We start from the raw sequence: 72,089 nt of genomic DNA, 5'->3' as shown, positions 1-72,089 counted from the left end.
AGTCACCTACTATGTGTTATGATCCGGCAACCCCGAAGTGACAATAATCGGGACCACTCCCGGTGATGACCATAGTTTGAGGAGTTCATGTATTCACTATGTGCTAATGCTTTGTTCCGGTTCTCTATTAAAAGGAGGCCTTAATATCCCTTAGTTTCCAATAGGACCCCGCTGCCACGGGAGGGTAGGACAAAAGATGCCATGCAAGTTCTTTTCCATAAGCACGTATGACTATATACGGAATACATGCTTACATTACATTGATGAATTGGAGCTAGTTCTGTGTCACCCTATGTTATGACTGTTACATGATGAACCGCATCCGGCATAATTATCCATCACTGATCCGGTGCCTACGAGTTTTCCATATACTGGTTTACGCTTATTTACTTTCCCGTTGTTACTGTTACAATCACTACAAAATACCAAAAACAATACTTTTGCTGTCTTTACTTTTGTTGCCGCTACCGCCACTATCATATTACTTTGCTACTAAACACTTTGCTGCAGATACTAAGTTTCCAGGTGTGGTTGAATTGACAACTCAGCTGTTAATACTTGAGAATATTCTTTGGCTCCCCTTGTGTCGAATCAATAAATTTGGGTTGAATACTCTACCCTCGAAAGCTGTTGCGATCCCCTATACTTGTGGGTTATCAAGACTAATTTATGGCGCCGTTGCCGGGGAGCATAGCTCTATTCTTTGAGTCACTTGAGATTTATATCTGCTGGACACTATGAAGAACTTGAGAGATCCAAAAACCAAGATCTATCCCTCAACTACGAGGGGAGGTAAGGAACTGCCATCTAGCTCTGCACTTGATTCACCTTCTGTTATGAGTAAGTTTGCGACAACTACACCTGCTTCTGCTATTCGTTCTGATATGTCGCATGTTATTGATGATGCCACTTCTGCTATGCATGATACTTATGATGAAACTGCTTCTATGCCTGATACTACTGTGCCCCTTAGTGAATTTCTTGATGAACAAATTGCTAGTGCTAGAGAAAAAGAAATTATTGAATCTGAATACGATTATGATAGTGATGATGAAAATATGCATGTTATTCCTGAGGGTTATCTTTTTGATATGGAATCTTCTGCCGCTATTTTTGCTTGCAAAGATAGATATGAGCTTAAGAGGTTATTAATTAAATGGAACAGAGAATCACTTAGAGAAAAAATGAGACCTGACCCTGCTTTTGCTACTTCACCTATTTGTGTTCCTGATAAGGATTATGAATTCTCTGTTGATCCTGATATAATTACTTTGGTTGAATGTGATCCATTTTATGGCTATGAATCTGAAACTGTTGTGGCACATCTTACTAAATTAAATGATATAGCTGCCCTGTTCACTAATGATGAGAGACCGCGTTACTTTTATTTCCGTTCTCATTAAAGGGTGATGTTAAGACATGGTTTAATTCTCTTGATCCTGGTTGTGTGCGTAGTCCCCAGGATATGATTTATTACTTCTCTGGTAAATATTTCCCTGCTCATAAGAAACAAGCTTCTTTGAGGGAAATACACAACTTCATGCAAATTAAAGAAGAGAGACTCCCACAAGCTTGGGGGAGGCTTCTCAAGCTACTTAATGCTTTGCCTGATCATCCTCTTAAGAAACCTGAAATACTTGATATCTTTTATAATGGACTAACCGATGCTTCCAGAGATTACCTGGATAGTTGTGCTGGTTCTCTTTTCAGATAAAGAACACCGGATGAAGCTGAAATTCTATTGAATAATATGTTGACAAATGAAAATAATTGGGCACCTCCTGAGCCAGCTCCTGCTCCAATTACTAAGCCTATTCCTAAACCAACTCCGAAGAAGAGAGGTATTCTATTTCTCAATCCCGAAGACATGCAAGAGGCAAAGAAATCTATGAAAGAAAAAGGTATTAAAGCTGAAGACGTTAAGAATTTACCTCCTATTGAAGAAATACATGGTCTTAATATACCGCCTGTTGAAGAAACATATGATCTCAATTATTTATTTACTGAAGAACCTCCTGATCCCGATATCCCGACAGAGGTAGTAAAGGTAAATTCTCTCTATAGATATGATAAAGCTGAAGTCCCTCCTACTAAAATTGCTAGTCAGTGCTTGGATGAGTTTGATAACTTTATGTTTAAGCAAGACGACTTCAATGCTTATTTTGGTAGACAATTAAAAGAAAATGCTTATATGATTAGACGCTTGGGTGATTATATGGCTAATATTAAAGGTGAACTTAAACTTGTTAGCAAACATGCTTCTATGGTTACCACTCAAGTAGAACAAGTACTTAAGGCTCAAAAAGAAGTGCTTAATGAAATGAATAGTAAGAAAAATGATTATGCTGTTAGAGTGGCTACTAGAACTAGTAGAGTGACTCAGGAACCTTTGTATCCTGAAGGCCACCCTAAGAGAATCGAGCAAGATTCTCAAAGAAATAATATTGATGTTCCTAGTTCTTCTAAAAAGAAGAAGAAGAAAAATGATAGAACTGTGCAAACTTCTAGTGAACCTATTGCTGAACCACCTGATAATCCAAATGATATATCTACGTCTGATGCTGAAACACAATCTGGTAATGAACATGAACCTAATAAAAATATTAATGATGATGTTCATGATGATGCTCAACCTAGTAATGATAATGATGTAGAAATTGAACCTGTTGTTGATCTTGATAACCCACAATCAAAGAATCAACGTTATGATAAAAGAGACTTTGTTGCTAGGAAACATGGTAAAGAAAGGGAACCTTAGGTTCAGAAACCCATGCCTTTTCCTCCGAAACCATCCAAGAAAAAGGATGATGAGGATTTTGAGTGCTTTGCTGAAATGATTAGGCCTATCTTTTTGCGTATGAGATTAACTGATGCGCTCAAAACAAATCCTTATGCTAAATATATGAAGGATATCATTTCTAATAAAAGAAAGATGCCGGAAGCTGAAATTTCCACCATGCTTGCTAATTTTACTTTTAAGGGTGGAATACCAAAGAAACTTGGAGATCCCGGAGTACCTACTATACCTTGCTCCATTAAAAGAAATTATATTAAAACTGCTTTATGTGATCTTGGAGCCGGTGTTAGTGTTATGCCTTTCTCTTTATATCGTAGACTTGACTTGAATAAGTTGACACCTACTGAAATATCTTTGCAAGTGGCTGATAAATCAACTGCTATACCTGTCAGTATTTGTGAGGATGTTCCTGTTGTGGTTGCAAACGTTACTATTTTAACGGACTTTGTTATTCTTGATATTCCCGAGGTTGATAGTATGTCTATTATTCTGGGAAGACCTTTTCTTAATACTGCAAGGGCTGTTATTGATTGCAACAAAGGCAATGTCACTTTTCATGTTAATGGTAATGAGCATACGGTACACTTTCCGAGGAAACAACCTCAAGTTCATAGTATCAATTATATTGGAAAAATTCCATCGATTATATTAGGAGGTTTTGAATTTCCTCTTCCTACTGTCAAGAAGAAATATGACTTTCTTATTATTGGGGATGTGCATATCCCCGTTGAGGTAACTTAGTGTTATTCGAAATTTCTCCGGTTTCATGATTATCGGAATGAGTTTGTTAACAAGACTTGATCAACCTTGTTAGTGGATTATTTTTGATGAGCATGAGATGGATGAAACTAGAAGCACAAACTTCTGTACCCCACTTTTACTTTCTGTTATTTATATTAAGTAAAGTAAAAATAGTATTTTCTGTCTGTTTCCTGACTTATCCGTGCAATATAAAAATATCCCGAAAATAAGTCCTCAGAATGCCATGCCAATTTAATATGATTTTTTCGGGAATATTTGAGGATTTACTATGCAAAAATTACCGCGGGAGGAGCTGCCACCTGGCCACGAGGGTGGTGGTGTTGGGGAACATAGTTATTTCAAAAAATTTCCTACGCACACGCAAGATCATGGTGATGCATAGCAACGAGAGGGGAGAGTGTTGTCTACGTACCCTCATAGACCGGAAGCGGAAGCGTTAGCACAACGCGGTTGATGTAGTCGTACGTCTTCACGGCCCGACCGATCAAGCACCAAAACTACGACACCTCCGAGTTCTAGCACACGTTCAGCTCGATGACGATCCCCGGACTCCGATCCAGCAAAGTGTCGGGGAAGAGTTCCGTCAGCACGACGGCGTGGTGACGATCTTGATGTTCTACCGTCGCAGGGCTTCGCCTAAGCACCGCTACAATATTATCGAGGATTATGGTGGAGGGGGCACCGCACACGGCTAAGAGAACGATCACGAAGATCAACTTGTGTGTCTAGAGGTGCCCCCCTGCCCCCGTATATAAAGGAGCAAGGGGGGAGGCCAGCCGGCCCTTGCAAGGCGCGCCAGGAGGAGGATTCCTCCTCCTAGTAGGAGTAGGACTCCCCTCTTTCCTACTCCTACTAGGAGGGGGAAAGGAAGGGGGAGAGGGAGAAGGAAAGGGGGGCGCCGCCCCCCTCTCCTAGTCCTATTCGGACCAGAGGGGGAGGGGGCACGTGGCCCATCCTGGTAGCCCCTCTCTCTTTCCACTAAGGCCCATAAGGCCCATTACTTCTCCCGGGGGGGGGGGGTCCAGTAACCCTCCGGCACTCCGGCTTTCTCTGAAATCACCCGAAACACTTCCGGTGTCCGAATATAGCCGTCCAATATATCAATCTTTATTTCTCGACCATTTCGAGACTCCTCGTCATGTCTGTGATCACATCCGGGACTCTGAACAACCTTCGGTACATCAAAATATATAAACTCATAATGAAACTGTCATCGTAACGTTAAGCGTGCGGACCCTACGGGTTCGAGAACTTTGTAGACAGGATCGAGACACGTCTCTGGTCAATAGCCAATACCGGAACCTGGATGCTCATATTGGCTCCTACATATTCTACGAAGATCTTTATCGGTCAGACCGCATAACAACATACGTTGTTCCCTTTGTCATCGGTATGTTACTTGCCCGAGATTTGATCGTCGGTATCTCAATACCTAGTTCAATATCTTTGCCGGCAAGTCTCTTTACTCGTTCCGTAATACATCATCTCGCAACTAACTTATTAGTTGCAATGCTTGCAAGGCTTTATGTGATGTGCATTACCGAGAGGGCCCAGAGATACCTCTCCGACAATCGGAGTGACAAATCCTAATCTCGAAATACGCCAACCCAACAAGTACCTTCAGAGACACGTGTAGAGCACCTTTATAATCACCCAGTTACGTTGTGACATTTGGTAGCACACAAAGTGTTCCTCCGGTAAACGGGAGTTGCATAATCTCATAGTCATAGGAACATGTATAAGTCATGAAGAAAGCAATAGCAACAAACTAAACAATCAAGTGCTATGCTAACGGAATGAGTCAAGTCAATCACATCATTCTCCTAATGATGTGATCCCGTTAATCAAATGACAACTCATGTCTATGGTTAGGAAACATAACCATCTTTGATCAACGAGCTAGTCAAGTAGAGGCATACTAGTGATACTATGTTTGTCTATGTATTCACACATGTATTATGTTTTTGGTTAATACAATTCTAGCATGAATAATAAACATTTATCATGATATAAGGAAATAAATAATAACTTTATTATTTCCTCTAGGGCATATTTCCTTCAGTCTCCCACTTGCACTAGAGTCAATAATCTAGTTCACATCGCCATGTGATTTAATACCAATAGTTCACATCACCATGTGATTAACACCCATAGTTCACATCAACATGTGACCAACACCCAAAGGGTTTACTAGAGTCAATAATCTAGTTCACATCGCTATGTGATTAACACCCAAAGAGTACTAAGGTGTGATCATGTTTTGCTTGTGAGAGAAGTTTAGTCAACGGGTCTACCACATTCAGATCCGTAAGTATTTTGCAATTTTCTATGTCAACAATGCTCTGCATGGAGCTACTCTAGCTAATTGCTCCCACTTTAAATATGTATCCAGATTGAGATTTAGAGTCATCTGGATCAGTGTCAAAACTTGCATCGACATAACCCTTTACGACAAACCTTTTGTCACCTCCATAATCGAGAAACATATCCTTATTCCACTAAGGATAATTTTGACCAATGTCCAGTGATCTACTCCTAGATCACTATTGTACTCCTTTGCCAAACTCAGGGCAGGGTATACAATAGGTCTGGTACACAGCATGGCATACTTTATAGAACCTATAGCTGAGGCATAGGGAATGACTTTCATTCTCTCTCTATCTTCTGCCTTGGTCGGGCTTTGAGTCTTACTCAATTTCACACCTTGTAACACAGGCAAGAACTCTTTCTTTGACTGTTCCATTTTGAACTACTTCAAAAACTTGTTAAGGTATGTACTCATTGAAAACTTATCAAGCGTCTTGATCTATCTCTATAGATCTTGATGCTCAATATGTAAGCAGCTTCACCGAGGTCTTTCTTTGAAAAACTCCTTTCAAACACTCCTTTATGCTTTGCAGAATAATTCTACATTATCTCTGATCAACAATATGTCATTCACATATACTTATCAGAAATGCTGTAGTGCTCCCACTCACTTTCTTGTAAATACAGGCTTCACCGCAAGTCTGTATAAAACTATATGCTTTGATCAACTTATCAAAGCGTATATTCCAACTCCGAGATGCTTGTACCAGTCCATAGATGGATCGCTGGAGTTTGCATATTTTGTTAGTACCTTTAGGATCGACAAAACCTTCTGGTTGCATCATATACAACTCTTCTTTAATAAATCCATTAAGGAATGCAGTTTTGTTTATCCATTTGCCAGATTTCATAAAATGCGGCAATTGCTAACATGATTCGGATAGACTTAAGCATAGATACGAGTGAGAAACTCTCACCGTAGTCAACACCTTGAACTTGTCGAAAACCTTTTGCGACAATTCTAGCTTTGTAGATAGTAACACTACTATCAGCGTCTGTCTTCCTCTTGAAGATCCATTTAATCTCAATTGCTTGCCGATCAACGGACAAGTCAATCAAAGTCCATACTTTGTTCTCATACATGGATCTCATCTCAGATTTCATGGCCTCAAGCCATTTCGCGGAATTTGGGCTCATCATCGCTTCCTCATAGTTCGTAGGCTCGTCTTGGTCAAGTAACATGACCTCCAGAACAGGATTACCGTACCACTCGGGTTTACCTATGAGGTTCGGTAGTAACTTGATCTGAAGTTACGTGATCATCATCATTAGCTTCCTCACTAATCGGTGTAGTAGTCACAGGAACAGATTTCTGTGATGAACTACTTTCCAATAAGGGAGCAGGTACAGTTACCTCATCAAGTTCTACTTTCCTCCCACTCACTTCTTTCGAGCGAAACTCCTTCTCTAGAAAGGATCCATTCTCAGCAACGAATATCTTGCCTTCGGATCTGTGATAGAAGGTGTACCCAACAGTTTCTTTTGGGTATCCTATGAAGATGCACTTCTCCGATTTGGGTTTGAGCTTATCAGGTTGAAACTTTTTCACATAAGCATTGCAACCTCAAACTTTAAGAAACGACAGCTTAGGTTTCTTGCCAAACCATAGTTCATACGGTGTCGTCTCAACGGATTTAGATGGTGCCCTATTTAATGTGAATGTAGCTGTCTCTAATGCATAACTCCAAAACGATAGTGGTAAATTGGTAAGAGACATCATAGATCGCACCATATCTGATAAAGTATGGTTACGACGTTCAGACACACCATTATGCTGTTGTGTTCCAGGTGGCGTGAGTAGTGAAACTATTTCACATTGTTTTTAACTGAAGACCAAACTCGTAACTCAAATATTTTACTTCTGCGATCATATCGTAGAAACTTTTATTTTTTTTACGATGATTCTCCACTTCACTCTGAAATTCTTTGAACTTTTCAAATGTTTCAGACTTGTGTTTCATCAAGTAGATATACTCATATCTTCTCAAATCATCTGTGAAGATCAGAAAATAATGATACCTGCCACGAGCCTCAATATTCATCGGACCACATACATTAGTATGTATGATTTCCAACAAATCTGTTGCTCGCTCCATTGTTCCGGAGAACGGAGTCTTAGTCATCTTGCCCATGAGGCATGGTTCGCAAGCATCAACTGATTCATAATCAAGTGATTCCAAAAGCCCATCAGCATGGATTTTCTTCATGCGCTTTACACCAATATGACCTAAACGGCAGTGCCACAAATAAATTGCACCATCATTATTAACTTTGCATCTTTTGGTTTCAATGTTATGAATATGTGTATCACTACGATCGAGATCCAACGAACCATTTTCATTGGGTGTGTAACCATATAAGGTTTTATTCATGTAAACAGAACAACAATTTATTCTCTTACTTAAATGAATCACCGTATTGCAATAAACATGATCAAATCATATTCATGCTCAACGCAAACACCAAATAAGACTTATTTAGGTTCAACACTAATCCCAAAAGTATAGGGAGTGTGCGATGATGATCATATCAATCTTGGAACCACTTCCAACACACATCGTCACTTCACCCTTAACTAGTCTATGTTCATTCTGCAACTCCCGTTTTGAGTTACTACTCTTAGCAACTGAACCGGTATCAAATACCGAGGGGTTGCTATGAACACTAGTAAAATACACATCAATAATCTGTATACCAAATATACCTTTGTTCACTTTGCCATCCTTCTTATCCGCCAAATACTTGGGGCAGTTCCGCTTCCAGTGACCAGTCCCTTTGCAGTAGAAGCACTTAGTCTCAGGCTTAGGAGCAGACTTGGGCTTCTTCACTTGAGCAGCAACTTGCTTGCCGTTCTTCTTGAAGTTCCCCTTCTTCCCTTTGCCCTTTTCTTGAAACTAGTGGTCTTGTCTACCATCAACACTTGATATTTTTCTTTGATTTCTACCTTCGTCGATTTCAGCATTACGAAGAGCTTGGGAATCATTTCCATTATCCCTTGCATATCATAGTTCATCATGAAGTTCTACTAACTTGGTGATGGTGACTAGAGAATTCTTTCAATCACTATTTTATCTGGAAGATTAACTCCCACTTGATTCAAGCGATTGTAGTACCCAGACAATCTGAGCACATGCTCACTGCTTGAGCTATTCTCCTCCATCTTTTAGCTATAGAACCTATTGGAGACTTCATATCTCTCAACTTGGGTATTTGCTTGAAATATTAACTTCAACTCCTGGAACATCTCATATGGTCCATGACATTCAAAACGTCTTTGAAGTACCGATTCTAAGCTGTTAAGCATGGTGCACTGAACTATCAAGTAGTCATCATATTGAGCTAGCCAAACGTTCATAACGTCTGCATCTACTCCTGCAATAGGTCTGTCACCTAGCGGTGCATCAAAGACATAATTCTTCTGTGCAGCAATGAGGATAATCCTTAGATCACGGATCCATTCCGCATCATTGCTACTAACATTTTTTCAACATAATTTTTCTCTAGGAACATATCAAAAAAATAAAACAAGGGAGCTAAACGCGAGCTATTGATCTACAACATAGATATGCTAATACTACCAGGACTAAGTTCATGATAAATTAAAGTTCAATTAATCATATTACTTAAGAACTCCCACTTAGACAGACATCCCTCTAATCTTCTAAGTGATCACGTGATCCAAATCAACTAAACCATGTCCGATCATCACGTGAGATGGAGTAGTTTCAATGGTGAACATCACTATGTTGATCATATCTACTCTATGATTCACGCTCGACCTTTCGGTCTCCGTGTTCCGAGTCCATATCTGTTATATGCTAGGCTCGTCAAGTTTAACCTGAGTATTCCGCGTGTGCAACTGTTTTGCACCCATTGTATTTGAACATAGAGCCTATCACACCCGATCATCACGTGGTGTCTCAGCACGAAGAACTTTCACAACAGTGCATACTCAGGGAGAACACTTATACTTTGATAATTTAGTGAGGGATCATCTTATAATGCTACCGTCAATCAAAGCAAGATAAGATGCATAAAAGATAAACATCACATGCAATCAATATAAGTGATATGATATGGCCATCATCATCTTGTACTTGTGATCTCCATCTCCGAAGTACCGTCATGATCACCATCGTCATCGGCGTGACACCTTGATCTTCATCGTAGCATCGTTGTCGTCTCGCCAATCTTATGCTTCCACGACTATCGCTACCGCTTAGTGATAAAGTAAAGCATTACAGCGCAATTGCATTGCATACAATAAAGCGACAACCATATGGCTCCTGCCAGTTGCCGATAACTCGGTTACAAAACTTGATCATCTCATACAATAAAATTTAGCATCATGTCTTGACCATATCACATCACAACATGCCCTGCAAAAACAAGTTAGACGTCCTCTACTTTGTTGTTGCAAGTTTTACGTGGCTGCTACGGGCTTAGCAAGAACCGTTCTTACCTACGCATCAAAACCACAACGATCGTTTGTCAAGTTAGTGCTGTTTTAACCTTCTCAAGGACCGGGCGTAGCCACACTTGGTTCAACTAAAGTTGGAGAAACCGACACCCGCCAGCCACCAGTGTGCAAGGCACGTCGGTAGAACCAGTCTCGCGTAAGCGTACGCGTAATGTCGGTCCGGGCCGCTTCATCCAACAATACCGCCAAACCAAAGTATGACATGCTGTTAAGCAGTATGACTTATATCGCCCACAACTCACTTGTGTTCTACTCGTGCACAACATCAACTTACAAAACCTGGCTCTGATACCACTGTTGGGGAACGTAGTAATTTCAAAAAAAATCCTACGCACACGCAAGATCATGGTGATGCATAGAAACGAGAGGGGAGAGTGTTGTCTATGTACCCTCGTAGACCGGAAGCGGAAGCGTTGATGTAGTCGTACGTTTCACAGCCCGACCGATCAAGCACTGAAACTACGACACCTCCGAGTTCTAGCACACGTTCAGCTCGATGACGATCCCCGGACTCCGATCCAGCAAAGTGTCGGGGAAGAGTTCCGTCAGCACGACGGCGTGGTGAAGATCTTGATGTTCTGCCGTCGCAGGGCTTCGCATAAGCACCGCTACAATATTATCGAGGATTATGGTGGAGGGGGGCACCGCACACGGCTAAGAGAACGATCACGAAGATCAACTTGTGTGTCTAGAGGTGCCCCCTGCCCCCGTATATAAAGGAGCAAGGGGGGAGGCCAGCCGGCCCTTGCAAGGCGCACCAGGAGGAGGAGTCCTCCTCCTAGTAGGAGTAGGACTCCCCTCTTTCCTACTCCTACTAGGAGGGGTAAAGGAAGGGGGAGAGGGAGAAGGAAAGGGGGGCGCCGCCCTCCTCTCCTAGTCCAATTCGGACCAGAGGGGGAGGGGGCGTGCGGCCCATCTTGGGAGCCCCTCTCTCTTTCCACTAAGGCCCATAAGGCCCATTACTTCTCCCAGGGCGGGGGGGTTCCGGTAACCCTTCGGCACTCCGGTTTTCTCCGAAATCACCCGAAACACTTCCGGTGTCAGAATATAGCCGTCCAATATATCGATCTTTATGTCTCGACCATTTCGAGACTCCTCGTCATGTCCGTGATCACATACGGGACTCCGAACAACCTTTGGTACATCAAAATATATAAACTCATAATGAAACTGTCATCGTAACATTAAGCGTGCGGACCCTACGGGTTCGAGAACTATGTAGGCATGACCGAGACACGTCTCCGGTCAATAGCCAATAGCAACTTGGTGTTGGCGGACGTAGCAGAAATTCAAAATTTTCCTACGTATCACCAAGATCTATCTATGGAGAAACCAGCAACAAGGGGAAGGAGAGTGCATCTACATACCCTTGTAGGTCGCTAAGCGGAAGCGTTCAAGAGAACGGGGTTGAAGGAGTCGTACTCGTCGTGATCCAAATCACCGGAGATCCTAGTGCCGAACGGACGGCACCTCCTCATTCAACACACGTACAGCCCGGTGACGTCTCCCATGCCTTGATCCAGCAAGGAGGGAGGGAGAGGTTGAGGAAGACTCCATCCAGCAGCAGCACGACGACGTGGTGGTGGTGGAGGAGCGTGGCAATCCTGCAGGGCTTCGCCAAGCACCACGGGAGAGGAGAAGGACTTGGGAGAGGGGGAGGGCAGCGACAGAACATTGGTATGGCTGCCCTCCCACCCCCCACATATATATAGGGGCAAGGGAGAGGGGGGCGTAGCCTTGGCCCTTCCTCCAAGGAAGGTTGCGGCCAGGGAGGAGTCCATCCTCCCCAAGGCACCTAGGAGGTGCCTTCCCCCTTTAGGACTCTTCCTTTCCTTATCTCTTGGCGCATGGGCCTCTTGGGGCTGGTGCCCTTGGCCCATATAGGCCAACGCGCACACCCCTACAGCCCATGTGGCCCCCCGGGGTAGGTGGGCCCCCTTGGTGGACCCCCGGAACCCCTTCGGTGGTCCCGGTACAATACCGATAAAACCCGAAACTTTTCCGGTGACCAAAACCGGACTTCCTATATATAAATCTTTACCTCCGGACCATTTCGGAACTCCTCGTGATGTCCGGGATCTCATCCGGGACTCCGAAAAACATTCGGTAACCACATACAAACTTCCTTTATAACCCTAGCGTCATCGAACCTTAAGTGTGTAGACCCTACGGGTTCGGGAACCATGCAGACATGACCGAGACGTTCTCCGGTCAATAACCAACAGCAGGATCTAGATACCCATGTTGGCTCCCACATGCTCCACGATGATCTCATCGGATGAACCACGATGTCAAGGACTTTAATCAATCCCGTATACAATTCCCTTTGTCTAGCGGTACGATACTTGCCCGAGAATCGATCGTCGGTATCCCGATACCTTGTTCAATCTCGTTACCGGCAAGTCTCTTTACTCGTTCCGTAACACATCATCCCGTGATCAACTCCTTGATCACATTGTGCACATTATGATGATGTCCTACCGAGTGGGCCCAGAGATACCTCTCCGTTTACACGGAGTGACAAATCCCAGTCTCGATTCATGCCAACCCAACAGACACTTTCGGAGATACCTGTAGTGTACCTTTATAGCCACCCAGTTACGTTGTGATATTTGGCACACCCAAAGCACTCCTACGGTATCCGAGAGTTGCACAATCTCATGGTCTAAGGATATGATACTTGACATTAGAAAAGCTTTAGCAAACGAACTACACGATCTTGTGCTAGGCTTAGGATTGGGTCTTGTCCATCACATCATTCTCCTAATGATGTGATCCCGTTATCAACGACATCCAATGTCCATGGTCAGGAAACCATAACCATCTATTGATCAACGAGCTAGTCAACTAGAGGCTTACTAGGGACATGGTGTTGTCTATGTATCCACACATGTATCTGAGTTTCCTATCAATACAATTCTAGCATGGATAATAAACGATTATCATGAACAAGGAAATATAATAATAATAACCAATTTATTATTGCCTCTAGGGCATATTTCTAACACCTGGATGCTCATATTGGCTCCTACATATTCTACGAAGATCTTTATCGGTCAGACCGCATAAGAACATACGTTGTTCCCTTTGTCATCGGTATGTTACTTGCCCGAGATTTGATCGTCGGTATCTCAATACCTAGTTCAATCTCGTTGCCGGCAAGTCTCTTTACTCGTTCCGTAATACATCATCTCGCAACTAACTTATTAGTTGCAATTCTTGCAAGGCTTTATGTGATGTGCATTACTGAGAGGGCCCAAAGATACCTCTCCGACAATCAGAGTGACAAATCCTAATCTCAAAATACGCCAACCCAACAAGTACCTTCGGAGACACCTGTAGAGCACCTTTATAATCACCCAGTTACGTTGTGACGTTTGGTAGCACACAAAGTGTTCCTCCGGTAAACGGGAGTTGCATAATCTCATAGTCATAGGAACATGTATAAGTCATGAAGAAAGCAATAGGAACAAACTAAACGATCAAGTGCTATGCTAACGGAATGGGTCAAGTCAATCACATTGCCATATACACAGCTGATTTGAGCAGCCGTACTGTCGCTGTCAACGCCTTGCGTCCGGCTGTCCGCCAAGGTGTCTACCAACCATCCCGATACATGTCCGTGCCCCGCAGCATGAGCTCCTCGAACTTGAGCGACTGGCCTAGCCTTGCCATGTAGCGCGTGGGCTTTGTAGCGGAGATGTTGTCGTTCTCGTTGCGGTTGAAGGCGCAGAAGACCTCGAGCAACAACGTCTATTGGACGAGGTATGGAGCTTGGGACATGAACACCGGCACGATGGCGTGTGGACAGCTCGTCGTCGTCGAACTCGACCGTCGCCCAGCGGCCGCAAGCTTAGGGAGCGGAGCGTCGAGCTCGAGACCTGCTGTCACCTATGAGGTCATCGACTCGGACCAGAAGAGACCCTGTTGTGTTCGGCGCGGCACCATCCCTAGCCTGTGACGGCGATCGCGACACCCCTGGCCTGCAGCACGACACGGTAACGCACGCCTGTCCCTGCCCTGCGTCCTGCTAAGCGTTGTGCCCAGTGGTGCCACCCTGCACTGCGTGGTGCCCTCGATAGACACCACCCTTCCAAATTGAAATCAATTACATATTCAGGTCAGTTCTAGATCTTTGCAAGTTTTATATTAGATAGGCCGTGCTTGCTAATCCCGCTGTTATACTATGGCCCTGTTTGGTTCGGCTGCGGATTTCTAAAAGCAGCTGTGAAAAATCTGCTGTGGAAAATCTGATGCGAAAAAGATGTAGGTCATTTGGCAAACCAGCTGATACAGCTTTTTCAGATTTTGGCCCGCAGTGGAATCAGATTTTGGGAAGCACGTCCTGGGCAGCTTCCGCTTTTGGTTCAGATTTTGGCAGCGGATTTCTGAAATCGGATTCTGCTGGGTTCGCCCTTTGGTTCAGATTCTGCTGCGCGGCAGTGGAATCCGTCAATAAAAGCTGAACCAAACAGGGCGTATGTGTGCTCACTGATGCATGTGTCTTCAAATTAAAATACGCAATAGCTTGATCGGAGGAAGCGGTCTTGCAGTGTGAATACCGGTAAATAAAGTGAAACAGAAGTAGCACACATATGCGTCTTGTTTTTTATTTTGCTTGCTGAGCTGCATCATTAGCTTGAACGCATAGCCATCTTGCATATTTTTTGCGTCCATGATATCGCTCCTTAATTAAATAGATCAAGTTTATGAAAGATGACAGAATCATTTGTGTAGTTGCTGACTGTGTGTATCGCAAATATATGATGATTTCCTCTCAAAAGCATCTATCCGTCTTATTTTCTTAACTCTTAAGGAACAACCAAGCCGAATATCCACTATCGTGTCCGGGCTCAGATGAGCCCGGTGAACACTAGCATGATTAAAAATAGAAAAAAAAATCTGATTTATTAGTTTTTTGCAAGCAAGATGTGCATGTGTGTGATGTTCGTGCAAAATTTGATGAACTTTGCACATTCTAGGAGCGCGGCAAAAAAAATGGCGTGAACAGTCATGTTTCCAAATGTTTCTCAAAGAGCTAAATTTTGTTTTTCTTGCCATGAGCTCCTCAAATGTCCAAAGTTTATGAAATTTTACACGAAGATCACGCATTTGAGCATCTTATAGCACAAAAAGAATTGGATTTTTTCTATTTTTTGCAGTTTTACTGTTCATGCCCGGGCATATCTAAGTGTCAATGAAGAAGAACCAGGAGGCAGCGCTGGTCTTTATTTTAAGTTGCCTGATTCATCCTATATTGTAGTATTTAAGATTGGTAGATTAAATGTTCTTAGAAAAAAACTGAAACTTTTATTACTGACATTTGCCAGACTACGAGAGATACTAAACATTTAATATACTAAAGCCATTGTGCGGATTTAATACCTAGCCAAACAATCGTAAAACTATGTATCTTAAAACATTACGTTCTAATTGTATTCATGTATACATTAATGGAGACTTGTCAACCATGGAAGTATAAGTCGGTGCAAAAAGGGGCATGAGGATGTGCTATAGTGTAATGGTCTTGTGATTGATCATGTTTACTGTGATTAGCTGGAAAACATGACCACCATCGACGAAGGGGAGAAGTGGCAAGATGGATGTGTCGCTAGGTATACATGCCAGCATTTGTTCACCCATTGCAACACATGAGCAAATTTGCTTGTTAATAAAGATGGCCGTATGCATCGATTGATGTAGAGGCTGGGGTTCCTGTCCACATTATGTACACAGGTGTTATCTACTTAACCTAGCAATTAACATGACACCAATGGAGTATAAGCAAGCACGATAAGTACTAGACCAAATGCAGCCTGAATCCTATGATTATCTTTTTCAGGGCGATTAGGAGACAAGGTTTTGAATTTCGATGGCAAGAAAATTTCGCTGACCCTCGAAACGTATGAAATTTCTGAAATTTCGTAAATTTCGAAATTTGTTTCGCACAAATCAACAAAATTTTTATTTGAATTTGGGAAAATTTAAATTCAAACAATTGAATATATAGCTGCTTTAGCACACGTATAACACTCAAACTCTTATACCGCAGTGGTGCGGTTCACAGACCTAGGTTCGACTCTCAGTGCCTCTATCTTTGACAGTTTTTCACAAACAAGGCATAAATTTAAGAGCTGTTTTACGGTGATTGGGTTAGTACTCGGAGTACTTAGCAGTACTTACATGTCTGATCACGTCTGATTTTTATTAGCCGTCAGATCTTGCGGGGAATTTTAATTGATTAAATTTAATATGTTAATTGCGATAAGGGCATAATGGTCCAGGGGGAGATATCTTTTCTTGAACCGATCACCTGAGGACCAGATCCATGTCTACTCGATCCAGTTCAGAATCCTCCTCCGATCTATTCGTCGCCGCTCACCGCTCCTGACCTTCTCCGTCCTCGACCTGCCCGGCGAGAGGAATAAATTCATCGTCCTCGTCCTCCACCCAACCAACCCCTGCCCCCACGCCGTCACCAAAGAAGAAGAAGGCCGGATCTGCGCCGGCTGAATCGGCGGCGACCGCGGCGGGCGATCCCATCTCTTCGCGCGTACCATCCTTAAGGTATGAATTCGGCTTGGCGTTCTGCTCGTTCTCTTGGCCGTTGCGCCCCTCCACCGTGCATGCAGTACAACCTCAACCCCACAAGATCTGGGTACGGACTAGAACAACGAATGGAAAGCTTCATCGTGGCATAGTTTCTCTTGAGCTAATCGCATCATGTTTGTTTAAGTAAGATGTTGAGGGCATTGCTTACTTCCTTTGGTACCGTAGAAAAAAAGTGACTTACTTGACGTTTGAGATGAGATATACTAAAGGAAGATGAGATACTGGTTCCATAGTTCACTTAATTTAGTTTATTAAAGTCATCATCACTTTAGGTTTGCATAGTGCATGAAATATAGTTTAAAGGAAGATGAGATACTACTTGTTGGACGTTGATGATTGGTTTCCCTCACATGTCAAACGAGCAAAGTCTTTTCCATGCACTTGTCTTTGCCTATGAGCTATTTTACACCTGCAACATTGATAAACAGAAAGATGTTGATGATTGGTTTCCCTCACATTTCATATGCAGGAAGACATGGCGTATGCAAGTGATGAGAGTATGTTCGAGTATCTAAATGTTGTTAGCAAGATTTTTGATAGTGAGGCTGAAGGCTATGAATTCTACAACAAATATGCTCTTGAAAAAGGTTTTAGTGTGAGGAAAAGCTACGTTGAGTGGGATGGATCCAACAAATACATAATTTTAAGGAAAATTGTGTGTAGTCGTCAAGGGTTTCGCGAAGAGAAGCACATGAAAAGAAAGATGGAAGATAGAAAGAGGAGGCCACGAAGTTTAACTCGTGTTGGGTGTAATGCTAAATTGGTCATTACGAGATAGGAGGAAACCGGTCGGTGGTTTGTCAAGGATTTCATCGATGAGCACAGCCATCCTCTAGCCCCACGGGATCTTTCTTGTCTGCTGCGTTCGCACAGACGAATTAGCGATGAGCAGAAAGCGGACATTGCGGACATGGAAAAATGTGGGATCCGCAAATACCGTATTATGGATATTTTGTGCTTTCAATACGGTGGATTTGATAAGGTTGGATGCATAAAGAGGGACGTTTATAATTTCTGCCATGCTAATAAGCAGGAGACAATCAGTGCCGGTGATGCTAATACGGTGATCATGCACATGATGGCGAGGCGAGAGCGAGATGTGGATTTTTTCTTCAAGTACTTGGTAGACGAGCATGGCCATCTGAAGGGACTGTTCTGGGCTGATAGTCAGTCGCGACTTGACTACGAGGCTTTCGGAGACGTCATTGTTTTCGATAGCACATACAGAACCAACAAATACAATCTGCCATTCGTGCCGTTTGTCGGGTTGAATCACCACCGCAGCACTGTTATTTTTGGTTGTGGTATAATTTCTCATGAAACAAGCCAGGCATACGAGTGGATGTTGCGGACCTTTTCTGATTGCATGGCACAGAAGCATCCGATATCTGTGATCACAGATGGGGACCTTGCAATGCAGAGAGCAATAAGCGTGGTCTGGCCAGACTCAAACCATAGACTATGTATATGGCACATTCAGCAGAACATTGTACGCCATCTGCATGATGACGACGTAAAGGAGGAATTCAGATCTTTCATTTATGATACTCCTTCCATTGAAGAGCATGAGATAAAATGGATACAATTCTTACAACGGAATAAAGTAACCAGTGAGGAGTCTTGGCTGCATTAGATGTATCAGATGAGAAAGTTGTGGTGTGCTCCATATCTTGAGGGGCGTTGTTTCCTAGGATTGAGCAGCAATCAGAGGAGTGAGAGCTTGAACTCTGTGCTACATATGCATCTTGAGGGTAAGATGTCGTTGTTTGAAATGCTAGAGCACTATGAGCGTTGCCTTGCGTCGCGACGGATTAACGAAGCTCTCCATGACGTCGAAGCCTTGCAGTCCGTTCCATTTACAGAGGAAAATGCTTCGCCGCTTGAGAAACACACCGCAACAGTTTTCACACCTAGTGTCTTTAAGATGGTCTTATGGAGCATAGATGCTGTCAGCAAATGTCAGATCAGAGAGATACTAGATGGATCAGAAGATTCCACTTATGTTGTGTCCAAGCAGGAAAGAATGGATAAAAAGTTTGGAGTGCGCATTGAAGAGCAAGGAGGTCTTTTGCACAGGGTGAGTTGTTCTTGCTGTAAGCTGGAATGCGCAAGCACACCATGTTCCCACATTTTTTACATATTGGGGATTTTAAAACAAACAATTCTGCCCGGTTGTTGCGTTCCCACTAGGTGGACTATGAATGCAAAATGTGCATACGCACCTACCAGAAAAAACCAGATCTATGACTATTCGGTAAGCCTGCAGAGGTACCGCGAGTTGCGGAATTATAGTCACGCCGCAAGTTTCAAGGCATGCCACTCTGATGAGGACTATCACCATCTAAAGATGCTTTTGCAAGCACAACATCATGGGAAGCAATCAAGTTTTGAACAAGCTGACAGCAAGGAGTCAACTAATGCTCAGCATAACAGCATTAGGTTTGGCCCGTTGATGCCGCACTCACTACAAGAATTCTGTTAATACATGACAGTTTCAGTCCGTCACAGACCTATGCAAAACTATCATGCAAAGGTATGTGTGACGGATTTAAAATCCGTCATGTATATCACGTCATAATTTGACCACCGTACACTCCATGACGGATCATTGAAAACCGTCACCGACCATGACGGATCTTGACCGTCATGACTATAGTGCTCATAACGGCGTTAACTCCCATGCCACATCATCATCTGACATGGATCTGACATGGCAGCCTGTGTAGTAATCAGCCCATCTAAGTTTTGGCCCGCTAAAGGCCAGCCCTGTCCAAAAGTGGCGGCCCATATAGTAATCAACCCAATTATAATTTAAGCCCATTAATTTCAAGGCCCACTAATTTCAGTTCAAGAGATTCACACATCTCTCATTTTCCATGGAATATTTACACCAACAAGAATTTGACAGAAAGTATATGCTCATGTCATTAGAAAAAGAAAATTACAACAACATATCCAAAAATACACCTATACAGGAGCGGAGAAAAAGACCCAAAAAACATTAATTTTACAAGCATGCGCCGAAGAACACTATCCTACTCTACAACCAGCACCACGCCCAGAAAGCGATGGCCACTCTTATCAGGCAGCCACACACCAACTAGGGGTCATCCAAGCAGCAAATCCACCTGTCCATGCCATAGTTGTCAAAACGCATGTCTTTCTTGTTGAAAATGCTCCCATAACCAATATCTGCCACATGATGAAAAATATGTCGTGTTATAAAATATTACAGCCAGTAGGTTAAACTACAAGTAGCTTACTACACATTATCAAGTTCTATATTTTTTTCACTCACAAGATGCAAAGTAGTGCAACAAATTAACCAAGGTGTGAAAAGAAACAACTGGTGGCAACAAAAAGAAATGATGAGCATACATAGACCAATAGAGTTGGAAGTAAACTCCGTTTTGCTTATTTTAAACAATCACCACAATAAACTTGATAATGCAGCCCAACTGAATAATGCGCATTAATGAAAATACCTAGCCATTGTTTCTCATCTCAAAAGGTAAAAAAGAATGAAACAATTCCATGATGATTATGTCTTGATCGAATATGTGTCCTATCTAATATGATACTCCACAAGAAAAAGATCTGGCATATGTGGCTTATGATTAGTCTGATGAAAAGACATTTGTAAGATAGTCCTATAGATAAAAATACTCCGACTACATATACAACAGATATTGTGTAGAAGACATAAAGGATTGGATCAAGTAGAAGTCAGTTTTTGTATGTATTATTACACATATAAAAATAGTCCGACTATAGATACAACAAACATTATGTAGTATCACACTTCAATATATTACGGGCATTACCTGCCCTTACATATTTAGCTAAAAAGGCCTAAAAAGTTAGTATAACACATTCTGATTGTATAGCATTCAATATTCATACTTCATTCCCAAACCATCAAATGCTTGGTACACACTTTAATTAACATCAATACAAACAGTTTTGATCATTATAAATTTATAGTTCACCATATCTAAGATTAACTTTGGCATGCTATTCCTGTAGCATTAAAAGGATGTTTTTGGGCATCAAGAGAGAAGGTTAATTCCAATTTTGCAACTCTCAACACTTGAACTGATCAGAAAAGTCACATCAACATAACCACAGACACGGCTAACTACAATTTATAAATCCATGCAAGTTAAACATGTCAAAACTAAGTTGAAAATCCACATATATTATTTTCCTTTTAATATGTGTATATCTAAGAAATCAGACATACTAACACATGGATGCTGCGCTACATATATACGATTACTTAGAATGATACATAATCCAGATAAACGGCTTGCATATTCTGACAATGTGTGTGGTTTCTTGATATTTATGCATTTTGTATGACATCCAAATTTATAGTTATTTCCAATTAATAATTAGACAGTGTTTCAGTTAAATAATTAGGTTTTTTTCTCAAGTACTACATACACGCATCTGCAAAACAAGTCGATTCTGGCAAGATACAGAGTCACAGCTGAATTTATATCTAACATGTTGAAGTTACCAAATTAACTCCGAAAAGATCTGTACCAAAGCAACATGAAGACCGGTACATCTTAGAATTTTTTTAGCTATATCATACTATGGATTAGCATTAGCTTGCCTTGATTGAATTATGTGTAACAGTGCAAGAGAACCAGATCCACATAAGCATCAGCAACTAACCAACCTCACATGTTCATCTAAGCAATTGAATTCACCACTAAACTGAACAAAAACATGATTCGTATTTAGATTGCAGGCATAATCCAGATTTGGGCGTAAAGGGGGGAGATAGGAGAAGCTCACCACACTAGGAGAGCAGAACGCAGCCGTCAGTGAGCTCGTCCATGTGCTCACTGTATTTCATTATTGTTTCGCCCTTTGCTGTACATATTTTGTAGTGACAACACCGGAATTGGTATGCTTGCCTGAGCTTATAATTCAGGACTACTGAAAATCATGATTACCAATGCTCAACACATGTGTGTATACATGCAAATCTTATATGCATCTAGCAGGGCAACGCCCAACACCCAGCAAAAAGACGCAACAGACCCACGAACAACTAAACAAACAGATTGTTAACCTGGAAAAAAAGCGGCGCAGCGAAGCAGGCAGCCCGCTTCTGGTAACAGATTAAATTGCATATTTGACAGCAGAAGCAGCAATTTGTCCCCAAAATTAAAAATAAGATGACCACTACAGACTAACCACATCTAGCATAAGCAATCTGTCCCATCAAATTGTTTACTCCAGGAAATATAGGCACGGCAACACAACCTTACCTGGCGCCATGGCCATTGTACAGGGGCAGGGCGTCCTTCTGCTGTACTAGCACTCCTCCTTGAAGGTCGAGAATGAGGAGCAGCACCGGCGTTCGCCGCAACCGTCATCGAGCAGGACAAGGATGAAGTGTCTGCCCTCCTCCCGGACCGGCGGCTGCAGGTGCGCTACGTCCGTGGATCCTGCGGGAGGAGATCCTCCGCGCCTCCCTGCTCGAGGTGGGACATCAGAAGGCGACGGCGCACGTGGGGGCGCTAAAGACGGTGGAGAACGGCCGCCAGAGGCCGTCGGAGATGCGCCAATAACGAAGGCGATGCCAGAGGCTGAAACCCTAGCACGGGTGTGGGATTTGGGCGAGCGGTAGAGGCCGGGAAGGGAAAATCTTGCTGGAGGGAGGACGGAGCCGAGCGAGCCGAGCTCGGCGGTGTGCGCCGTGCCGGCGATAGCTGCCGGAATCGCCGGAATCAGGAGTGGGCAGTTGTGGCGGCTGAGGGAACGGAGGAGAGAATCGGGATTAGGGTTAGATGGGGATGGATCATGGGTTAAATAGGCTAGCTCCAAAATTTTGCCATAGGCCGCGTCAGCGACTTAAAATTTCCCATGTCCATGCGCGCGCTCGAAATTTCTGGCGCGTCCTCCTTTTATTTTTAACTTCTATTATACAACACATTCAACTGACATATGGGCCAACCAAGAAACACCACACGACACATCAGTGGGAGCCATCAGTGACGGTCCGGATGACACATTGAAAGTGCGTTATATCGACTAGAGGGGGGGTGAATAGGCGATTTTTATGAAAGTCTTCAAAACCTGAGAGTTATGAAGACAAACAGTGAAAATTATGCCAATTACTATGCAGCGGAAGTTAGATTACACTAGGGCAGCCATGGTCATGTATTCAATAGAGTGAAAGCGCAATGACAAACAGCGTCAGTGTAATAAGGATCAGGTAGGAAGAAGTTATGAAGCCGAACAGATCATACATTCATGTTGTGAAGACAAAAGATAAAGCAAGCATGCAATGGCTTCACAATGATTAACTGTAAATGAAGGGAAGTGAAGATGAAACCAGTGACACGTTGAAGACAATGATTTGTTGGACCAGTTCCAGTTGCTGTGACAACTGTACGTCTGGTTGGAGCGGCTAGTTATTTAAACCGAAGGACACACAGTCTCGGACACCCAGTCAAGGACACTTAGTCCAAGACACCCAGTCCTCACCGTTTTGTCCTTGAGCTAAGGTCACACAGACCTCGCCCAATCACTCTGGTAAGTCTTCAAGGTAGACTCCCAAACCTTCACAGACTTCGTTCACTGGCAATCCACAATTTCTCTTGGATGCTCAGAACGCGACGCCTAACCGTCTGGAGGATGCACAGTCCTCAAGTGTAATAAGTCTTCAAATCACACAGACACGAAGACTTAAGTGATGCCCAATTTACTCTGGCTCTGGGTGGTTAGGGCTTTTCTCCTCACTGGGAATTTTTCTTTCAAAGGCTTCGAGGTGGGTTGCTCTCAAACGACAAAAGCCATGCACTGAAATTTGAGCAGCCAACCGTTTAAGGTTGTGGGGGGGTGGACTATTTATAGCCACTTGGCAACCCGACCTAATCTGTCCGAAATGACCCTGGGTCACTAAGGAATTGACACGTGTACCAACGGTCGGATTTCGAACTCACACGCCAACTTTACTTGGGCTACAAGTAAAGCTGACTTGTCTGACTCTGGACAAGATTTTCTCTCATAGGCTTCGCTCGAAGACATAGGATTTGAATTAGGCATCACTTCAGTCATTCTGACTGGTTCTCTTCGACCCCTCTTAACAGTACGGTGGTTCCTATGATGCAACATGAATGAAATAAAACTACGAAGGATCTAGGTCTTCGAGTTTCAAAAGCTTCATAGGGAGTCTTCTCATGTCATTGTCTTCAATATGAATATCTTCATAAACCACCATTGTCTTCAATGTCTTCGTACATTTTTAGGGGTCATCTCTGGTAGTAAAACCGAATCAATGAGGGACTTCTACCTATGTTTTCCTGCAATTCTCACAAACACATTAGTCCCTCAACTAGGTTTGTCGTCAATACTCCAAAACCAACTAGGGGTGGCACTAGATGCACTTACAATCTCCCCCTTTTTGGTGATTGATGACAAACTAGTTGAAGTTTTCAACGGGGAACATAATTTGTGAAATAGTAAAGGAATTTGTCTTCATAAGCTGCAAGGGCTCCCCCTGAAGATGTGCATATAAGTAATTTGCCTTTTGAATGCAAATGCACATGGCAGGTTGTACTTGTGGAGATCCACTTCAACTTATGATGACAATCCACTATGCATGTGAAAGTATATGAAGATAATGTCATGCATAATGGAAAATGGATGTCTGCAGTAAGAGATAAGTGCGGAATTTATCATCGCACATGCGGAATTTATCTTCGCATAACGGAGTGACAAGCAGGTAGCAGACGGCCATCAAGGCTAAGTGTTACAACTCAAGAAGCAAATATAGCAAGAATGGGAGTTGTAAGCACGAAGCAAAATTGTAGCAAAATATAGTGGCACCCGCCCAAGGTGACCCGCTTGAAGACTATAACCATCATATGCTTCTCCCCCTTTTGTCAGTGATGACCAAAAAGGTTTGAAGACATAGAGGTTTCTACGCGTTCCCAGGCGCAGCAGGGTCGGTGGAGTTGTTTGGCGGTGGTGCAGACGAGCTTGGTGCAGATTCGACGCGCGTTGAAGCAGGTGGAGATGATGTCGCGTCGTCTTCTTCTTCAATAATACGGGCAGACACGGTGGCAGCAGAAGAAGAGAACTCTGACTCTTCAAGTGATGGTGTGCTGCGCATCACCGCTCTTCTTGGAGGCGTGGAGTCAAATTTGAAGTGCTCTGTGAAGCCATCCTCATGCAGTTCAGCTTCAGGGCACATCATGGTGAGGCCCTTCCAAGTGCGGCGACAGGTCTCGTGTGTGACAAATGCATTCTTGGTTGCCATATTTCTGAGGCGATTGACGTCTTGCATGATGCTTCTCATCTGCCTCTTGAGCCAGTCGTGATGCCTATCTTGCTTTTGGTGAAGAGCCACAAGAAGCTCTCTGTCATTGAGTGCATGAGTGCGCTTCTTGGGTCTCTTTGCAGCTGTGCTGTTGGTGGCTTCAGTTGAGGCAGGGGCACGTGTGGTGCCAGCCATTGGATAGACGCGAGAGAGAGCTTCAACACCTTCAATATTTTGAGTGAAGCTCTGGTGTTCTGCATTCTGAAGACTTAGTGGTTGCTTGGCCGGCTCTGGATATATTGCTTCAGCAGATGTGTCCATATCGGGCAAAAATATCCTATGATTGCGAGCTGAGGGTTGATAGGAGATTGCAGAGTGAAGCTTGATTAGCCTCATAACCCAAGGAGCATAAAACTTTAAGCCAAACAGTTCTGAAGCAGACGCAGCAAATTGACGGACGAACAGATCCTGTGCATTGAAGCATTTGCCATGAAGAATGCAGAAGATGAGAGTCTTCATTGCACCATCAATCGTTGCATATCGAGAGTGTCCCTTGACTGGCCAGAGAGTCCGCCTTATGATGTGATATATTGTTCTGGGCAGGTACTCTAAGTCTTCAACGAAGAACCTAGTTGGATAGGGTGCATTTGGAGGAAATGGCTTCATCATTGAGAGCATTTGACTCATATCTGGCTCAGGACGCTGAAATATGCTCTCAATGGCTTCAGCATGGAGTTGGCACCCTTCTTCAAAGAATTCGCCAGGAGTGGGAAGACCGGTAAGCTCAATTAGGTCGAAAGCATTGGCTTCATAATGGATATTGCCTGTCATCCACTCCAGGATCCATGTCTTCGGATCTCTGTTATAGCCTTTGATATGCAAAGTGGCATAGAACTGGAGCAGAAGCTCTTCGTTCCAGTGCTCTTCGTCAGTGATAAATGGCAGCAAACCCACTTGCTTGAAGCAATCCAATGCTTCTTCTAGACCAGGCAGACCTTCAACAGCTTCAACCTCAAGGCGCTTGTGAGGAAAGATGCGGCCTTGGTTGTAGAGGATGCATGAATAATAGCTGCGCTGTTGATGGCTCCAGAACCTATCTGATACAATCCGTTCCCTTGAATAAGGGTTCTTGGAGCGGTCGAAAAACGTGTTATCTGCCCTGAAGCCGTTGATGTTGAAGGAACCAGGAGCTGATGCAGGACCTGGGAACCTTGGTAGTCGTGGGATCAGCTTCTGGACCTGGGGCCTGTGCGCAATGTGATAGTGGAATTGTGGTCCGGCAGCAGACTCAGGCACAGAATGTTCAGGAGCAGTAGCTTCGGTGTCTTCTGAAGCTGTTGTTGGGGAGGGCTCCACATTTGCTTCGGCGTTGTTTGTGGCAGCCTCAGCATTTTCAGCTTCAGGCACGTTCTCCTTGAGAACTGCTTCTGGTTGGTGCGGGGAAGTTGGAGCTTGTGGTATTTCTGCTTGCTCTTCGGCTGATGCAGCCGGAATGTCTTCAACAGCCTGAGCCCTTGTCCCTCTGCGAAGCCTATGGAGGGTAGGCGCCGGTGGAGTTGCAGTGGGTTGGGGCTCATCTTCCTCCTGTGGGCGATCTGCCCACGACGCATCTTGTGTGATTGGCGTCAATGGACGACCAATACTGATCTGTTCGCTTGTCTCAAGCTGAGGAAGGGCTGCATCACCTTGCACATTGTCTTGGGGACCAATGTCTTCAGCAGCATTAGGGTTGGCTGCTGGAATGTCTTCAGCGTGTGGAGCCTCTATGTAACCAGGCTCATGCACTGTCATCTGACGATCTGCGTCAGGATAGCGGACGCAGAGTGGTTCAACTATCAGGGGCTCTGTGGGAGCAGCCCGAGATTTCTTGGTCTTGCGCTTCTTGATAATGGGTTCAGAAGGAGAGGCTTCAGAATGTTTTCTCTTCTTAGCCTTAGCCTCTGCAGTCCGTGTCTTCTTGTGCTGTGAGGCGGTTGATTGACTCTTTGGCTTCGAGCCAGTCGTTGCAGCGGGGAAGACAATCGGAGCATCAGGTTCTGACCTTGGCGCTTCAGGTTCGGGCACAGCTGCCTTCTTTTTCTTCTTCGCGGCCATCCTGGGGTCAATGCCGGGACGCCCAAGTGCTTTGCGCTTTTCTGCCTCATTGTAGGCTTGCACGCAACGTTCAGCCAAAGTCTTCATGCGTTCTCGTGAGCCTTGAGCTTCGGCACGCGTCTTCAGGAAGTTTTCTTTCAGCTCGTGCAACATGATCTTGAAGTTTTTTACTTCTTGCACACTGAGCTTGGCCACGTGCTTCTTGAACTGAGCCTTTTCATGATCAATTTTCTGCTTCAGTTCTACATCGCTGGGCTATTGCAAGTTCTGAAGCGATTGCACCTTGAAAGGCAACGCTGAGGCCTATGGGTAGCTGTAGATCATTGAAGCTTATGTCTGGTGTGTCAAACCATTCATCGATGAAGTTGTGGATGATGGCGACATCAAACAGAGGCAGATTGTTGAAGATTTCAGCCTCCTCCTTGCTCTTGATGAGCTGCTCAAGAGCATCATCTCCAAGATCTTCATCGCTTGAGAGATCAATGGCTTCGCAGCGCAGAATGTCAACAGCTGTGAGCTCTTTGCCTGTGTGTGGCTGAGGCTTCTTGGCTTTTTGGGGCTTGGACACTCGTGATAAGCCTTCTGACTGCACACTGGCTTCAGGAGGTGCAGTTGCTAAAGGCTTCACTCTTGCGATCTTGGGAGAAGCGGCTGGCTTTGAAGCTTTTGGAGCTTTTGGCTTCTTCTGCTTTGGCTTCAGAGCAGCAGGGGCGTCATCTGACTCAGTATCTGCTGGAGGGTCATTCACAGCAGTCCCTTGGACTAGGATGCGAGTGATGAGGCCTGCAAGATTGGCATACGGCCCGATGATATTGGGATTGGCGTTGCGTGTGCCATTTGCTCTTGGTGAGGAGGGACCAGGGTTGAAGTCAAGCCCAAATTTCTTCTTGTTTATCTTCGCTGACTGTTGTGCAAACTGAAAGTTGCGCTTGAAGAGATTATCATCGCGGCACCAGAGAAGTGATGACGGATGTGCCTCAGCTGGCTGTGGTCCTCTCACCATGCATGGATAGAATCCTTGAGCAATGGCTTCGTCTTTGGACTTGGGTACGAGATTTTTGTATAATACATCTCCCCACGGTCTCTTGATGGCGCACTTCTCCGCATATTCCTGAGTGACGAAGCGGTAGTGGAACCATTGCTTTGCCCAATATCTTCGAATCCATTGGATTCGTGTCTTGCACTGACCATAGCTTTCTTCAGAATCAGTTTTGTACATCTCTGCCAATTCATCAGGCAGATCTTTGGACGTTTCACCACGTCGCTGTCTGCCTCCCTTCCTTGCTGCTGTTTCTGAAGCCATGGATAACTTGGAAGGCTTCAAGATGTTCAAAGGCTTCAAGGGCTTCCTTCTGCAAGAACTGGCTTCAGGCGAGTTGATGTGATGCTGCAATTACTCTGCAAATGAATGCAGACTATGAGAACCGAAGGATTCTCCCACGGACATGTACCTATGACAGCATTAAGGTGCGAGGGAAGGGGAAGAGGTCATATGCATTCTCAGAAGATTTTGAAGATAAATCGGTGTAGAAGACATTGACCTCATTATGCGAAGACATTCACTTATAGATAAGAAGTTGGTTCCAGATTTGTACGAACCCATAGATCAGTACAAGTGAGGAATCTAACTACTTTATGAAGTACAAGTGAATATACTAGGCATGTTATGAGATGCAGCGAGAGATTTAACTGGTGTGAAGAGAAACTTCTTATGGCAGAAAGTGATTGAACTGTAGGATCAAAAGAAGCTATAAAAAGAGGTTTTATTTACCACACTTGGAACTGCTAGACGAAGTGAGATTTGAGGCCGAGCAGTTCGATCCTCCGTGCCCTAACTTGGCGACGGAAGACACCTACGGCGACGGCGGAGAAAGTGATGTCCGCTGTCGGCGTGAAAACGGCGTCGGAGAGGTTGCGGCAGTGAAACGCTTCGTCGCCGGCGTCGTCGAGTGCTAGCGGTGGCGCTAGGGTTCGTGCGAGGGTGGAAGAAGGAGATAATGACCGCAGTGAATCGTATATTTATAGGGATAGAGGCGGCACTGCGCTATTACGCAGGTACCCCTGGCGGTTCGCATTTGAGGCACGCGTGGCCAGTTCGATTATCGGGATTTGTTCCACGTCCCACGCACGCCTAAATTATCAGGCGGTCGTTTCTGCTTCTCCGGATCTTATGTGGAGGAATGAGCATTAAAACTGACTTTTATGGTTGTCTCAATGTCTTCGGCTGACAAGGACACAGTGAAGACATTCGACAGTTTCAACAGAATGCATATGACTTGGAGAGATAGAGTTTGAGATAGAAAGCATAGAGAGGTTAGGGTCCGATCACATTCACTTAGTTCAAAAGATTCAACCAAGAAGACATAGCTATAAGTGAATGCTGTAGAGGACAGAACATCAGTACATATATATCCATATAATCAACGCAGTGAAGATAATCATGAATACATACAGAGAATGAAGCCAATCCAATTTTGAAGACATTGAGAGGTGACGCCATGAGAGAAACACTTCAAAATGGAACGTTTGGTGGTGGCGTTACCCACCGTATAGGAAGTATTAGACCCAGACACGGCGCACAATTATCGTGGCGCTCCGAAGTCAAATTCCACATTAATGTATTCACACTTAGAATGTATGTCTTCATTGATTGAAGATATACGCTACTTCGTGTGTTGCACATCTAAGTCATCAATATGCATAAGTGTTAGGATGTGTGCCTGATCACAAGACATTTGAGGATTCCAAGATATTTAGCTCACACCGTAACTTGCAAAATCTCTTCTCATCCAAGGGCTTTGTGAAGATATCTGCCAATTGCTCTTCAGTGTTGACGTGTATGATATCAATGTCTTCCTTCACAACATGATCTCTGAGAAAGTGATGACGAATTTCAATGTGCTTTGTCTTCGAGTGCTGAACTGGGTTGTTGGCAATCTTGATGGCGCTTTCGTTGTCGCAGTAAAGTGGCACTTGCTTCAGATGAATGCCATAATCCTTGAGTGTTTGCTTCATCCACAGAAGCTGAGCGCAGCAAGATCCAGCAACAATGTATTCAGATTCAGCAGTGGAGAGAGATACACAGTTCTGCTTCTTTGAAGACCAACATACAAGTGATCGTCCCAGAAAATGACATGTGCCTGATGTAGATTTGCGATCAACTTTGTCACCAGCATAATCAGCATCTGAAAATCCAACCAGATCAAACTCTGAGCCCTTTGGATACCATAATCCTAGAGTTGGGGTGTGAGCCAAATATCGAAGAATTCGCTTCACAGCTAAGTGATGCGACTCCTTTGGTGTCGCTTGAAATCGAGCACACATGCAAACACTAAGCATGATATCTGGCCTAGATGCACATAAATAAAGCAAAGACCCAATCATGGAGCGGTATACCTTTTGATCGAACTCTTTACCATTGTCGTCGGGACCCAGATTATGCTTGGCTGGCATTGGTGTTGTGAAGCCTTTGCAGTCTTGCATACCGAACTTCTTCAGGCACTCTTTAAGATATTTCTCTTGAGATATGAAGATGCCGTTGCGTTGTTGCCGTATTTGAAGACCGAGAAAGAACTTCAGCTCCCCCATCATGGACATCTGATATTGCTCTTGCATCATGTATCCAAACTCTTCACTATACTTCTGATTGGTGCAGCCGAAGATAATGTCATCCACATATATTTGGCACACAAACAGTTCACCATCATATGTCTTCGTGAAAAGAGTGGGGTCCAGGGAACCAGGTATGAAGCCTTTGCTTTTCAGAAAGTACTTGAGTGTATCATACCAGGCCCTAGGGGCTTGTTTGAGGCCATACAGTGCCTTGTTGAGCTTGTATACCATATCAGGATGTTTTGGATTTTCAAAGCCAGGTGGTTGTGCAACATACACTTCTTCTTCAATCTTGCCATTGAGAAAGGCACATTTCACATCCATCTGATAGAGAAGTATGTTATGATGATTTGCATAGGCCAGTAGTATGCGTATGGCTTCAAGCCTAGCCACAGGAGCAAATGTTTCATCGAAGTCAATGCCCTCCACTTGAGTATATCCTTGAGCAACTAGACGAGCTTTGTTTCTGACAACTTGACCATGCTCATCTTGCTTGTTGCGGTATATCCATTTGGTGCCTATTATGTTGTGCTTCCGTGGATCAGGGCGCTTAACCAGTTCCCATACATTATTCAGCTCAAACTGTTGAAGCTCTTCTTGCATAGCTTGAATCCATTCAGGTTCCATGAAGGCTTCTTCAACTTTCTTGGGTTCTGATATTGAGACGAATGCGAAATGCCCACAGAAGTATGTTAGCTGAGTTGCCCTTGAACGAGTGAGTGGACCAGGTGCATTGATGCTGTCCAGCATTTTGTCAATTTGTACTTCATTTGCAACACGAGGGTGTGTGGTGCGAAGACTTTGCTCTTGCTAATCTATGTGGTCATTTGAAGGTATATCTTCAGTCTGAGCATTGTCTTCATGTGGATCAGGGGCTGAGATGATAAGTTCTTCTTCAGGTTGAGCTTCAGAGGTACAATTTCTCCAGTTCCCATAAGCTTGATTGATTCATTTGCTGGAACTTCATCTAGCATTGTTCTGGCCATCTCAACGAGTGTTCTGTTCTTGCATTCGACGACGCCATTCTGCTGTGGCGTGTATGGAGCTGAGAATTCATGTGTGATGCCCAAGGTATCCAGATATGTATCAAGGCCAGTGTTCTTGAATTCAGTGCCATTGTCACTTCTGATGTGCTTTATCTTGGCGCCAAAATTGTTCATAGCTCGATTTGCGAAGCGTCTAAAGACATCCTGCACTTCAGTCTTGTAAAGGATTATGTGCACCCAAATATATCTAGAATAATCATCAACAATTACGAAGCCATAGAGGCATGCAGAAGTAGTAAAAGTTGAGTAGTGAGTGGGACCGAAAAGATCCATGTGAAGCAATTCGAAGGGTTGAGTAGTGGTCATGATTGTCTTCGAAGGATGTTTTGCCCTTGTCATCTTCCCTGCTTCACAGGCACCGCATAAGTGATCTTTCTTGAACTTGACGCCTTCGATGCCTATGACGTGCTTTTTCTTCGCAAGGGTGTGAAGGTTCCTCATGCCAGCATGCCCAAGCCTTCGATGCCAAAGCCAGCATTCTGAAGCTTTTGCAAGAAGACATACTGCAAGTTGTGGTCCTGCTGAGAAATCTACCACATACAAATCACCTTTCCTATACCCTTCAAACACTAGAGATTTGTCAGATTCCATTAGCACCAGGCAGCGATATTTGCCAAACATTACAATCATATTCAAATCGCAAAGCATTGAGACAGACATTAAGTTGAAGCCAAGGGATTCAACAAGCATGACTTTATCCATGTGTTGATCCTTTGAGATTGCAACTCTACCTAGACCCAATACCTTACTTTTACCAGTGTCAGCGAATGCAATGTGGCTCTTGTCGGATGGACGTAAAGTTGAGTCCATAAGAAGGCTTCTTCTGCCAGTCATGTGATTTGTACACCCACTGTCAATAATCCATTCTGAAGACTTTGAAGTCGCTGGTATCGTACCCTACAGTGCAGTTAGGGGGATAGGCTTCACGAAGAGTGTTGTGAAGCATAAACATTTGACGAACCAGTGGGTTATGAAAACTTAGATCCAGATTAGGACTAATGGGGAGAGTAGCATGCGATTCAGGAACGAAGTACATAATGATGCCATTTGGGCATTTTATCTTGCGCCCCACAAGATTTTTATGGTCCCCAGCAATAGCATCAGAAGATTTTGTTTTTGTGCTGGAGACCTTTCCCTGCAAAGGAGAGTTAAGCTTTCTTAACCACCCACATCTTCAAGGGTGGCTTAGAAGCTATAAGTCTAAGTGCAGCATCTGAGAATTTTGGCTTTGAAACCTTAGCAAACAGTCTAGCAGGTGGACAATAATACTCATAGGAATAAGCAGAATAATTTTTGGTCATATGAACATGACGGTTCGATGAACCACTCTCATATTCATATGCCTGAGTATGGTTCCCCTACAAAACATTTGCGTTAGTGCGACTCAGGTGAGTCCTCTCTTTGTATGAAGCATTTGAACCATATGAAGCCTTTGGTCTGAGGTTTGTCTTCTTCAAGTGAGGTGTCACGAAGACATTCACAGGAAGATTTTCCAGACATGTTTTCGGAACCCAGATCTTCTTCATAGGCGGTCCATTCCTGCAGTTAGTACCAATGTACCTGGCAAACACTTCATCATTCTGATTCTTAAACAGTTTATAGTTTGCATCAAAGGATTCATCAATGATAATTGGGTTAGCACAAGTGAAGCCAGACAGATTGGATGGATCTGCTGAGAATTCCTTTGCAGCAACCCATATGGTTTTGGGGTACTGCTCAGGTTTCCAGTAAGACCCATCTGCATTAATTTTCCTCACGAACCCAACACCCTCATTCCTAGGGTTTCGGTTCAGAATCTGCTTCTTAAGGACATCACATAATGTCTGATGCCCTTTCAGACTTTTGTACATCCCTGTTTCAAGCAATGTCTTCAACCTAGCATTCTCATCAGCAATAGCAGTGGTATCCTCAGCAGAGGGGTTAGTTACCACATCAACAGTTGAAGATATTGAAACAGTAGTAGCAGTGGAACATTCAGCAATAGAAGCAGCATTATCACGCTCAATGCATTTAAGACATGGTGGTTCAAATCCTTCCTAAGCGGGACTGATTTGTTCAGCGCGAAGTGACTCGTTTTCCTTTTGAAGATCTTCATGAGCCACCCTCAATTTCTCAAGTTCTTGCTTCCTTTGAAGATAATCATAGGAAAGCTTTTCATGAGTTGTTGAGAGAGTATCATGACGATCTTCAAGTTCCTGATACTTAACGTGAAGTTTTTTTATGTCTTCAATTAAGGATTCAGATCGAGTCATTTCAGCACCCAACAGATCATCGCTTCTGTCTAACAATTTTTGAATATGTTCCATTACTTTCTGTTGTTCAGTTGCAATTTTAGCAAGTGTTTTGTAGCTAGGTTTTGAATCACATTCAGAGTCATCGTCACTGGATGTTTCATAGCGAGTTGTGCGTGTGTTTACCTTGGCACCGCGTGCCATGAAGCAGTAGGTAGGAGTGGAGTCGTTCTTGTCATTTGCGTCGGTGTCGGTGATGCAGTCATTGTCTTCAATATTGAAGATGGACTTGGCGACGTATGCTGTAGCCAGACTCGCAATGCCAGAATCAGACTCCTCCTCAGACTCCACCTCTGCCTCCTCAGATGCGGACTCCTCCTCTGAATCCATCTCCTTTCCAACAAACGCACGTGCCTTGCCAGATGAGCTCTTCTTGTGTGATGAAGACCTTGATGAAGTTTTGGAAGAAGACTTTGAGTATTTCTTCTTCTTCTTGTCGTCAGAGTCATATTCCTTGCTCTTCTTCTTCCTTCTGTTCTCATTGTCCCACTGTGGACACTCAGAGATGAAGTGCCCAGGTTTCTTGCACTTGTGACATGTTTTTTTCTTGTAGTCATGAGCAGAAGCTTCATCATTCCTTGAGCTTGATCGTGAAGATTTTCTGAAGCCTTTCTTCTTAGTGAATTTTTGAAACTTCTTCACTAGCATTGCAAGTTCTCTTCCAATGTCTTCAGGATCATCAGAACTGCAGTCAGATTCTTCTTCAGATGAGGAGACAGCTTTTGCCTTCAAGGCACGAGTTCACCCATAGTTTGGGTCGTAGATATCTCTTTTCTCAGAAAGCTGAAACTCATGTGTGTTGAGCCTCTCAAGTATGTCAGACGGATCGAGTGTCTTGAAATCAGGACGTTCTTGAATCATCAGGGCCAGAATGTCAAACGAACTATCAAGTGATCTCAGCAGCGTCTTGACGATTTCATGTTTGGTGATCTCAGTAGCGCCGAGGGCTTGAAGCTCATTTGTGATGTCAGTGAGCCGATCAAAGGTGTGCTGGACATTCTCATTGTCATTTCGTTTGAAGCGGTTGAAGAGATTGCGAAGGACACTGATTCTTTGATCTCTCTGGGTTGATATGCCTTCATTAACTTTGGAGAGCCAATCCCAGACCAGTTTGGATGTCTTCAAGGCACTCACACGGCCATACTGTCCTTTGGTCAGATGACCACAGATGATATTCTTGGTAGTAGAGTCCAGTTGAACGAACTTCTTGACATCAGCAGCAGTGACACCTTCTCCAGCCTTGGGAACGCCGTTTTCGACGACATACCATAGGTCGACGTGAATGGCTTCAAGATGCATGCGCATCTTATTCTTCCAGTAGGGATATTCAGTTCCATCGAAGACGGGACAAGCAGCGGAGACTTTGATTATCCCTGCAGTCGACATAGCTAAAACTCCAGGTGGTTAAACCGAATCACACAGAACAAGGGAGCACCATGCTCTGATACCAATTGAAAGTGCATTATATCGACTAGAGGGGGGGTGAATAGGCGATTTTTATGAAAGTCTTCAAAACGTGAGAGTTATGAAGACAAACAGTGAAAATTATGCCAATTACTATGCAGCGGAAGTTAGATTACACTAGGGCAGCCATGGTCATGTATTCAATAGAGTGAAAGCGCAATGACAAACAGCTTCAGTGTAATAAGGATCAGGTAGGAAGAAGTTATGAAGCCGAACAGATCATACATTCATGTTGTGAAGACAAAAGATAAAGCAAGCATGCAATGGCTTCACAATGATTAACTGTAAATGAAGGGAAGTGAAGATGAAACCAGTGACACGTTGAAGACAATGATTTGTTGGACCAGTTCCAGTTGCTGTGACAACTGTACGTCTGGTTGGAGCGGCTAGGTATTTAAACCGAAGGACACACAGTCCCGGACACCCAATCAAGGACACTTAGTCCAAGACACCCAGTCCTCACCGTTTTCTCCTTGAGCTAAGGTCACACAGACCTCGCCCAATCACTCAGGTAAGTCTTCAAGGTAGACTCCCAAACCTTCACAGACTTCGTTCACTGGCAATCCACAATTTCTCTTGGATGCTCAGAACGCGACGCCTAACTGTCTAGAGGATGCACAGTCCTCAAGTGTAATAAGTCTTCAAATCACACAGACACGAAGACTTAAGTGATGCCCAATTTACTCTGGCTCTGGGTGGTTAGGGCTTTTCTCCTCACTGGGAATTTTTCTTTCAAAGGCTTCGAGGTGGGTTGCTCTCAAACGACAAAAGCCGTGCACTGAAATTTGAGCAGCCAACCGTTTAAGGTTGTGGGGGGGGGGGGTGGACTATTTATAGCCACTTGGCAACCCGACCTAATCTGTCCGAAATGACCCTGGGTCACTAAGGAATTGACACGTGTACCAACGGTCGGATTTCGAACTCACACGCCAACTTTACTTGGGCTACAAGTAAAGCTGACTTGTCTGACTCTGGACAAGATTTTCTCTCATAGGCTTCGCTCGAAGACATAGGATTTGAATTAGGCATCACTTCAGTCATTCTGACTGGTTCTCTTCGACCCCTCTTAACAGTACGGTGGTTCCTATGACGCAACATGAATGAAATAAAACTACGAAGGATCTAGGTCTTCGAGTTTCAAAAGCTTCATAGGGAGTCTTCTCATGTCATTGTCTTCAATATGAATATCTTCATAAACCACCATTGTCTTCAATGTCTTCGTACGTTTTTAGGGGTCATCTCTGGTAGTAAAACCGACTCAATGAGGGACTTCTACCTGTGTTTTCCTGCAATTCTCACAAACACATTAGTCCCTCAACTAGGTTTGTCGTCAATACTCCAAAACCAACTAGGGGTGGCACTAGATGCACTTACACACATAAAGAAAGAAAAAAACTAGACCTGCAAGTTGATATGTGACAGTTTCCGTGACGGCCCATCAATGTCCATCATAAAGGGGCTACCTTTTCCGAAAGGAGTCACATCCTGCAGATCGATGACGCTTTCTGTGACGGACAAGAGAAAACCGTCATCATCCATGACGATTTCGAAGAACGTCATCAGAAATCCGTCACGTATTAACATGTTTCTTGTAGTGACTCGGAGAAAGTTGATAAGGTTCTGGATCCCGTGCATGTGCCAGGACGAGGTGCACCGAAGAAAAGGCTGCAGGCAAAGACAAAGAAGTCAAGATCACAGAATATTTGTGGCTATTGCAAGAAACCAGGTCACAATCGACGTAAATGCGCTAAATTGCTAGAGGTACGAAATATGTTCATATTTATTTTTTGCATGTGTTTTACTCATAATTGATGTCCATGTGATTTATTGTATTCTTCTATGTAGGATCTCGAGGCTGAACTGTGATATCTACATACAGCATGAACCGACGATGAGCCAGAGAACGTCGTGTGCCATTCAGCTTTGTGTGACGTGGTCTTTACATTCTATTTCATCGTGACAATAATTTAGTGAAGTGCGGTTGTACTGCCATGTTACTGTATTAGTTCAACATCTTTCGTTTCCATTTTCTGTGTGTATCATTTGATGTCCAACTTTAAGAATGATGATGTATTTCGAACAGGAATAAGGGCTAGCATGGAGCACTTGTTATTGTCGAGTAGAATAATTTTTGTGATGTATTTCTGCAGGCACACACGGCCGCCAAACGGATCTCCCGCGCGATCCCACGGTCTGCATGGCTGGCTCGGTGCGTGTCCATCGTTTAGGCGAGACTACCAATGCCATGCATGCATGGCAGGCCGTTTTCCTACGTCGACCCAAACACCGGCCCATCCGAGGTTGCAGCTCCGGACGGCCCATGTTGCGTACGATCTCGCGCATTGTTCTCCTCTAACTAAAAATAGTCCCACCTCGCCCCTCGACCAGCTCCTTTACCTGCTTAAATACCTTCATCGAGGTGATTTTAGCAAGCGTTGGTCCTCATTGTAGGATGAATATGATTCTTCACCCTTACTATGGTTGTCATGCATATTCTTCATTTACAGAGCAATAATGACTGACGTATTTTTTAAATAAGCGGGGCCCACTGGGGTGTGCTTGGAAATCTTTGAGAAACCTCCACGCAAGTTCATCTTCGCTGCATGCAAATCGGGCGGCAGCCGCTGTGCCAGTAGCTGTCAAGGCCTTGATGAATCACTATTCACATGCAGGTCCCCAACTCTTGCATGCAGGTCCCAAATTATATTGTACATGGTGACCCACATGTGCCAAACATGTCTATGAAAGAAAATTCTGAAAAAAATTATTTTACAATGCCCCCTTGAGGCATAGACCGATGTTTTTAGTAGTCAGTCTAGAGGGCATTATAAATTCAAAAAAATACAAAAACTTGGAAACCTAGTTTTGTTTGTGGAAGAGATCATGTGTGCCAAAATTGAGGTGATTTGGAGGTGGTCGAAAAAATGCCGTCATTCCGGAGGGACCATTTTGTCTAACTTAAGCCAGTTTTTGAAAAAGGTGAATTTTTCCACCACCTCCAAATCACCCAAATTTTATTGTACATGGTGACCCACATGTGCCAAACATGTCTATGAAAGAAAATTTTGAAAAAATTAATTTTACAATGCCCCCTTGAGGCATAGACCGATGTTTTCAGCAGTCAGTCTAGAGGGCATTATAAATTCCAAAAAATTCAAAAACTTGGAAAATGCAGCATTAAATCATGGTGTGTACAACTCTAGCTTGTTCTTGCCAACACTACTAGGAAAAGGCATGCTAGTGGCGCACCGATTTTGCCTTCTAATGGCGCAGTACTGGTGTGCCACTGGATGTTGCTTTGGCTGATGTTGTTTTGGTGCTGTTTTGGTGCCATTTTGGATGGCTACAGTGACTGTTTTGGTGCCATTTTTGATCTCCTAATATGGTTGCAGTGATCATTAATTTTAGAGCAAAATATGGCTGTTATTTTTTTGTTTTGTTTCAGAAACAGGAGAAACCAAAGGGTCCACGTCTCCCCTCTAGAGTTTTTGAGGGCCAAAGGGCGGGACGTTTGAGTTTTCGAGGCCACTCCCCACGTCTCCCCTCCACTGGCAACTCCTCGGGACCACGACGTAGGTAACTCCCCTCCTATTCCATTGCCGCTCCATCTTCCTCCCTCTGCCTCCCTCCTCATTCCATTGCCGCTCCATCTTCCTCCCTCTGCCTCCCTCTGCCTCCACCATCAAGCAACTCCCCTCTGCCTCCACCATCACTGGCCAGGAGGGCAATGGCGGAGGAATCGTGGAGCAACTCCCCTCCGTCTGCCAAGAGAATGTCGGAGGCATCGTGGAGCAACTCCCCTCCGTCTGGCAAGAATCACCGTGGTGAGGCGTCTGGCAAGGAGCCGCTGGTGGTCGACGATGACGTTCCGGTCCCCGGGCAGAAGCAGGACTACACCATGCCGCTCATGGTTGATATCCACCCAAAGGAGAAGCTGGATGTCGTATGCACCAGCAATCCAGACGAAGCCGACAAGAGGATCCACGACATGAGGAGGAGGCTCGGCGGCATGATTTCTCGGTCGATCGGCGTTGATGTCGAGTATACCAGGGAAGATGAACCTCCGCAAATGGCTGCAGTTCTGCAGTTATGCGTGGAGGATCTCGCCCTGGTATACCACATCACCGCGACAACCAAATGGTAAAAACATCCAGTTCTGAAGTTTCTGAAGTTCTGAAGTTTCTATCTAATTAGTAGTTTCTGAAGTTTCTGAAGTAGATGCAATAGTTCTGAAGTTCTGAAGTAGATGCAATACTAGTTCTGAAGTTTCTGAAGTTCTAAAGTTTCTGTCCAATTAGTAGTTTCTGAAGTTTCTGAAGTTTCTGAAGTAGATGCAATAGTTCTGAAGTTCTGAAGTAGATGCAATACTAGTTCTGAAGTTCTGAAGTTTCTGTCTAATTAGTAGTTTCTGAAGTTTCTGAAGTTTCTGAAGTAGATGCAATAGTTCTGAAGTTCTGAAGTAGATGCAATACTAGTTCTGAAGTTTCTGTCTAATTAGTAGTTTCTGAAGTTTCTGAAGTATATGCAATAGTTCTGAAGTTCTGAAGTAGATGCAATACTAGTTCTGAAGCTCTGAAGTTTCTGTCTAATTAGTAGTTTCTGAAGTTTCTAAAGTTTCTGAAGTAGATGCAATAGTTCTGAAGTTCTGAAGTTCTGAAGTAGATGCAATACTAGTTCTAAAATTCTGAAGTAGATGCAATACTAGTTCTAAAGTTTTTGTCTAATTAGTAGTTTATGAAGTTTTTGAAGTAGATGAATTTGATGCACCAGATTAATTTGATGCAGGCCCAAGGAACTCCGCCCGCTCCTGCAGGAGAAGAAGCTGTACACCTTTGTTGGCTTCTCCATTGGAGGTGACAAGGAGAAGCTGAAGTTGTCTGGTTTGGAGATCAACCCCGACAAGTACATCGACATGCAGCGCAAATGGAGAGTTCCAATCAATGGAAAGAAGTGGCAGTCTTTGGCTGAGTTTGCAGCCAGCCTCATCCACCCATCCTACAAGGAAATGAAGGGGAAGATCAACAAGAAATTGGACCACAAACGATGGGGGGACAGCCCACCGCCAAACAACCTCATCGAGTACGCAGCGAAAGATGCGTACGTCACCTACGAGGCATGGAAGAAAATTGAAACCATCAAAGAAGGTTTGGAGCAATGGCAAGAGGCGGAGGATCATTGGGATGACCTCTACTACTAGGGATATTGAGTTGTTTGTTGTATTATGTGTCTCAGTTTGTAGTTATGTGGTTGAACAAGTTTTCTTTTGTTATGTTGAACAACTTTGCTTTTGTAATGATAAACAAGTTTTCTTTTGTTATGTTGAACAAGTTTGCTTTTGTAATGATGAACAAGTTTGCTTTTGTTATGTAGTTATGTGATTGTTATGATGCTGGTGCAGAACACTTATGGTTGTGATGTGATGCTACTGCTATATAGTAGTGGCGCACCACATGACAGGTGCGCCATTAGTGTCCATTCGATCTATAGCCTTTTTCCTAGTAGTGCAAAATGTAGCATGATGGACTGGCTGCAATGGAAATAATGGTGAAAAATGCAAAAAATGAAATATGACAAAAAAAGTCGCCTACTTGCCGCTTAAAGTTCACAATTCAACGGCCTGCATATGAGTAGTAACCTAATCATTTATTGGGACAGGATGCAGAGGCCCGTCAAATTGTGATAACAGGTAGCAATAGGCCCCATAGGGCAGGGACAGAGACGGTTAGGCAATGTGGTGCCCGCTTTAGAAAGGAACTTGAGAGGGAAAGCTCAGCCCGCTATATAAACCGGTGCTAGCTCCGCTCGCTCGGCGAGGTGGGACTAAACTCCCTGCACCCCTGGGATGTGCCCTGCGCGACGCTCGCTTGGGCCTAATTCGGATGGGCCGTCCCACGCCAGCCTCACCCGCTGGGTCGCTGGATGGACCGTTAGGCCATCTCGTTGTCTGCGCCTGAGGCATGCATGCATGGGAATGGCGGAGACATGGGTTTGCATGCGCGGGTGGCGGACATGAACTTTATCTATCCGAACTATGTTAAGATTTCTACCCGAAAACAAGCTCCCGTGCGACGCGCTCCCGTGCGACGCACGCCTCTCACGTGATACGCGATTCCGATGCGACTGCGTGCCAAGTTTTATAGATGGAAACTTCTTTAGATGCAATGCCATCTCACAAACAACTCAGAAACAACTGTATGATTGATCATAAAACACATGCATTGTTGTTCAAAGAACTGTCTCATGAATAAATTGTACCATAATTGCAAACATAGTGTGAAACAGAAAAAAAAATGTTTGTTTGCAACAAAATAATCCTGGTTTGAAGCTTAAACTGGTTGAAAAACAATTGAGCCTACTCCATATTGTCTTCTGCACTGCCAAAATCCAGTGACCTCTTGCGTTGCGTCATTGGAGATTGCGTCGGGCTTGGTGACGACCCATGTGCTTCAATCATTTTCTCTTTAACATCAATGTAACCATACAACTTAAGTTGTTCTTGGTCTTTCTCTGCCAACTCTCTAGCAAGACCCTCCATTTCTTGGATTCTCACTTCCTGTAGAAAACCATAGGAATTGTATTAGGAAGAACTCAAAAAAGACGTAGCCATAAACTAGATGCATGTAACATGTAAAATTTGAACTTCTGAATCAATGTAATCCTCGGGAAAACAACCCGTAGTTCTATTGTACACAATGTACAGGTGACATGTCTTGCTGCCATTCAGATCAGAAAGCATTTTTTGTACATCATCTGGTCCTGCAATCAAGAACATTCCTTCTGGCAGCTTCCACGCAGACCCGGGTAAGAAGTAGTACAGTTCTGCTCCCAGCTTGCAACCAAAAGTATTTCTCATTTCACTCATAATGAGATCGTAGGTCACTTTGGCGGGTTCAAAAATTCTGACTTCTGCCGGGTGTTCATCAAAGTATGCTCTCGGGACATGTGACATCTCATCATCCCTACTAACAAAAAATTCCATGACCAGCACCTAGTATCTCACATCAGAGTTAATACATTCAATGAGTAAAGGGGCAAACATAATTTTTTATGTGCATAGCAACATTGCGGCGTTGTTACCTGCTTTTTTGGAATGTATCCTTCATGTGGAGTGACTGGGGATTGTGCCATCTCAAACCTTCTCACCTTGTTATGTGGAATGTATCCTTCATGTGGTGTGACTGGGGACTCTGCCATCACAGGTTTCTTATTCTGCGTATGAAACGTCGACAGTGGGTTTACACACAAGTTTTGAAAGGTCATACCATATCTTGGGTATGCATCGTTGCGAGGTACTTACAACGGGAGAATTGACAATATGTTGTTGGGGTGGACTGATGTGGCATTGAACGGGTGACTCTATCGCAATGTCTCGAGTGAATGGCGACTGTGCCGTCTCATGATGCTTAGCCTACATACAATCGCTGACATAAGGTTGCCACAAATTGAAGATGTTTGTATCATAGAATACGTAGGTCCTTAATATATAGAATCGGTGCGAGATACTTACAGGGGGAGAATAATTGAAGACATGTTGTCGGGGTGGCCGTGAGATCGCACGGTCTTCTAACATATGTCCTTCCAAGCGGACCTTCTCTAGCATGGCCTTATAATCCATGTCCGACCGCTCCTGTAGCAGATTACTGTCCATATCCGCACGTGCCTGCAACACATATGCATCCATCCTGACTCGCTCTGTCTGTATAATACTGTCCAAAAGCTTCCAGTCCTTCTGCAACGTTTGATGCATTTCCTTGTAGCCAAGGACAAACTTTTTTTCCATGTACTCACAGTCCCGCTTATACTTTTCTTCAATCTCAAGAGGCATCATCGCCATCTTACGGGAAAACTCCTCACGCTCCTCCTTTATCATCTTGTCCACATATGAACGTTCTTTTTTCAGTTTCTTATTGTAACACCCCGGATATGATTTTCCCAATATGTAATCCAACTCTTGCTGTTTCCGGCGTTAAGTTATTTTATTTTCTCGGGTTCGGGTCTTTGTCTCTGTGTGTTTTTATCGTTGTCATGCATCTCATATCATGTCATCATGTGCATTGCATTTGCATACGTGTTCGTCTCATGCATCCGAGCATTTTCCCCGTTGTCCGTTTTGCATTCCGGCGCTTCGTTCTCCTTCGGTGGTCATTTCTACCTTTCTTTCGTGTGTGGGGATTAAACATTTCCGGATTGGACCGAGACTTGCCAAGCGGCCTTGGTTTACTACCGGTAGACCGCCTGTCAAGTTCCGTACCATTTGGACTTCGTTTGATGCTCCAACGGTTAACCGAGGGACCAAAAAGGCCTCGTGTGTGTTGCAGCCCAACACTCCTCCATTTTGGCCCAAAACCCACCAAAACCTTCTCCATCATCTAGAGCGTTCGATCACGATCGCGTGGCCGAAAACCGCACCTCATTTGGACACTCCTAGCTCCCTCTATGCCTATAAATACACCCCCTCCGAAATTCCCGTTTCCCCTTCCCCGAAACCCTAGGTTCACTTCGTCCCCGCCGCCGCCACATGGCAAGCCGCCACTCGCCGCCACCTTCTCTCACCACGCCGGCCCGGGAGGCCCAGGCGAGGCCCCCGCGGCCCGGATCCGCCGCGCCGCCCCGCGCGTCGCCCCGCCGCCGCCTTCTCTAGCTCCGGCCACCTCGTCCACCGGCGTACAGGAACTCCGGCGAAGCTCCGGCCAACCTCGATCCGCATGCCGCCGGATCTGGATCTGAGACTTGGCCCGGTTCACTTTTTATCCCCGAAACCCTAATATTTTGCTATGTTCATCGCATCGTAACTTTGCATCCGTAGCTCCGTTTTGGGCATATAGCATATCAAAATGTTCGCCTCAGAGAGTACATCATTTCATCTCATTGCATCATTTTCATTTGAGTTCATCTTGATGCCCGAAATGCTGTTAGAAGAATGCTATTTGAGATAATTGTCAGATCTGCTACTCCAATTAGATATTTGTCATTTTTGCCATGATTATTGTGTGCATGATATGCCCATGAGCTCTACATGTGTTTTGTTATATGTTTTGCCATCTTTCCAGAGGTGCAACCCATGTATTTTTGTGATGTGTGTGGTGACTAGCACAAGCTTGCAAAGTGGTGTATTCGTTAATGCTGATTTCAGGGACTTAGCATTTCCACTAAGTCCTTGATCTGTTTATCTCATTATGCCATATGTTCATGTTGTTTCCTAGTGATCCGTGCCTCTTTTGAGGATGATCAGTAAGGATGATTTGTTAATATTGTAGTGCTCTATCCATCCATGTCTTTTTTTTGCAATTATGGAGCACCCTAGCTTGAGTGAATCGAGCTCTGCTTTTGCTATTTCGTGAATCTGGGCAGATTGTCTACTTGTTAGCGATTTTGCCGAGGATGTTGTAGTCGATCCGTGCATGCTATGTTATTGTTCTTGCCATGTCTATCTTGTATTTTGTGTATTCTTGATGGTTGTATGCTTAGATAGTTATGACTTGCTCCGTAGTGAGTGCATCGACCTCGTAAACATGCCTACTTGATATCTGTTTCAGCATGCTCCAGTTTTCACTAAGTCTGAGAACTGATTATGTTTTTGCCATGTTCACATGCTTGCAAATGTATTTTCTGATCCCTTTTGGCTCAAGGTCACTAAGGGACTTTTGTTAAGCTCTTTGAGTAGCTCCATGCCATGCTTTACTTTGCCATGTTCAGGTCCTGTAGCATGTAGTTTTGTTGCTCCAAAGTGTGCTATCTGATCTGAAATTCCAGACAAGTGTTAATTTCACTAAGTCTGAAATCTGTTTGCCAAATGCATTTTTGCCATGCTTGTTTGAACCTGTTAATGGATGAATTGGCCATAGCTCAGTGTTTATCTTTTCTTAAGCATCATGAATGTATCCCTGCCATGTATTTTGTTGCCATGTTTGGGTGCTGTAGCATGTTCATATTGTTGCATTTAGTTGGTTACTTGTTGTAAATCGCAGACCGGTGCCATATTTGAATCGCTTGCCATTTCCAAACCGTAACTCCGATTCCGGTGATCTTTATATCGTTTTCAAGCGATTTCATCTCACCTTTCTAGTGGCACACTTGGTTTTCCAAGTTGAGGCCAGGTTCATGCATTCCTTGTCAAATCTTGCATATGCATCACATATTGCATCCCGCATAGCATACCATCTTTGCATCATATTGTTTGAGCCTTGCACGTGGTTGATTGTGTACTTGTTGCTTGTTTGTCTTGTTTGGGTAGAGCCAGGAGACGAGTTCGCTAACGAGGAGCCCGTTGAGTTTGCTTTCGAGGATCCAGTCAACTCTGACAACTTTGCAGGCAAGATGATCATACCCTCGAAATCACTACTATCTTTGCTTTGCTAGATGCTCGCTCTTTTGCTATGCCTATGATACGATGCCTACCACTTGCTTATCATGCCTCCCAAATTGCCATGTCAAACCTCTAACCCACCATGTCCTAGCAAACCGTTGATTGGCTATGTTACCGCTTTGCTCAGCCCCTCTTATAGCGTTGCTAGTTGCAGGTGAAGATTGGAGACCGTTCCTTGTTGGAACATTACTTACTTGTTGGGATATCATTATATTGCCATGTTATCTTAATGCATCTATATACTTGGTAAAGGGTGGAAGGCTCAGCCTCTCGCCTAGTGTTTTGTTCCACTCTTGCCGCCCTAGTTTCCGTCATATCGGTGTTATGTTCCCGGATTTTGCGTTCCTTACGCGGTTGGGTTATAATGGGAACCCCTTGATAGTTCGCCTTGATTAAAGCTTTTCCAGCAATGCCCAACCTTGGTTTTACCATTTGCCACCTAGCCTCTTTTTCCCTTGGGTTTCCGGAGCCCGAGGGTCGTCTTATTTAAACCCCCCCCCTCCTGGGCCAGTGCTCCTCTGAGTGTTGGTCCGAACTAGAGTCCTGTGCAGCACCCCCTCGGGGAAACTCGAGGTTTGGTTTTAGTTGTATGGAGAGCTTATCTGAGTGTGCCCTGAGAATGAGATATGTGCAGCTCCTATCGGGATTTGTCGGCACATTCGGGCGGTGTTGCTGGATTTGTTTTGACTTGTCGAAGTGTCTTGTAGAACCGGGATACCGAGTCTGATCGGAACGTCTCGGGGGGAGGTCTATTCCTTCGTTGACCGTGAGAGCTTGTCATGGGCTAAGTTGGGACTCCCCTGCAGGGATTTGAACTTTCGAAAGCCATCCCCGCGGTTATGGGCAGATGGGAATTTGTTAATGTCCGATTGTAGATAGCTTGAACCTTAACTTAATTAAAATGAATCAACTGTGTGAGTTACCGTGATGGCCTCTTCTCGGCGGAGTCCAGGAAGTGGACACGGTGTTGGAGTAATGCTTGCCGCAGGTCACTCTCTAGTTATTCGTTCGCGCTTTGCCTTCTCTCCTCGCTCTCTTTTGTGAATAAGTTAGCCACCATATATGCTAGTCGCTTGCTGCAGCTCCACATATTTTCCTTTGCCTTACCTATTAAGCTTAAATAGTCTTGATCGCGAGGGTGCGAGATTGTTGAGTCCCTGTGGCTCACAGATTACTATTAAACCAGATGCAGGGCCTGATGACTCCGTTCCAGATGACGCGCTAGAGCTCAAGTGGGAGTTCGACGAGGACTCACGCCGTTACTATGTCTCTTTCCCTGATGATCAGTAGTGGTGCCCAGTTGGGGCGATCGGGACCGTGTCGCTTGTTGGGTTGTTCTTTTATTTGGCGTCGTAGTCGGGCCATGAGTGTTTGAATGATGTAATGCTATTATGTACTTTGATTGACGTGGCGAGTGTAAGCCAACTATGTTATCTCCCCTTTTATTATCTATATTACAAGGGATGTTGTGAAGATTGCCTAACTTGCGACATTGCTTTCAATGCGGTTATGCCTCTAAGTCATGCCTCGACACGTAGGAGATATAGCCGCATCGAGGGCGTTACACTTATCTACCTTATCGCGATCCTTTTGCACCTTCAAGTCGATCTCCCGGCGCGCATCATGCAAAGACTTGTCGTACTCCGCACGGTTGTTATGCGCCTTCGAGACCATGGTCCCTACAGCAACACATATACCCATAGTATGAAAACTGTATCCACAACCTCATCCAACAAATTCGAAACAATACGACCATGAAAAAATATTCAGAACCAGTTCGTACGATCAACTACTACAAACTATCAATCAAAAATCTCTTGCATGACATCCTATACTTGAATTACACCAGAACTACTCAACTATGGCAAAACCTGGATTTTCTAATCTCTTCGGAAATGACTTCTTGGTCAAATCAATGGAAAAAATAATCAGCACTGCAATCGAAGATGGGAGGAGCCGTGGTGGAGACCTTTTTAATCCGGCGTCGGCGTGGTCGCTTGAGAAGCGATGGCGCGATCCCGGCGATGGCTATGTGAGGAGAAACAAGGTAGGTGGGGGTGGTTAGGATATGGTAGATATGCAGTATAATGGGAAGGTATATATCCGTGATTGCAGGGTTAATTAGTTATTTTGAAGTAATGCGCTTCGATGCAAGTTTTTTTTAACGAGCGTGATCTTTTCGGGGCTTCCAAAACATGTGCACTGACCGCAGGCCCAACCACATATCACAGAAGCCCGAGCCATCGCCATGCCCGTGCCAAGCTGCCGCCCACCATTGCCTCCCTTTCCCTTACCCCACCAAATTGTTATTATTCTCCGGCGACGAAGCCTGCCATCGCCGGCGGACGGTGAGAGACGAGAGATGTCCATGTCCAGTTCGGCCTCTCTGTCATCATGGCCGCGGTATGGTTCACTGCCGATGACCAGATGCCCCGACTGCCCACGCATCGCGCCACTAAAGCGTTTGACAACCATATCGGAGAAGAATGGAAACCATGGGCGGGAATTTGTGAAATGCGAGAGCAAACCAGAAGCGGGGAAGGTTAAATCTATGTTCTGTTGTGTCTTTTTGCTATGAATTCTGACCCCAGATTTATATTTATTTCCTCGGAATTGGGATTTAGGGTTTCCCTTCCCTATTTCAGAAGCTGAAAACATGCAAGCATTTTGAGTGGCTGGATGAATACGTTGAGAGGCTTCAAACGGATGGCTTAATTGATTTGCCCATTGATTTGAGGCACGGGGCAACCCTAGAGGCAGATCTGCCATCAGCGGTGGATAATAAGGGCTATACCAATGTTCCTCTCATGGTGGCGGATGCGGAACTCAAGGTGCAATTGAAGAAGATGAACAATAACTTAAGGCAGTTGATCGATCTGAATAAGCACGCAAATCTGATGGCCGCGGGATTTTATTTTTCAATAATTGTTGTGGGATTTGTTTAATTGTTGATCATCACTCATTAGAAGTTGTTAACAAATTATTTCAGTCAGCTTCTGTATAAGCAATGTCATTTGTGCTCATTTGTAATCTATTGGAAAGGACAAATAAAATTGAAAATTGATTTCTTGTTTCCAAAATAAAATTTAGCAAAGAGGAAATAGCTCGAACATAACATAGTAGCCCGAACATAACATAGTACCACGAACATCAATATAGTTGATCTAACACAAATAGTACGATAATGATGATTTGTAAAGTAGCACATTACATCAAGGATTTATAAAGAACAAAAATTATTTTACTAGGTTGTGATGTAACAACTCCAAAGGCACATGTGGAACATGGGAAACAAACAGATAAATCCCTTGATTTCCTAGGTACAGCAGCATCATCAAGAGTTAGGATGAAAAACAATGGTTATGGCACCATATTCTGCCATGTCTTGGGGAACAACACGATGAGGTAGTTTCTATTTGAACAACAAATTTGTTATGTTAGCAAATTTGTAACTTATTCTTCTCTAAAAAAGGAAGAGCAATAAATTCATTCCAAGAATTTCTAGAAATAATTGTCAACCCATTTTTGTTGGTAATTACGAGATATGTTTGGCGCAATTAGTGGCTAACTGGTTTTTTTAGGAATAGTGGCTACTTGGTTTGATACATGCCAAACGTTACGTTCAGATTAGTTGCATTATTTCGTTCATTTTTTTATCCAAAAAATCTATACAAAGTGTTAGTTGGACAATGTGAACAATGTGGCACGAAGGTTGTCGGCCCAACTAGTGGATGGAACGGATCGATGGTACCGGATGGAATCCATTGTAAACCAACCCTAAACCCTAAACCCAAAAAACCAAAAAACCCTGAACCCTAAAGCCTGATAACCCTAACACCCCCCCACCCACCCACCCACACACACACACAAACGAAACCGTAAAAACATTCAAAAATTTTCCCCACGTGGAAACCATTATGCATGAATTCTCTATGGGGTCATGGGATGCCATGAAGAAAGTTAGGGATCATTAGTACATGTACACGCAAGTACGATCTCTGACACGCGCATTTTCGGTCCCTGTACATGTACATGTAAACCAACCCAACCAGTGGATGGATGCATGCTCTATGTCATGAAGTATGTCGGCCGAGCCAGTTGATGGGCCAGATCGATGCTACCAGAGGGATTCCATTGTAGACCAATGCTCGACCTATGTCCGGTGTGTGTGATAGGTCCACTGTAAGACAAACATAGTTCCGTCAACCCTAAAACCCTAAACAGTGATAACCCTAACCCCCCCCACTAAACCGTAAAAACATTCAAAATTTTGCCCCACATGGAAACCATTATGCATGCATTCTCTATGGGGTCATGGGATGCCATGAAGAAAGTTTGGGATTATACACGCAAGTACGATCTCTGACACGCGCATTTCCGGCCTAGCATGTCAACACCCCAAAAGCACTAGCTGGGTTCCTCACCTGTATGAAACAAACCCAACATCGATCCGGTCCAGTGGATGGATGCATGCTCTATGTGGCACGAAGTTTGTCGGCCGAGCCAGTCAACGGACCGGATCGATGCTACCGGAGGGAATCCATTGTAGACCAACGCTCCATCAATGTCCGGTGTGTGTGCTACATCCACCGTAAAACAAACATAGCTCCATCAACCCTAAAACCCTTAAACCCTAAACCCTGATAACCCTAAGCCCCCCCCACTAAACCGTAAAAACATTCAAAATTTTGCCCCACATGGAAACCATCATGCATGCATTCTCTATGGGGTCATGGGATGCCATGAAAAAAGTTTGGGATTATACACGCAAGTACGATCTCTGACACACGCATTTCCGGCCTAGCATGTCAACACCCCGAAAGCACTAGCTGGGTTCCTCACCTGTATGAAACCAACCCAACATTGCTCCGGTCCAGTGGACGGATGCATGCTCTATGTGGCACGAAGTTTGTCGGCCGAGCCATTCAACGAACCAGATCGATGCTACCGGAGGGAATCCATTGTAGACCAACGCTCCACCAATGTCCGGGGTGTGTGCTACGTCCACCCTTAAACCCAAAACCCTGATAACCCTAACCCCCCCCCACTAAACCGTAAAAACAATCAAAATTTTGCCCCACATGGAAACCATTATGCATGCATTCTCTATGTGGTCATGGGATGCCATTAAGTAAGTTTGGGATCATTAGTACATATACATGCAAGTACGATCTCTGACACACGCATTTCCGGGCTTGCATGTCAACACTCAACCCTAAACCCTGATAACCCTAACCCACCCCCCACTAAACCCTAAACACTGAACCCTGATAACCCTAAGCCCCCTCCCCACTAAACCCTAAAAACTGAACCCCTAAACCCCTAAACCCTAATTACCCTAAACCCCTAAACCCTAAACCCTAAACCCCTAAACCCCTAAACGAGTTGACAAGATTTTCTTATTTCTTTATATCATTTATCCAAATCTCACATAACTCACGCGGCCCACCCCTCCGTAAATCCCGCGATTACAGCTCCGCATTCTAACCACCCGGGCCGTCCGCACCTCCCACGACCGCTGCAAGATCAGATCGGAGACGCCGGTCGCCCACGGAATACAGGAGTCGGCGGCCACCACTCACCGCCCACCGCCAACGTGATCTGATGGCTCGGACGTCAGTGTTCTTCTCGCCGCCTCCTCCTCGAGTGAACGCACCGTTTTTCCTTTGCGCCGTCGACCGCGCTATACCGGCACTTATAGTTTCCGACGCACTAACTACCGCCATCTACTCGGTGGCACCGTCTCCGAGATAAGGTATTACCTGATCGTAACTCTTTATAATCGTTGTCCGCCTTTCCTTTAGTAGTTGAACCCTCATAGGTTTTGCACCTAAATAGGTTCTGTGCTTAAACCCATAAGTGGATCATATGTTAAATGGCCCAGTTAATTTTGTGAAAATTAATTCTCTGCTAATTTTGTTATACATTTTCCAATTTTGTTCAGATTAATTGAGCCGGATTTTATCATTGCATACGAGCCAGCAATGTCAGTTTCAGATACGATCCTTCATAATGGAGAAAAGCCCATCTCCGAAATTACCGATGCGGTAAGTAATAGACTGTTTGTGTACAATCGTTTCGTATACATAATTCATGTGTACTCAGTATAATTTAATGGCATGTAACAGGAACTCGCCGAAAAGCATGGTCATATGAAGTTAGTATGCTCACAGACAAGGTTCGGAAAAACCATGAAACTGTTGTCACAAGACCACAAAAAGTACATCATATCAGAAACCAGTCTTGGCGGTCTAACCCAGATGCATGAAGTGACTCTACGGCGCATAATGTTGGTTAGACTAGCCAAGAGCATAGATATGGACACGCAATCCATTACCATCGGTAAAATGCCAATTCCTATAACAAAAGAGGACGTGCAAGGTATATTTGGCATTCCGATAGAAGGGGAGGATATAGAGCCACATCTGGAAATGCAAATCGACACAGAATTGTTTACCGCCTATGCAAACAATGGGCAAATTTTGATTTCTGACCTTGAAACGGCGATCCGAGCTTCCAAAGCCCTAGATGGCGATTTCCTGAGACGGTTCATTCTGTACGCAATTGGTACTGTTCTAGCACCAACATCACAACATTATGTGGACTCGAAATTTCTCAACCTTGTTACAGATCTTGAAAACCTTCAGAAATTTAACTGGGGATGTTTCACACTTAATCACTTCTTCAAGTCCGTTCACAAGTTTAGAAATCGAGATCACATAAATCTACAAGGAAATCTAATTCTGCTCCAGGTTAGTGCTAGATCACTACTTAATGTCCTTTAATTATTGTTCTGTTGCATATCTGTATTGTGATGAACTAATTTATTGTGTAGTATTGGTACTGGGAGCACGTGCGTAGTGGCCGATTAATGTATGCTTCTAGACCCCCTCCATTGATCGCACGATGGGACGAAATGATGGCTACTTTAAGAAGCGATGCTTACGAGAAAGGAGGTCTTCATAACGGGTTGGTACCTATCTACAATTGAACTTTCTATATCCGATTTTTTATTTGGTACTAATGGTTCATTGTATTTTACAAAAATAGGCTGTCATGGAAATTTGTGCTCCTCAACGACCGTCCGAGAATTCTAATAATTTTCCAAGAAAAAAAGATGAACATGTGCATCAACATGATTCGTATCGAGCACCGTCACAAGGATAGCAATTTAGTAGCCAGCAAGTATGTACTCCAAGGACTATTTGTTTTTGCAATATCACAAATAGGTGTCATGGAACCTCATTCATTTAGCTATTGTTATCAACTGGGTTTTATTTTGTTTACACAGATTGAAATGGTAGTTGAAGTCATGAATGCACGCATTGCTGATCATGAAAAGAAGGTAGGCAGGAAGTTAATGGAAATTGAGCACAGATTTGATGTCAAATACCAGACTCTATGTGAAGACTTGATCGACATGAAGACTAAAACTGGCACTAATCCTAGGTTGTCGAAGGCCGAGGACGAAATTAAAGACTTAAGGAGGGAACTCCATGTATGTCATACTGTGCATTTTGTATTTTTTATGAATATGTTCCTTCATGTTCATTATTGTTTGCATTGTTACAGGAATTAAAATACGAATTTACAAGCAACTGACAATCAGTGTCACAGAAAGGAGGCGTGCAGGTGATCAATATGGCCCAACACGTCAATATCTAAAAGTAACAAACTAATGATGAACTACCTTTGTTCATTGTAGGATCAAGTCAATGTGTGCAATTCATCCCTGACAGGAACTCCTAGGGCTAGCCAATTCATGACAGGGACTTCAAGTACACCAAGTGCAAGACATGTGACGGAAAACAATGAGGAACCACAATTAACTCCGATGAATCCTGTCTTTGGTAATGATTACAAGTTCACGGATGAGGACATAGAGACAGCCGTTTACATCCGCGGAACATACGACCCTGTTGAAATAGCTAGAATCAGAGACATTTCCCTCACAGTAGAAAATCTGAAGCGAAATTTGGACGACAAATACATTTATGGTGATGTAAGCCCATTATACTCTATTCTACATCATCACTACAACAACTGTCTTATTATTGTATGATTGAAAATTTGGCAGGTTATTATGGAATATGCTCGCATTAGCCAAATTGAGAATGATACTACCTCAATCATATCCCCACAAGAAACCGAAAAGCTGTTACAAATGAAGGGGGTGGTTCCTGTTGGACGTGCAGCCTCATGGTTAGCTCCTGTAGCAGGAAAATTTGTAGGGTGCCGCAAGGTACACATTTTCCACACTTTCATAGTTTACGTACACACTGTACACGACAAATTTCGGTTCTCAACCCAAGCCAAATTTTACTGCAGGTGCATGTCCCACTGAATGTACACCAAAACCATTGGATGCTAATGATGTTTAATTTTGACAAAAAAGAAATTCAGACTCTGAACTCCATGAATTATCATTGCGACAAGACCAAGCAAGATTCTCTTGTAAGTGTTCTTTTGCTGCCTCTTTTGGTCCGCATGGAACATGAGCTCCCAAAGTACCGTAACCCTATGTATAACTCGTCGTACCCTAGGTTGACTCGATTCAGTTCTGCATTGACGAAGCTGTCAAGAAAGGGTTCATATCACCAGCTAAGAACATCAATTTTGCCGAATGGACAAAAAAACGCGATGAGAACATACCACAACAGACCGATGGGTACGCATGGCCTCATAAATTATTATTTGCGTACACGAATAAGATTACTGATCTTTAACTAAACATCGCAGGACTTCCTGTGCGGTTTGGACACTGCAGTAAATGTTGTCATGGAACGGGGATGAAATGACCGATATTTTAAACCAGGTAATTGAATGCCTAATTTAAATTTGTACTTTGTTTAGCTTGAAAGCTATGCTGACGTCAGTGTCGGTTATCCAATATAGGCAAGGTTAGATATTTTCAGGTGGAAAATATGTACGGCCTTACTACATTCAAATTGCAATCCGCTTCGTCTCGAATCATATAAGTTCCCCATAACGGTTAGCGCTACATCAATAATATATCATTTATTTCATAAGTCTCATGATTAGAACTAACCCAGCACTCTCTCTTATACAGAAGAAGGTGTACGATGCCCAGCAAGCAGTTCTACCTGATGCTTCAGAAGAGGACGTACAATTAGTCAACAATCCTGATGGTTCCAACGAACCTGACACATCCAACGCCCAGAAGGATACCGGTGCACCCAACTCCCCCAAAAATGGTGCACCCAACTCCCCCAAAAGGAAGAGAGCACGTGGACGACCGAGAAAGCTAGTCGATCCCGAGGAAGCAGCAAAAACAAAGAGTCTTAAAGAACTGAAACTTAAATTTGACAGCAACACCATAGCCAACCAAGTATCTTCGTTACCATCACGGTTACGTAGAGAGCATAAACCAGCACCAGCTTTATTGAGCCCATTCAAACACAAATAGGTAGCATCAATTGATCATCAATTGATACATGCTCATGCTCATGCTCTACTTTTAGCATCATTTGATACACGTTTAGTTCTTGTCAGAAAGTGGAAATAGGTACTTTTGGCAATCCTGAGCATCCTCTACTTATTGCAATATCTAATGCATCATCAGTACAAAGCTTGATTTGGCAATAGGTGGACTCGGCAATCATTTGCATGCTTTAATTTTGTCAAAAATTAATGCATAGTTCAGTTGTAACTGCTCATAGATATGGCAGGAACATGCTGAGTTATACACTAAACATAGTCATGCCAAGCTATAACTACCATAGTCATATTATTAGAGTTCCTAGCATGCATCACCGTACGGCAGAATAACACAGCAACCATAACATAGACCACCGTACGATACTTGAGCTGCTAAGGCCTTGTACAATGCAAGGTGCTTAGGGGGGTTGCTTATAGAAATAAACCAGGCTTTTCTTACGCACATGTGCTTATTTGTACAGGGTAGACGCATAACTAGGCGTCTCTCCTGTAGAAATAGGCACCGGTGCTTCAGAAAAACCCTGTTTATTTTTCTAAGCACCACCATAAGAATCTAACATTGTACAAGGCTTAAACATGCATCACCAAAATAGTATTAACAACTAGGAACACTAAACCAGAGTAGCAGCAAACTCTTAACATAAACGGCAGATCAACCACCGCTCAGCATAGGTTCAGACACACCATAGGACATCAGTTTTAGACTCGAACAACAAAGAAACATAGATAACATAAGAGGACACGGCGGTCCCGGGGCAGCAGCAGCACTCTAGCAACACATCACTTCTCTCCATTCTTCAATGCATGTTGTAGGGCTCATTGACTTTGACAATATCGAGGAAGCGTGTGTAGGCAGCATGTTTAGCCAGAGTACTGGCTTTATGCTTCTTACCATGTCCATTGCCAGTGCTGAAGGCATGCTGGATCATGCCATCTATGCCGCCACCGATCACCTTGCAACAGAAAGGGCACCCAATCTTGCCAAAGAAACGGTACTTGATCTTCCCAGCAATCAGATGCCTCAGGGTGTACCGGCTCTTGCTGTGCCTGCTGTCCATGCTGTAGTCCACGTCGTCATCATCCACCTGTGAATTAGTGAATTAGTATACATAGAAGAACTCAGCTAATCTATTATGGTACATTGACTTTAATTACAATGTTTTGAAAGTACACATGTGTAACATGGCAACTATCTATTTGCTAGAAACAAGGCGTATGTGCACATACATAATTGAGCCAATGAAATTGACATGCATAAATATGGACGGTGGAATAGTTGCATTTATAGATTAGTGCACAAGTAGTACATAATTAACACATGAAAGACTTCATGAAGTGGCTTGGTTTAATGATATTTGAAACTTGTTACAGGTGTAGTTCTTATTGGAATCAGAAAAATGGCTTCATTATACTCCTCCATGTTTCACACAAGGGGGGTTTTTTCTGTCTACTAGAATGAAGAAACCATTATTCTTTCTAACAGCGGCAATACTGCTTCTCCAACATTGTTAGACCCTGATAAGTTTTAGAAGGAAATTGGTAAAGGAGCTATGGGGTGTCTCACTGCTCATATTGACGAGAGATGTGGCTGTGATCATCTAGATAACATACTGTGGAAAATTGGCTAGATGAAATGTTTTGATTTTTTGGTATCCGGTGGATATGTACTGTCAGCCCATAATTATTAAGGGAGCGATCACTTCCTTTGCAAAATGGAAATCTGTATAGAATTTGCAAATGGATCATCTATGAACATGTTTGCAAACTAATCATCTATGAACATGTGTGCAAATTAATTCATCTACATAAACTAAAATGAATCAGGAACTGCAGCATTTTGTCACTGTCCTTGGGAAGCCAATGGAGAATCCTGCCATATATCCATTGTTTAACCCACTTTTTTCATTAATGTATCCCTGCCATGAACATTTTCTTGTATTTGGGTTCATTACCCCACTTCTTTCATTAATGTACCCCTTGTGAAACTTATGCTCATCTAGTTAACAAGACAAAACCCAATGCCATGAAAAAACCCAGAGTATCTGCTGGAATCAGAATGTGAATCAGATTTAAAAATCCACATCCAACATGAAGATCTATGCTAGATCCCTACAATCCTACATACGTAGAACTAGCACGCCCAAGTGAAATTGATGCTCATCTAGTTAACAAGAAAAACCCCAATGTCATGAAAAAAACAGAGCAAACAACAGAGTACTAACTCAGATAGCTCGTCGATGGCATCCTCGTCGAAGTCGCTGCCCTTCCTGCAATCTACGTTGAACTCCTTTATGGCGTTCTCCTCGAAGAGCTCTTCGATTTTGTCATGCACCTTCTGCTTACGCCTTCTCATCAACTCCTCCTCCAGATCTTCCCCGACCTTGTGCTCACCGACGGGTGCCTCGACGGCTGCGATGGCAGCGGGAGCAGGCACAACGGTCGCTGCACCGCCAGCTTCTGCCGCTATGGCGGACTTGGCCGCTCCACCTACGGCTGCAGCCACGGCAGCAGACTGCTTTGCTCCGATGGTTGCCTCAGGCTCGTCCGCCGCATCTTCACATCCGCGCTTCATCGTCGGTCAAAGACAGGAGGAGGGAGGCGTAGGAAGGGAGGAGGGTGGTGAGGAAGGAGGAGAGGGTGGTGAGGTGGTGACGAAGGAAGAGAGGGTGGGGAGAGGACGAGGGTTTTCTACCCGATTTGGGGAAGAAATGCACTGCTCCTGCCTCTTGGAGTTACCGAGAAGCCGCGGGTGCCGATTTGAGTTGACACACCCACCCGGCCGTCCCCATTCCACGTGGGGATGTGGCGGTCCTGCACGCGGTCGTGCACCTCCTGCGGTTTGCCATCAATTGCTATCGGCCTCACAAGTGGGTCCCCTTGTCATCCACACAACCGAGCCACCACATGTACCACATTTTTCTTTCTTTCCGTCTCGACCGCGCCACATCTTTCTTTCTCCCCTTCTCGACCAGCGTCGCCGCCGCCATCTCCCGACGACCCCTCTCTTCGCTGCCAGTGCGCGGCCGCCGCCAACTCCGGCAAGTACGTGAGATCTCCCCTCTTCTTCCCTTCCCCAACCACGGCTCCCTACGGAGGCGGATCTGAGCCGATTGGTTTGGACTGAAACTTAGTTTTTGGATTGGATCTTGATTTGGTTTCTATGGTTTGAGACCAAATCAATCAATTAGTTTGAGCCGCAACTACCACCTACTACTGCTTCAAATCAAAGAGCTGGTATTGCCGGCCAGAGCTCATCGGCTCTCTCGAGTTTTGTCGCCATGTCTGATCTAGATTCATGACGTGCCCTCGCATATGGCTTTGTCCACGGTTTGAACCTTTGGATTCAATCCAAAAGTTGAAAACGGTTTGGACTGGGTTGGATGACGAGCATGTATAGTTCGGTTTGGTCTAGATTCTAAATGAAAATATCTGGATTAGTTTGGTTTTGATGTGTGCCGTGGATTGGACTGGTTTTAGTTTGGATGCCGAACTATTCCCAGGTTTAGATGAGACGGGCATTTCCATTGTCATTGGCATTGCTTTCTTACGTAGATGATAGAAAATTGATTTATTGGCCATTGCTAGTATAGGCTATCACTATGATTTATTATATGTATGATCTTTGTATTGTACTATGTACAATTCAACTTAGAGTTCAACATGTTCTGAGTAGAATGGAGGAAGCACAATGTGGACGCTACAACTCACGGTGCCGGACCAGCCTTTCTACTGCCACGCTGTTCGGCATCTACTTCCAGCCTTCTTTTGTTTTTGCAGCGGTAACAATTTATATGAACCTTCTGACAGTACATTCCTTTTGTTTTTTTTCTATTTGCACTAATGTATTGTGTCTGTTATTTGTTTTTATCTTACACAGATCGTACCATGCAATGTGAGATTGGCATTCAATGAGCTCGTCGCAGACACCGTGACCTTCGACGCTCTTGGGGGGGGCATACACTATGCGGGTCGAGAAGGGGCGAAAGATAACCCAGATAGGAGGAGATGATTGGGATCGTTTCATCGCCCGCATGCGTCTTAGTGGGGGTGAATTGATCAGCTTCTCCTTCAAAAGAGATAGGCCCAGGATTTCTGTTATCTATCTAAATTTGATTCCGGATAGTGAGGATGAAGTTCATGAGGAGGAAGATGGTGCTGATTCAGATGATGACGATTCAGATGATGATGAGAACCCACTTGTTGAATACCTGTATGCGCAAGGACTCAGACTGGGCGACGAGGAAATCGGCAACCTCTAGGACATGCTTCTGCTACGTGAAGACTACCTAGGGAAGCCATTCATGACCCGCCTCACAAGGACGAATGTTAAACGGCATATCATGGTATGTTACTTAGTGTGGTAATTACATGATATGCATGCTTAGTTAGTGTAGTAGTTCATATGATATGCATGTTGTAGTACTGTGATGAGAGGCCTAGTTTAGAATTCATTTAGTGAAGAAGTTTATGACATGCATGTAGTGTAGTAATATGCGATGATATGCTTAGTGTACGCAGTAATCTAATGATATGCCTAATTACTGTAGTAATTTTATGCTTGGCGTATAGTGTAGTGATATGATGATATATATGCTCAGTGTTGAATCCAATGATATATGTGTCTTGAAGTGTGTGCTTTGTTGATAATTGCACGTGACATGATCGTATATCATGTCAACTATTTTCAGAAATTACCTAAGAGGTTACTTGATAGTTGTGGCATCGACCCGGACGAAGAAGGCATGGCTGCTGGACTACGCCTTACCAGAACTTTCTTCATCACCAGTTGTGCCTATGCAGTGGACACGGACGGTCGCACTGTCTTGAGCAGGGCAGGGTGGAAGAAGTTCCTTCGTGCCAAGAATCTTCGGGTAGGACAGGCCATCCTACTCACTATTGCGAACACCCGTCGCCATGACTTGAGGATGATGATCACCATCCACCTCATTTAGAACTGGGGTGGGCCATGTATCAATGTGAAATGAACTTGTTATGTTAGCTCTTGTTTGCGAGTACTTGTCGTGTATTACTGTACCTATATCTACTCATATCTAGGTACTATTGCTTGTGATGGATTGCAACTATTATTAACTGGTAACTAATGCTCTACTAGCTATGATTATTCCACTGTGTGATGTTTTATAGGCTGTAGTGTGACATGGTAACTGTTATATATGGTAGAGGCTTGTCTCTAAGACCTTGTACAATGCAAGGTGCTTAGGGATGTGCTTCCACTGTGTGATGTTTTGTACGTGCCAGGTTGTAGTATGAAATGCTAACTGTCCTATATGGTAGTGGCTGGTCTCTAATTGGACCGACATGTTGAACTAGTATCAATGGTAGAGGCGTTTCGTTGTGCGCCACATCCAACAGTTCACATAATTAATTATCCAAAGATTAAGGTATGAAACCCTTGGTCATACATAACAACATCTCGTTCCTAAAAATTAAGGTACTTCCACATTCAAACTAACTAATACTACAAATTCGAAGGAACTACTTAATACATTAACAGCACATAGGGAAGTAGCCCTGGTCCAATGGCTTGAGAAATGACGAAAAAAAACTGGAAGAAGAAGGATCAGCCAGTAGTAGCACCATCAGCCTCCCAGCCTCACAACTTCAGCCAGCCTGGTGAACTCCAGGTTTTTTCCTGCAAAACACACATGTGATGTTGGAGGCAAGAAAATAAATATGTCCGGGGTCTTGTCATGGCATCTAATCGCACGGAATGCTAGTACAAATGATGGAGAACAAAACATCCAACGTGAGCAAATTCATAGGAGTTCTAGATCCATGGATACCATCAAGAAAAAATGCTCAGTTTTAATTCGGACAGAAGACTTGGTGAAAACATGCATATTCATATCAGCAACATTGATATGGCATCTTTGCAAGCTTGGGTCAGTGACTTGTCTTGTGTTTCATGGCATGACAATAATTTTAACAATAAATAGACATGAAATTGACCCAAACTCATGTACAAAGTTAGGCCATATGATGCATGGATTAATTCACACATAAATGACAAAATGCCAACTTTGTATAGAATTTGCAGTACTGAAATATTTCAGTGTGTACCGGTGTGTACTGAAACTGCAGTAGTGAAATAATTCAGTGTGCATCGGTGTGTACTGAAATTGTAGTAACCAAATATTTCAGTGCCTACCGGTGTGTACCGAAATATTTCAGTGTCTACCACTGCAACATTACAAATTTTGCCTAGGGCAGTACCGAAATATTTCAGTGCCTACCGGTGTGTACCGAAATATTTCAGTGTCCACCACTACAACATTACAAATTTTGCCTAGGGCAGTTCCGAAATATTTCAGTGCCTACCGCTGTGTACCGAAATATTTCAGTGTCTACCACTAGAACATTACTAATTTTTCCTAGGGTTCATATGATGCCTAGGGTTCACATACATCATAATCCATCCTCCAAATCCATGTACTCAAATGTTCATGCAATTCATTGAGATTAAAATTCCATCTAGCATTCCCTCTCTGAGCTATTACGATCAGTATCACCATGATGTAAGCACGAGCAGTAGGAGATGAGGAGTGGGGAAGCTTACTCTAAACATAGCTACCGCTGCCGTTCAGACGAGGAGAGCGGCGAGGGAAGCGTGGAGAACGGCGGGGAAGCGAGGTCGCGACCACTGTCCTCCTCATCTTGCGCTTCGGAGTCTCCGGTGACTCGATTGGAGGCTGCACAATCTACAACGGCACCTCGTGCACGGTGGGTTCCTGATCCAGTGGATGCTCTACCCTGGATCTGAACGCCCACCACCTTCGCCTGGTCCACTCGCTAGACGAATTGGCCTGCTACATAGCCCAGAGGAGGATCTCGATCTTGTGAATCGGTTGAGCGGGCGGGGGCCAAAGCTTTGCCCTCTCCTTCTTCGTCAAATTCTTGAGAGTGGCCATTGTCATCCAGCTCATCTGCCTTGTGTTGTCAAACAAAGAACAGATCTCCCTCAACCTGGACAACTTGACCTGGTCGCCGCCGGTGATCTGCACGAAGTCGGTGTTCTCGTCGTCGGCCATCAGCTCGATCTGCCGTGGAAGAGGGGGTGGGGGTGGGTGGGTGGGGGGGTTGCCTGAGTGGAGTGAAGTTGCAGCGGCAAGAAGGAGGAGATGACTGCGGTGGACTTGGAGGAGAGGCAGGAGATGGCTGCCGATGAGTAATTGTGGAATGTGTAGCACCATGGTGGCGGTTATGCATTCGACGAGAGGGGCTGCGCGTGCAAATTTTCCTAGGACTAAACTGCCCCTAGATTAAAACGCGTCCCCACCTTGTCACGAGTACCGGCCCACTCGTTTTAGTACTTTCGGGTACTTTCATCGGAGTACTACCCAGTACTTCGTATTTGTCTGCCGTTAGATCGACATCAATGAACGGTTCTAAAAATGCCCAACCACTCTAAAACTTGTATAAATTTAAATGAAAAACTAAGAAAAAGCGGTCCTACCACTTGAACTCAAGACTTGTGGGACGCGAAGAGGACATCCAGCCATTGTGCTACGGATGTTATTATGTTTTCAACAAGATTCCAACACTATATATACAAAAAAAATTAAAAGTAACGAAATATTTCAAACAAAATACAAATATTTCGGCCACTCTCGAAATGATCGAAATTTCGTCAAAATTCTGAACAATGTGTAGCATTGATTGATTCATCAATCATCAGGATTGCAGCCATCACAGAGAGGAAGATTTTACAAGAAAAATAGAGATCTTGATCCATAACCACCATTAGTTGTCATAAACAAAGATTCAGAGGACACATTGGCAGTACAAACAAAGATCAGGAGCGCCTTTTCACTAGATAGACCTAGTACGTACAATGCATGCAGGAATTATGCTCTGATAGAAACCATGACGGAAGGGCGGTTCGGGTGCATCAGCAAGGCCTCTTTGAGCGTGTCCACGGCATCCTTATCATTGCGGAACCCATACACTTTGATCTCCTGTAGGTGTAACAAGTGCTCCATGCCGACTGGTATAGTGTCGCCCCAATCGAACGCACTGAACCAGAGTGTTTGTAAACAGGGCATATCACGTGCCTCGAAGCCCAGGTACGGCGTAGTGTCTTTCTTAGACCAGAAATATAGGAACTCCAGAACTGGGAATAGCCCCGTCCCTAACATAGCTCTGTAACCAGGGATTTCATATGCTCCAAATTCGAGGTGGGCGAGGGAGGGAAGCTCTCCAAGCAGATGAACATCCTGGGTTGATGTCCCTTCAACAGACAGCTTAAGGAAGCGCAGGCAATGGAGACCAAACAACCATTTTGGAACTCTCCATAACCGCTAGTACTGCAATTCAAGGCGCTCGATATGTTGAAAAGGATTGGAAAATGAGCCCAGCTGCTGGCTATCCTCACGCTCAACATGATCGCCGCCAGAGATGACCAGAGATTCAAGGTTACATAGCTTTCCAATGGAGCAAGCCAAAGCATCAACTTTTGGCAAACCCAAACTAATAAAACCTAGTGACATATGCAGTTCCCTCAGATTGGTCATCTCGCTGAGACCCATAAAACACTCCAGCGAGCTCTTTTCCATGTCAAGCCCTCGCAGAGTGCACAGTGATTTCATATTTCCGATACCTTTAGGCAGGTCTATAGAAGTTGGAAGAAGCATATTGGACAGGCGGGGCAAATGAACTATATCTGAGGGGATGCTCTCCATCTGTTTGCATTTTTCTATGTCGAGTGTCTCCAAGTAAAGAAGCCCACCAAGTTCAGTAGGGAGCTCTATCTTCCAAGCTCTAACCATCAGATACCTCAGCAGAAACAATTGGCTAGCAGCAATGAGGTCAATTATCTCCCACTCATTAAAAATGATTAGCACCCTGAGGTACTTGAACCACAAAAGAGGGAGTATATACTTATTGAACAGTAATGATCGAACTTGTGACAACCTAGCAGCAATAGTCGTGTCATATGTTGCTCCACCAACAGCCATGGAGCTTAGGGATAATCGGCGAACCTTGTTTTTGCAGCGATTCAGTAGTCTTGCCATGTCCTCAGAATTGTATGGCACACTTATAAAATTATGTTCGACACACTTTCTTAGGATCAAATCAAGCATCATGTCGTGTACTGTGCAAGACAACACCTCTCCATAGCTAATTTTGCTTGGCTGAATCATGCTTCTATTGAGGAGCTCATTGAAGTAACTCCTGCCAATAGCCTCCAAATCCGGCCCATGCGAACTGCTCACAAAGCCTTCACCTATCCATTGTTTAACCAAATCATCCCGTTGTATGATATGGTCCTCAGAATACATACCATGATACAGAAAACATGGCCGAAGATGTGGAGGAAGATGGGTGTAGCTAAGGTTTAATATACTATTAATTTCTTTCAATGAAGCATTTGTGGCAGGTTGGGCACGCAAAGATTTCCTTATGCTCTCCCAGTGTTTCCTTGATTTCACCTGAGTAGCTAATAGGCTAGCTATAGTGATAATTGCGAGCGACATACCACCGCACTTCTTCAGAATTGCAGCCGCAACATCTTTAATATGGGGTGGACAAACAACTTCAGACCCAAATACTCTATTGTAGAATAACATTCATGAGTTCTAATCATCGAGGGGCTTCATTGTGTAAATGCACTCACGGTCATTGTGACAGGCCATGCCAGCCACATCTTCCACTCGTGTGGTTACAATTATTCTACTCCCATTTCCATTTTTCTGGAAAAGCACAACTAATAGTATTCCATGCTGATAGATCCCACAAGTCATCAACTACAATAAGGTACCTGTTGAAATGTTTGCACATGGTTATATTGTAGCAGGATATGACTACGTTGAAGACAGAAGCATACAAAATAAAAACGAACTTGATGTAAGCAAATCTATTGCTCGGATGGTTGGTCCCTCCCTCTCTCTCCCTCTCCCTCCCCCCTACCTCACTCACTCACAAGACTCTTCCAATAGACATCTTAGCAATTTTTTACACTGAGTGAAAAAAGTACAATACTTCAATCAATTTTTTTCCAAAGATGTGTTTCTGCTCCAACATGTTTTTGTAATTTTGAATCTATATCACAAACGTAAAAACAAGAAAAAAGTCAAACTTCCCACATTTTTTTTCAAAAAGGAGGAATACCCCCGGCCTCTGCATCTGGACGATGCATACGGCCACTTTATTGATTATAACACAAGACCTTACAAAGTCGTACAACAGTAAGACCAAAGCCACCATCTTCGCAACCTCTGTCGCTACTCCTATCTACCTGATGAAGGGGCGCTGATGGTCTGGGCCAAATACCAAACAGACCTCGCAGCCAAACCTAACATCTGACACCTGAGGTCCCAACCAGGACTCCTTCCGGGTATGGGCACCCACCAGTCCGGCGTGCTCTTCAACCAGGCCCCCTGCCAGGTATGAGGCCGCCGCAGCCACGTACGATCAATCCATCTTCAGAGTTGTACTGTTGCATGAACCATGTCAAGCCTCTCTGCCATCGACGCCACCACGACGCCAGACAACGCCACCATCCTGCGCTCGTCCATCATCCCACGCCCATCGGCGATACCCCTACTGCTCCATGCCGTCGAGACTCGTCGTTGTCGACGTACCAGATGCCACGCCGCTCCTCCGACGCGAACACGAAAAATAGGAAACGCCCTAAAGATACAAGGGGCACTCTTCCCAACATGAAAGCCGCCGCGAGCAGCTGCAGAAATCCAGCCGGCAGCCAAAGCCCCCACCTTCATGAGCCCACACCCGAATCCTAGCTCCCCAGGCAACACCTCCAAGGAGGGGATGACGCCCATGGCACCACCGCTGCCCAAACCAGACCGGATTTTGGGTTTTCACCCAGGAGAGGACCAGAGGTGACAAGAATAAGTACCACGACACTGCCTTCAGGAAGGATGCGTCGCCCGAAGCCGACGCCGCTGTCGAGCCAAACCAACCGGCCTAGGGTTTCCCCCGGTCCCAACCTGCACCACCATCCCCAGAAGCACCGGAACCAGCAGCATCCACCGGCCACAAGCGCAAAGGGGAAGGAGCGGGAAGGAGGGAGTAGCAGGCCTCCAGATCCGGCGAGGACGAATAGGCCCCCGAACTGCCGCCGCCAAGCGCCGACTCCCCACCACCCGAGCGGTCGAGGACGCCGGGCAGAGTCCCTGCGCACACCGTCCAGAGAGCGAACGGTGGCGCCGAACCAGCAGGGGTCGCCGCCCCGTAGATCCAGATCTCCTCGAAGGGACGATGAAGGCCTCGCCGCTACCTTCCTCGGCAGCTGCGCGACGCATCGGCGGCTCCTCTAGTGGCGACGAGGAGGAGAAGAAGGGGGAGGGGGACCGCTGGCGGCGGCTAGGGTTAGCCGCCCGTGTCGCCCCTGTTGGAGCGACGCGGGGGCGGCGGCTAGGGTTAGCCGCACGTGTGCTGGTTTGGCCTCACATAGTCAAACTTCCCACATGCATGGACAAACAAGCATAACCAGAACATGACACATGCTCGGAGGACGCGCACCTCGCCGAGCGACACACGCCCCCGGACAAAGTGCAAGTCGATCTCCACGTGTTTTGTACGCTGGTGCTGGACAGGCTTAGTGGACATGTACATCGCACTCACGTTGTCGCAATAGACAACAGTGGCACGCGCCGGTGGTTGATGAAGCTCGCCAAGGAGTTGTCGCAACCAGACGGCTTCGGCGACGGCATGTGCGACGGCGTGGTACTCGGCCTCCGCGCTAGAACGTGAGATGGTGTGTTGCCACTTCGATGACCACGACACAAGGTTGCCGCCGAGGAACACGCAATACCCCGAAGTGGAGCGGCGTGTGTCAGGGCACCCTGCCCAGTCGGCGTCGGAGTACGCGACGAGCTCGGTGGAGGCAGACCAGTGGAACTGTAGACCGAGATGTGTGGTGCCACGGAGGTAGCGCAGGATGCGTTTGAGTAGCTGAAAGTGCGAGTCGCGTGGAGCATGCATGAAGAGACAACACTGTTGAACTCCGTAGGAGAGGTCAGGGAGTGCGAGAGTGATGTACTGTAGTGCACCGGCGAGACTTCTATAGAGCGAAGGATCATGGAATAGTGGGCCGGCATCGGCTGGAAGTTTTGCATGCGTGTCCACTCGAGTGGATATGGGTTTGCAGTTTAGCATCCCTGCTCTATCAAGTATCTCCAAGGCATACTGTTCCTGTGACAAAAAGAGGCCAGTGGTGGTGGAGGTGACATTAATGCCAAGAAAATGATGCAGTGGCCCGAGGTTGGACATGCACTAGTAGAAAAAGGGCCTATAGTCCCGGTTCGTAAGGGCCTTTAGTCCCGGTTCCTGAACCGGGACTAAAGGGCGCGGCCACGTGGAGCTCCACCTTTAGTCCCGGTTGGTAACACCAACCGGGACTAAAGAAAATTTTATGATTTTTTTTAAAAAAAAAAAAATTGAATTTTTTTTTGAATTTTTTTTATTTTCAAACTTCTGAATTATTTTAACCTCTAGTCTGTAATCATCACCCCTCATCACTTCTCAATTTATCCTCTAATCACCCCTCATCATTCCAAATCATCTAACTTCCCAAACGGTCACCCATCCTCCCAGTCCCCCAGCCTGAGCACGCTTAACTTCCGGGTTCTATTCTCCCTCGCTCCAAGTCTGCACTTGTTGTTTTCCTAACAATAGTAAGATGTCAATCCTATTAACCTTCAGGAATTTTGCTTGAGCATGAAGTGACACATTTCACTGTTTGAGTTTGAAACTATTGTTTTAAAAAACAATAATTATTTAGTAACACTAATATTTCTTGAATAATTAGTTTGATCATTGTTTGACCACAGTTTGACCACAGTTTGACCAGATTTGACCAAAATTGAAATAACTAAAATAATTATTTAGTAACACTAATATTCTAGAATAATTAGTTTGACCATTGTTTGACCACAGTTTGCCCACTGTTTGAATATTTTTCAATTTTTTCCACTCTAGATCTTAAAAGCCCCGTAACTTTTTTTCTATCAGGTTTTTGAGGATTTTGAAAATGTTTGGATGTAACTTTTCGAGTAGATGATTTTTCATATAAAATTTTTTTTCATCCGAGTTAGTATGCAAAAGTTATGCCCATTTTTACAAATTTCAGAGAGATTTTACAAATAAAGTCAAAATTCACATTCGCAAATTTTCCCAACAACTAGACCACATATCACATGAGAAACTTATTTTCTTTTATTTTTTGGACATTTCCATTATTTTCTTTTATTTTTTTTTAAAACAGAAAAGGCGATCCACAGGGGGGGGTAGAGTTTGAAAATGGGACCTTTAGTACCGGATCCGCCGCGCCGCCCCGCGCGTCGCCCCGCCGCCGCCTTCTCCAGCTCCGGCCACCTCGTCCACCGGCATACAGGAACTCCAGCGAAGCTCCGGCCAACCTCGATCCGCGTGCCGCCGGATCTGGATCTGAGACTTGGCCCGGTTGACTTTTTATCCCCGAAACCCTAATATTTTGCTATGCTAATCGCATCGTAACTTTGCATCCGTAGCTCCGTTTTGGGCATATAGCATATCAAAATGTTCGTCTCAGAGAGTACATCATTTCATCTCATTGCGTCATTTTCATTCGAGTTCATCTTGCTGCCCGAAATGCTGTTAGAAGAATGCTATTTGAGATAATTGTCAGATTTGCTGCTCCAATTAGATATTTGTCATTTTTGCCATGATTATTGCGTGCATGATATGCCCATGAGCTCTACATGTGTTTTGTTATATGTTTTGCCATCTTTCCAGAGGTGCAACCCATGTATTTTTGTGATGTGTGTGGTGACTAGCACAAGCTTGCAAAGTGGTGCATACGTTAATGCTGATTTCAGGGACTTAGCATTTCCACTAAGTCCTTGATCTGTTTATCTCATTATGCCACATGTTCATGTTGTTTCCTAGTGATCCGTGCCTCTTTTGAGGATGATCAGTAAGGATGATTTGTTAATCTTGTAGTGCTCTATCCATACATATCTTTTTTTGCAATTATGGAGCACCCTAGCTTGAGTCAATCGAGCTCTACTTTTGCTATTTCGTGAATCTGGGCAGATTGTCTACTTGTTAGCGATTTTGCCGAGGATGTTGTAGTCGATCCGTGCATGCTATGTTATTGTTCTTGCCATGTCTAGCTTGTATTTTGTGTATTCTTGATGGTTGTATGCTTAGATAGTCATGACTTGCTCCGTAGTGAGTGCATCGAGCTCGTAAACATGCCTACTTGATATCTGTTTCAGCATGCTCCAGTTTTCACTAAGTGTGAGAACTGATTATGTTTTTGCCATGTTCACATGCTTGCAAATGTATTTTCTGATCCCTTTTGGCTCAAGGTCACTAAGGGACTTTTGTTAAGCTCTTTGAGTAGCTCCATGCCATGCTTTACTTTGCCATGTTCAGGTCCTTTAGCATGTAGTTTTGTTGCTCCAAAGTGTGCTATCTGATCTGAAATTCCAGACAAGTGTTAATTTCACTAAGTCTGAAATCTGTTTGCCAAATGCATTTTTGCTATGCTTGTTTGAACCTGTTAATGGATGAATTGGCCGTAGCTCAGTGTTCATCTTTTGTTAAGCATCATGAATGTATCCCTGCTATGTATTTTGTTGCCACGTTTGGGTGCTGTAGCATGTTCATCTTGTTGCATTTAGTTGGTTACTTGCTGTAAATCGCAGACCGGTGCCATATTTGAATCGCATGCCATTTCCAAACCGTAACTCCGATTCCGGTGATCTTTATATCGTTTTCAAGCGATTTCATCTCACCTTTCCAGTGGCACACTTGGTTTTCCAAGTTGAGGCCAGGTTCATGCATTCCTTGTCAAATCTTGCATATGCATCACATATTGCATCCCGCATAGCATACCATCTTTGCATCATATTGTTTGAGCCTTGCACGTGGTTGATTGTGTACTTATTGCTTGTTTGTCTTGTTTGGGTAGAGCCAGGAGACGAGTTCGCTAATGAGGAGCCCGTTGAGTTTGCTTTTGAGGATCCAGTCAACTCTGACAACTTTGCAGGCAAGATGATCATACCCTCGAAATCACTACTATCTTTGCTTTGCTAGATGCTCGCTCTTTTGCTATGCCTATGATACGATGCCTACCACTTGCTTATCATGCCTCCCAAATTTCCATGTCAAACCTCTAACCCACCATGTCCTAGCAAACCGTTGATTGGCTATGTTACCGCTTTGCTCAGCCCCTCTTATAGCGTTGCTAGTTGCAGGTGAAGATTGGAGACCGTTCCTTGTTGGAACATTATTTACTTGTTGGGATATCATTATATTGCCATGTTATCTTAATGCATCTATATAGTTGGTAAAGGGTGGAAGGCTCAGCCTCTCGCCTAGTGTTTTGTTCCACTCTTGCCGCCCTAGTTTCCGTCATATCGGTGTTATGTTCCCGGATTTTGCGTTCCTTACGCGGTTGGGTTATAATGGGAACCCCTTGATAGTTCGCCTTGATTAAAGCTTTTCCAGCAATGCCCAACCTTGGTTTTACCATTTGCCACCTAGCCTCTTTTTCCCTTGGGTTTCCGGAGCCCGAGGGTCGTCTTATTTAAACCCCCCCTGGGCCAGTGCTCCTCTGAGTGTTGGTCCGAACTAGAGTCCTGTGCAGCGCCCCCTCGGGGAAACTCGAGGTTTGGTTTTAGTTGTATGGAGAGCTTATCTGAGTGTGCCCTGAGAACGAGATATGTGCAGCTCCTATCGGGATTTGTCGGCACATTCGGGCGGTGTTGCTGGATTTGTTTTGACTTGTCGAAGTGTCTTGTAGAACCGGGATACCGAGTCTGATCGGAACGTCTCGAGGGGAGGTCTATTCCTTCGTTGACCGTGGGAGCTTGTCATGGGCTAAGTTGGGACTCCCCTGCAGGGATTTGAACTTTCGAAAGCCGTGCCCGTGGTTATGGGCAGATGGGAATTTGTTAATGTCCGGTTGTAGATAACTTGAACCTTAACTTAATTAAAATGAATCAACTGTGTGAGTTACCGTGATGGCCTCTTCTCGGCGGAGTCCGGGAAGTGGACACGGTGTTGGAGTAATGCTTGCCGCAGGTCACTCGCTAGTTATTCGTTCGCGCTTTGCCTTCTCTCCTCGCTCTCTTTTGCGAATAAGTTAGCCACCATATATGCTAGTCGCTTGCTGCAGCTCCACATATTTTCCTTTGCCTTACCTATTAAGCTTAAATAGTCTTGATCGCGAGGGTGCGAGATTGTTGAGTCCCTGTGGCTCACAGATTACTATTAAACCAGATGCAGGGCCTGATGACTCCGTTCCAGATGACGCACTAGAGCTCAAGTGGGAGTTCGACGAGGACTCACGCCGTTACTATGTCTCTTTCCCTGATGATCAGTAGTGGTGCCCAGTTGGGGCGATCGGGACCGTGTCGCTTGTTGGGTTGTTCTTTTATTTTGGCGCCATAGTTGGGCCATGAGTGTTTGAATGATGTAATGCTA

General features: G+C 44.3%; 1 protein-coding gene and 2 pseudogenes across 1 annotated transcript; 2 read left to right on the top strand and 1 right to left on the bottom strand.

Moving 5' to 3' along the window:
* Positions 1-17,466: 17,466 nt before the first annotated feature.
* Positions 17,467-18,625, top strand: LOC147956953 (protein FAR1-RELATED SEQUENCE 5-like; annotated as a pseudogene).
* A 20,911-nt stretch (positions 18,626-39,536) lies between these two features.
* On the top strand, positions 39,537-41,006 carry LOC147956952 (uncharacterized). The gene is made up of 2 exons (XM_087531519.1): positions 39,537-39,949; positions 40,595-41,006. The coding sequence occupies exons 1-2, from the start codon at positions 39,537-39,539 to the stop codon at positions 41,004-41,006; spliced, it is 825 nt and encodes a 274-aa protein (XP_087387645.1).
* A 22,493-nt stretch (positions 41,007-63,499) lies between these two features.
* On the bottom strand, positions 63,500-65,531 carry LOC147956951 (disease resistance protein RGA5-like; annotated as a pseudogene).
* Between the last annotated feature and the right edge of the window lie 6,558 nt (positions 65,532-72,089).

Source organism: Triticum urartu, chromosome 7A, assembly GCF_056163025.1.
Source record: "Triticum urartu cultivar PI428250 chromosome 7A, HENAU_Tu73, whole genome shotgun sequence".
Taxonomy (NCBI): Eukaryota; Viridiplantae; Streptophyta; class Magnoliopsida; order Poales; family Poaceae; genus Triticum; species Triticum urartu.
This window is presented reverse-complemented; position numbering and strand designations above follow the sequence as displayed.

Excerpts from the sequence above, each read along its gene's own strand:
- LOC147956952 (XM_087531519.1), top strand. The coding sequence starts at position 39,537 with ATGGCGGAGGAATCGTGGAGCAACTCCCCTCCGTCTGCCAAGAGAATG. Across the intron at positions 39,950-40,594 it reads ATCACCGCGACAACCAAATG|GCCCAAGGAACTCCGCCCGC; the intron begins GTAAAAACATCC and ends AATTTGATGCAG.